This window comes from Eublepharis macularius, chromosome 1 (genome assembly GCF_028583425.1).
Source record: "Eublepharis macularius isolate TG4126 chromosome 1, MPM_Emac_v1.0, whole genome shotgun sequence".
Classification (NCBI taxonomy): Eukaryota; Metazoa; Chordata; class Lepidosauria; order Squamata; family Eublepharidae; genus Eublepharis; species Eublepharis macularius.
Genome location: NC_072790.1, coordinates 104,264,135 through 104,325,082, shown reverse-complemented (window position 1 = coordinate 104,325,082; position 60,948 = coordinate 104,264,135). Strand labels below are relative to the sequence as shown.

Here is a 60,948-nt window from a genome sequence, read left to right as displayed (position 1 = left end):
GGAATCTCCTGGCAATTCTCCACTAGCCACTTGAAACATATGATCTCTTTCCACTCCCATAAATCTAGTTGATTTATAGCAGATTAAAAGCTAATGATAAGATCCAAACTTCAGTGGCCTCAGGCAAAATGGCTACCAACTTGATAGCTTTGTAGCACCTCCTGTATTGCAGGCAGTGTGCTTGTGCTAATGAGAAAGCGCATTATATAGGGGTCATTTGCTAAAGCAGCTGCAATATTTACAACTCAATGAGAAAACATACCAAAGTATAAGCACTCCGTTGCCAGAGAAGGTGGGAATTGGGAAAAAAATCTCCTGCAGTATGCCAAGTAGAACTAGAATTTACCTCCCTGTGTAGAGAGGAGAAAGCTCCATTCTGCTCAGTTTATGAGCCACCTTCTGCTGCAATCCATAGCCTTTCCCACTCCTCCTCTTCCCCCAAAGGAAAAAAAATATTCAAGACTCCTTTATGGATTATAACCTTTAAAGCCTTTCATGGCTAGGATCTACATGACAATTTCTCCTCATTTGTCCCTGTGCACCAATTACCATCCTTTAGTTGTTACTTCTGGTTGTTCCTTTTGCTTTATTTATTTTTTGAAAATATGTATATCCAGTTTTTCTCCCAATTAATGTGCCTTAAAGTGGTTTACATGATCATTAAAATCAGCTAAAACCTAATTTTGCAAAAATACAACACAAATAACAAGAAGAGAGCAAGTTGCTTATCCCATCATAATAACTGACTACCACTCATAAGCCACCAAAAACACTCTGAAAAGATGTGATCTGCAGAGCTTCTGAAATGTGCCTCAATATTCTCAGGAAGGCTATTCCACAAAACAGGAACAGTCACCAAGAAAGCCAGAGCCAGAGCAGAAACAGTTCTCTCACTAACCAGAGGAACGCTGCAGGCCTCTACCAGAGCCTGGTTTTTTCCAGGTGTGGCTCTCACCTTGAGGAACTAACTCTCTGTGGGAGGAGGACATTCTTAGAATTTTTGAGAAGGTGCTGTAAAGCCAGGTTTGGTGTTAGGGCTTTTAATGAGATTTGAGCTTCAGGCATGTTTTAGGAAGGGGTGTAAATAGAGTTTTATTGTATTTCGTAGGGCTTGAATTTGGAATTGTAAGTAAATAATAATAATAATAATAATAATAATAATAATAATAACAACAACAACAACAATAATTTATATACCACCCTTCAGGACAACTTAACACCCACTCAGAGTGGATTACAAAATATGTTATTATTATCCCACAACAAAACACCCTGTGAGGTGGGTGGGGCTGAGAGAGCTCCTAGAAGCTGTGACTGACCCAAGGTCACCCAGCTGGCTTCAAATGGAGGAGCGGGGAATCAAACCCAGCTCTCCAGATTAGACCCCTGTGTTCTTAACAACTACACCAAACTGACTCTCCCTTGAGACACAAAGAAAAAGTGGGATATGAATCTTTAGATAAATACCAAGAAAAAAACCTCAGCTTCTTTACCTGTCCAGTAGAAGAAGACAGGACCGACAGAAGAAAGCAGGCAGCCAAGAGCAGGTAACATATTGCATGCCTACTTTCCTTTTATTATTCATAAGCCCTATACATAATATGAATGTGGTTGGAAGAACATGGACAACAGCTGAAACTTTAACAGTGTCATCCTAAGGATGATTACACTAGAGGTGGCCAACCTCCAGGTGAGGCCTGGAAACCTCCTGGAATTTCAGTTGATCCCTAGATGACAGAGATCAGTTCCTCTGGAGAAAATGGCTGCTTTGGGGAGTGGATTTATGACATTATATCCCACTGAGCACCTACCCCATGTTCCACCCCTCAAAATCTCCAGGAATTTCCCAGCCCAGAATTGGCAACCCTTGTTACGCCTTTCTAAACTCACTGATTTCAATGGACTTAGAAAAGTGTCCTCTGCTTAGGATTGTCCTCTAAGTGGTGCCTGCTGCAGTACAGTTTACAGTATACCTTTTGTGGGCTTCTGCTGGCAGGGACTTTGATCTACTTGGAACAATTCCATTGTCATTCGTTCACCAGTCTTGAGCTGTGAATAGTTTGGCCCACTCCAGCAAAATTAAGAATGTATTTAATTTTAAGCACACCTGTAACATCCATGAAGACCATTTTATCATAAGGATGTTTCTTTTCAGTCAAAAACTGTTTTCAGTTGTCATTATATTACACTGAGGTTCTCAATATGCCTAAGAAATCTAATGCCTATCTGGCTTTAGCTTCTCAGAAAAACCATACTATCAGAGGATGAAAGGAGACATCTTTAATGAAGTTTCCCTACAAATAAACACCTCTTACATACCCCTTTTAAAAAGGGTACTCTCAAGAGCCCGTCCCCTTGAGCACTGGTAGAAGAAAAGACAGCAACATACAGAAAGTGCTCAAGTTTAACACCCTTTGTCTACTCAATTATTTTCCTTCCTGTTTTCTCCAGTTGTTCCTCATGAAAGTTGCCAGGTTTTTGGAGGGGGTGGGAAGGGTCTCTTCTTCATCATAAAACATTCCTTGTATAAAAACTTTATATATATATATATTTATATACACATATATATATGTACACATATGTATGCATGTATTATCAAATACAATTCTTGTGCCAAACTCTGAGAAGTGCCACCTTGGTTGTTGAGTTTCTCGAGTTCAAATAGTTGTCTCTAGAACAGCTGCATTTGTGCAAGCCCAGAGGCAGGTGGCCCATGCTAGTCACTCACCACTTATCACTGTGGCCTGAAAAAACTATCCTTTTTTTGTTGTCGTTAAAGTCCAACATGCTTTGGAGTTTAGAATCCTTCCTCTTGTTCCTACAGTGTTAAGGACAAAAAAAATACAATTCCTAGTGTGTGCATATCTTCTCATGCTGCTTTCAAGAAGTAGGGTTTTTTTTAAAAAAAAAATGGCAAATAAAAAAGAAGAGTTCACACTATCATCACCAGCAACAAACACTTTTGTTTCCCAAAGTCAGCAATTTGATATCCATAACAGTTTCGCTCGACTCCTTAAGGTGGCTTGGCCACAATTCTGGATGTATGCTTGGCTTCTCACAGTGAAGAGAATGGAGGGTGCTGTACTCCTCATTCCCCAGTAAGGTTCTGATGTTGAAATGCCAAGATGAAGCAGCTTTTAGCCCCCATGTTCTTGTCCTTGATATGTGACATGAGATGCTGAATGATGCAGGGATGGGAAGACGGGACTTTATGGAGGAGCTTTAGGCTCAGCAGCTCAGCTCAGCTCAGGAGGGATCCACCACAGAAGGAATAACGGCGAGCTGTAAACCAAGATCAGAAGCTGTTACAAACCGACTCGATTTCAGCTCTGTCAGCAGTCTTACTTAGGCAGAGATCTGACTAGAGAGTAAGAGAAGATGGAAGGTCAGGTCTAAAACCAATAGAGATCCTTGCTTTTATCCTGAGGCTGCAAACCTGAGAATGGAGAGAAAAATGGAAATAAAACAAAACAGAAAGGGTGGGAGGGGAAAAGGGTGTAAGATAAGGACAGGAGAAGATGAGCACCACCATTTTCTTTCTAGCGCATGTAGACTTTCTAAAGTATAAAAAGTGGTTGGTTTGGGTTGAGAAGGAGGAGTAACGGGAAGAGGAAAGCCAAGTCTAAATTGATAACAATGGAGAGATTTTGGAGAATATAGGAAATACAGGTCGAAACTTCAGCTCCAATCAAAGTCTCCCTCAGATCAAGTTTAACAAACTGCGGTCAACTTTGCCCATCATGTCTAAAAAAAAAGGTGCTAGGGCTCAGACTTGCAATTAAGCCCAGCATCAGGACACGGTTGCCCTGCAAGCCCCTCACAAAAATTAAGCTCTCCTTATTTCACAAATTGATTATGAGAATACAATTTTCATTATTCAGTAGGAAGTCAGGATGGGATGGGAAATAAAAATAAATGAATAAAATAGATTCACAACACGTCCTCACTTTAAAACTAGGCCTCTGGCAGATTACTGGTTGCAGCCTCAGTCATTGTTGAATCCAAAACTCTTGCCTTGAGCAGAGGAATCTCCTAGTTGTGCTGACCTACTAATCCAGAAACCACCCATTGTACTGTTCTGATGGGGAAACAATTTAGCAGTAGTAATCGCAGAAAATGTAGAAGAGAGTTTCTTAGAAAAAGAGATTAATTGTTATTGTAAAACAAAGCCTTGTACGTGTCCCTCAAAATGTGGCCAGAAACACAGTCATGAAGCAGCAACACCTCTGTGCTTTGTCTAGTGTGTAATTCTGCCCTTTATGGCATGGGAAATAGATTCTACACATACCAAGCTTTCATTGCCTCTGGAGCACAGTAAGAGAGCCTTAACGGTGGTGCTCTCCTACTGACTTTCCTAGCTTAATAATAATTTTAAAAATGCAGGCATCTTGTTCAGACAGCAAGAGAGGGAGAGCCAGAATTAGAAAGCTCTTTCTGTCAGGCTTACCTGCATCCACATTGAGGCCTAGGTTCTGTGCCATCTCCCCTGCTGGGCTGGGGAAAGGCGCTGGTGTTGTCCATGCTGAAGTGGCAGGCTCACTCTTCCCTAGCTCGCACTGGGGGCTGACAGGTGTGGGCACAGATGCAGGCGTGAGGCGATGGGGGCGCACAGAAGCTGCAGGCACCAGCAGTGAGCCATAACGAGGGTCAAAGTGAGGACCATAGACCTCATGCACAGTGGTGGGTCGGGGATAGGAGGAGCTCTGCGTGCCGATGTAAGGGTGGTGGTGGTGGTGGTGATGGTGGTGAGCAGGGTGCCAGGGCTCTGGACCACCCTGGTGGAGATGGCTGTGCAATGAGCCTGGTGAATAAGGGTCCGCTGAGGCAAAGGGCAGTTCAGTGTGGCCAGTGGCTGCCAGTGGGCTTCCCAGGGATGCAGACACTGAGGAAGGCTGGTAGGTGCTGTTCCAGAAGGAGGGTGGGAAACTACGTTGATTCATGGGGAAAGATCCATCTGAACAAAGGAAGATGGAGAAGAAAACATCAAGACAACATCAGAAGGGTGGGTGCCCTCTTCACTCATTACCCCTCCTGCTAATTGTCCAAATTTCCCCAATGATGTGGTTTCTAGGTAGCATACTCCCTTTATCTGTCCACGAGAAGGGTGGTCTCCCAATAGAATCCAAATATATTGCCTTAGAAAGACCAAAGCCATTTTTATTTCCAGGATCACTACTGTCACAGCAGTTCTAGACCATTTTCATACACAAGGCATTTAACCGAGGAAGGCTGGTAAATGCTTTCCCCATGTCGGAAATAAACACATTAACTCTAACATTGCCTTCAAAGTACATGCATTTTAAAATGATTTCTGTCTCATATCCATGCACAATGCCACAGAGAGGCTTAAAAGTGCTTTTACTAGCACCCGTTAGAAGATTCGTTTTAAATTCTTTTTTAAAAACAATATTCACATCCAAGGACATTTCCCTCTGCCCCACAGATGACTTTTCCCCATGGAAGCTGAACTACAGAGAGAATCTTTTCCGAACTTACTCTGCAACAGAAAAGCATTTGTTTGCTTGGAGAACAATTCCACCATTCTTAAAATATGATGCTTGACTTTTACATCTGAGGAACCTAAATCAGCCCATTACACAAATCCAAAATAAAACTTTGATCCAATGTTTACATCCTGTCCCACAATGACAATATTTAAATTTACAACAAATGGCCCAAATAAATCTGACAATATCATATGTAAAAATATCTGACACCTTCTCAATTTTATCATCATTTGAAAAAAGTATTCTAACTTACAGGAATATTAATACAATTTCTGATGAATCTTGAAGCGACAACAGCACTCAAAGAACTCAAACACTCTGATTATTCCCAGAAGGGTTAGTCTATCATGGAATTACATACAAAACAGCTCAAAAGAAATTCCTAGGAAATATGCCTTCTATAGAATTGGCACAGGTAATCTAAGTTGGCAGTAGACTTTGAAGCAGATAATGGTGTCCTGTACAAAACAAACACCCAACCCCAAGACAGCATCTGGCTATAGAACCACCTAAAACCAACTCAGGGATTCACAAGATCTTTCAAGATAAAATCTAAAGAAAATCTTCCTGAATATACTTTGTTCATCGTGCTTACATCCTTTCAACATTAAGGGTAGCTGCTATAATATAGTGATTAAATGGTTAGCCTGCAGATCAGCACTCTGCTGGTTTGAATCCTACTACTGCCATGATCTCAGCAGGTGGTCTTGGCGAAACCACTCTTCTCAGCCCCAGTGCCCCAGCTGTACTGTATGGATAATAATAACACTGACTTTGTCCACTGCTCTGGAGCACTAATCTGTCTAGAAGAGTGATACATAAGTAAAATTATTATTATAAAGGGTACTATATCATATCCTCAAAAGAACCTGTCAGGTAGCTTAGTCCAAGAGACTCTCAAACTGTTTCATGGCTGAGTAGGGATCTGGTCTTCTCATGTCCAAGTCAAACACAAAATCCAAAAGTGATCTGAATACATAGCAAAGCCCTATCACACTCCTGTACAATTTTCCTAATGAATTATTAGTGCAACAGAGCAATATTTGGGTCCAGTGGCACCTTAGAGACCAACTAAAGTACTACTAGACCCAAATCTTGCTCTTCTACTACACACCAACATGGCTACCCACCTGAAACAATTAGTCCAACAGTAATTTCTCAGATTTAAGTGACTTGAAATTCAAAATAGATACATGGGCCAAAAAAAAAAAACAAAATCCATGTAATACCATGTATTAAGACCAACCAAAACTTTACGTAATTTATTTATACCTTGCCTTTCTGTTCAAAAAGAATACCCAAAGCAGCTAACAAATACAAAATACCCCAATAGACTACAACAGCGTTCCCAGCCTCCTGGTGAAGCCTGGAGATCTTCCAGAATTACAACTGATATCCGGATGACAGAGATCAGTTCCCCTGGAGAAAACTGCTACTTTGGGGGGTAGAGTCCATGGTATAATACACTGCTGAGCTCCCTCCCCAGGCTCCTCATCAAAATCACCAGGAATTTTCCACCCAGATTTCCCAACTGTAGTTGGCAAGAGTTATCAACACAGCCTCTCTCAAGGCTTCAGTGGAGGAGTGGGGGTGGGGTGGGGGGCTGAGTAACTGGGAAAGCTCCCCCTTTGCCGGAAAGTTCTTGGGTGAAAGGCAGCACAGTGTGCAAACTTTCAAATGATCCACAGAATTCTTCATCAGATGGGGGGAGGGGAGAAAAATCAAGAATAGTCCAATGGTGCCTGAACTCCAAGCTCCACCATGACAGGAACAGACCAACAGCCTCAAGATCATGGCCTGAAACAACTCCCCTCCCTTGGAACATCCAGTCTGATGGAAACTTTTGGAGATCTTGAAAGCTTACTCACTGTTTTGTCAAAAAGAGTCCAGTAGCACCTTTAAGACTAACCAATTTTATTGTAGCATAAGCTTTCGAGAATCAAGTTCTCTTCATCAGATGCATGATCTGAACTGGTCAAATACAGAAGAGGAGGGATGAGAGGGGAGAAAGAAAGGGACATATATCACAAGGAGACAGAATGCAATTAGCGTGGAGGCAGTCAAAACATTCCTTTGCTTGGAAATGTAAGCATCTCCTTTTGGTGTGCAGTCAGTTTGCCGTATTCATTTGTAGCAGTGAAAGTATCCAATTCCTATGTAGTATAAGCCTTCGATGACCACAGCTCTCCCTGCCAGCTGCATCTGACAAAGAGAACTGTGATCCCCGAAAGCCCACACCAGGCGTCACTGGGCTCCCCCAGACCACGCCTCTGTAAAGGGAATCTGTTACCTGTGATAATGTGATAACCATTCATAGTCTCTATTCAGTCCCAGCTTGACAGAGTCAAATTTGCATATGAATTCCAATTCAGCAGCCTCCCGTTGGATTTTGTTTTTGAAAGGTTTCTGTTGAACCACAGCGACCTTTAAGTCTTTGGTGGAATGTCCTGGTAGATTGAAGTGTTCTCCCACTGGTTTTTGGACGTTTCCATTTCTAATGTCAGATTTGTGTCCATTTATTCTTTTGCGTAGAGGTTGGCTGGTTTGTCCAATGTACAGAGCAGAAGGACATTGTTGGCACATGAGGGCATATATCAGATTGGAGGATAAGCAGCTGTAAGAGCCAGAGACAGTGTAGTTGATGCCATTGGGTCCTGTAATTGTATTCCCTGGGTAGATATAGGGGCAGAGCTGGCATCTGGGTCTGTTGCAGGGCCTGGTACCTGTGCTGGTGACTCTGCTGGCCAATTCATGATTGTAAGTGAGAAGTCGTTTAAGATTGGGGGGCTGTCTGTAGGCAAGGAAAGGTCTTCCACCCAGGACTTCTGAGAGAGAGGTATCATTTTCCAGGATGGGTTGTAGCTCACTGATGATACGTTGGATGGGTTTGAGCTGGGAGCTATAGGTGACAACCAGTGGTGTTCTGTTGTTAGTTCCTTTAGGTTTGTCCTGGAGCAGACTGTTTCTGGGTACTAGTCTGGCCCTGTTGATTTGTTTCTTCACTTCATTTGGTGGGTACTGTAGTCTCAAAAATGCTTGTTGTAAATCTCTTAAGTGTGAGTCTCGGTCGAGAGCATTGGAGCAGATACGGTTGTAACGTAAGGCTTGGCTGTAGACAATAGACCGAGTGGTATGTTTAGGGTGGAAGCTGGAGGCATGTAGATATGAGTATCGGTCTGTTGGTTTCCGGTATAAGGTGGTATTTATTCGTCCATTATGTAGTTGTACAGTGGTGTCCAGGAAGTGTACCTGTTGTGTAGAGTGGTCCAGGCTTAGGTTGATAGTAGGGTGAAAGTTATTGAAGTCCTGATGAAATCTCTCAAGGGCTTCCTTCCCATGGGTCCAAATGATGAAGATGTCATCCAGGAATCTTAAGTATAGTAGTGGTTCCAGTGGATGGGAGCTGAGGAAGCATTGCTCTAAGTCCGCCATGAATATGTTAGCATATTGTGTGGTGCCATACGTGTGCCCATGGCTGTGCCATTCACCTGTAGATATAAGTTGTCACCAAATTCGAAGTAATTGTGAGTGAGTACGAAGTGACAAAGTTCAGTGGCGAGGTTTGCTGTGGTTTTGTCTTGGATAATATTCCGTATGGCTTGCAGTCCATCTGCATGTGGGATATTGGTGTACAAGGCCTCCACATCCATGGTTGCTAGGATGGTGTCATCTGGTAGGTTGTCAATGGACTGTATTTTCCTGAGGAAGTCAGTGGTGTCCCGTAAGTAGCTGCGTGTTCTGGTGGCATAGGGCCTGAGGATAGAGTCCATGTATCCCGAGACTCCTACTGTGATGGTGCATTTTCCTGAAACAATTGGGCGTCCTGGGTTACCTGTTTTGTGGATTTTGGGTAGCAGGTAGAATCTTCCTGGTCGTGGTTCCTGGGGTGTGTCTGTATGGATGCATTCTTGTATGTCCATGTTTAATGATATTTTGGTTTTGTTTCATAAAGGTCAAGGATTTTGTCTGATTGTTTCAAAAGTAAACCGTCCAACATAACACACAGCTTTCCCCATTTATGACAGATATAAACATGTAGGTATGAGAAAAGCCCCCCCCCCCCATCAAAAGCAAGGCAGGGCAATGGCCTTTGCATAGGTTAGAGTTTGGTATGAAAAGAAAGACTGCCAGAACCTGAGCTATTTCCTTGTCTGCGGTTCTAATCAGGATTTCTTTAAGAAGAAAAGTTCCAGGGATCAAACTTGAAGAAAGGTACAGAAAGCAGACTTTGCACACAGATGGACCCAGGTGCTACCACTGATGTTTTCAATTGAAAAGGCTGCTCAGGTAGCAGGTGCTGAGAAGAGCATTATCCAGCAGGCAATTAGAATAAGTCATAGCTCCTGAACCCAAAGTGGAAGTGAACTCTGGCAAGGCTATCTTTCCTTCCAGGCAAAAGGAAAGCCCTGCAGAGCTTCTAGTTCCAGGACTACTGACATCTTTCCAGCAAGCTGTTTTTCAGCCAGCTCATAATGCCTAGAAAGCAAGGAGCAGGGCAGGCAGGTTGATTTCAAAGAGATGTCAAGGCTTGCTTGTAGGCCTAAGTAAATATTATGTGGCAATCAGTTAGCTCCTGCTCTCCTGGCTTTTCACAAACTATGCATGACTGAATTATTCAGGGAGTATTTCTGCTCAGATTATGGGGCTGTGTCATAAGAAATAGCTCAAAGAGATACCTTGGATAGGGACAGGGATTATATACTATGCTATTGGGTATGGTCTGCTGATGTAGACATGCTCCTACTGGGTAGTTCAAGTTGTTAAAGATGTCATGTTAATTAATTATGCTTTAATTTAGAAAGGTTTTCTCTCTGAGTTCGGCTTTATGTTAATTTTCAAATCTGCTACTACCATACTGTTTTAATTGAATGTCCCAGTTGATTATATTGTATTTTTGTTCAGTGAATGTCCTAGCTATCAATTACATCATATTTGCTTGCTGCATATAATCCACCTTGGATGTTGGTGAGAAAGGCAGACAATAAACAAACAAACCTTAGGTATAGGAGTCAGTTCCACTGTATTCCATGAAGTAAATACAGAGTTTATGCAGTTTGAGTGGGAAATAAAAGTTCCAGATCCCAAACTAACAAAAGTGATGGAAGGATGTGAGTTTGTAGTTCAAGGGAAGAGGTTGACCCAGTCCTACAACTGGCTTCTTTGGAAACCTTCTTTGGGTGCGATGGGACTGGTTTTGGAATTCCTGGGAAGTGGTTGCGGCAGACTCTGGGAGTCTTGTGGGCACTGGCTGCTGGCAGGGCCAGAGGCGATTTTGAGCATGGAAGGGTTAAGCAACCCTGTGCTGTCCCATTTTTCAGCCACCTTGGGCTGCTTTTCCATGCTGTTTTTAAAGCTATGTGGAAAATTAGAAACCATGGCCGCTTTTTGCACGGGTGATTTTTGCCACTTTGGGCCCCATACCTCTTCTGGTTTTCTTCCAAATTCTGGACGATTAACTCCCCCTTCAGATTTCAATGTGCCTGTTTCAAGGGCTCTCTTCCAAGTTTTCTGCCTGCGCTTTGTGTGTGTGTGTGTGTGTGCACGCGGGTGGGATTAATCGCTAGGAATTCGGAAGAAAACCCGAAGAGGTATGGGGCCCAAAATGACAAAAATCGCCAGTGCAAGAAAAGTTCACGTTTTCCTGCTGGCCCACTTACTTTAAAACGTGCTTGTGAGCTTTTATACTCCAGACACCGACAAGGCCGGTTTTCAGCAGGGAAAGGAACTTCCAGCTCCGTCAGCGGACCGCAGGTTTAAAGGGTTTGCTCGGTTTAGGATTTTGCCTTGAATACCCCGCCTAGGGTTTAGGCTTGGGGCCAGCCGCATCAAAATCTAGATACGTTTTCCCCTTCGTTCAGTGTCCAGCCAAGGGCATTTTTTACGCGTCACAAATCTCTCTCCAGAAATCTGGATCTTGACTTCCTGGAGTTTTTCCTACTTGAATAATTCGCCTCTCCCAAATTTTCTACAGTTTCTGGTGCTCTCCTTTCCAAATAGGAAGGGGGCGAGGGTCATCTTAGATGCATTTTTTTGTTAAGCAACTGTTTCTCAGGGGCAGCCCCAATCGCAGATCTTGCCATCCATACGAAATTTTGTTTACAGGGTACTTGAAATTTAGTCTTTTAAATTGTGCAGCCCGGCCCTACTCGGAAAGAAGTCCCGCGGTACTCTCTGGGATTTGAGCCTAGGTACGCGGGCGAAGAAATGCGACGCTAAGGATAGTGTATTTTAAACGATAGTCTATTGTAAACCACCTTGACCACTAAATATGGTAGAGAGGCGGTATACAAGGCAAACAAACAAACACAGAAACAAATGCTGAAGTCGAACGCCCGTTTGCCCACATTACTCAACCCTCCTATATCATTTCCTGTGTTGCCCGACCCTGCAAAAGAAACCTCTGTGGCTGTAATCCTGTGCACAGCATAGATCTTACTTCTGAGTAAACATGTAAACGATCTGGCTGTGCTTGTCTTCAAAATGAGTCGGCTACATACCATCACATTTAAAAGGGGAGGTAATTGGCTTTTAGTTATGTATTTATTTTCCAGTAACCGCCCAATCGTTTTAACTCTCCTAGATCTTCAGGTTCAGGGATCTTCAGGTTGCCGGTCCAACAGCCACCTTCGCGGTTCCCTCTCGGGCGGTTTGCACTGAAGTTTAAGAGGAAGTTTAAGAGGAAGGGGCGGGCTCGCTCCCCCCTCTCTCCATTTCAGAAGAACGGAGCATCTGATTGAACGGGATTTCCAAATGCCCGGGCAGACCAAGCGACCCCGGCCGGTTGGCTTTTGATAAGCTGTGAAACTTCGCACCGTGTCAAAGTAAAGGCGAGCATCTGCGAACGAGCGCAGCAGACGCTGCCGAGGCCAGCGGTGTGGGTCCACCCGGACCGCTCGCCCATTCCCGGACGGATTCTCATCCGGGAAAAAGCTCTTTCCCCCTCATCCGGGAAAAAGCTCTTTCCCCCGATGTGATCCCAAAAGGGGTCGGCGATATTTTCCTAGCACGCACCCTCCGCTCTCGCCACCTCCAACCCAGTGAGGAACGAGGGCGGGGGGGGGGCAGGGGGGCAGAGCGCCTCTCATTGCTGCCGATTGGGAAAAGAATTTTTCTGAGTTAGCGGGAAAGGCACAGCCTTCTAAAAACCCCTTTATAAAGGTTTATCGCCTTGTTCTCTCAGAAAACAAGCTGCATAAAATAGCAGATTATTTACGGAAGAAGTTGCGAAAACGAGTAAGGTGATCTTTTACTGGATCGTTTTCTGCGAGTTAAAGCCCTATAGCTTTCAAACTGACTTTTCACTAGAGTTCTACGGAACCTACGCAATCTGGCCCAATTGCTGCTTCTGGAGTTCCCAAAATGTTTCAGCCCTTTCTACATGAACCCTACAGCCGATCTCAACCCCATCGTGTGCGATCCAGCCCAAACGAAGTGCTTTTACGATGGTTGTTGTGGGTTTTCCGGGCTGTATTGCCGTGGTAATACCACGGCAATACAGCCCGGAAAACCCACAACAACCATCGTTCTCCGGCCGTGAAAGCCTTCAACAATACATCGAAGTGCTTTTACCTCTCACTGATCTCTGTGGGAGGGAGGGATTCAACTCCGTACTTAATCGTTAATTTTAAGCGTCTGCCTTTGGCGGGATCATGCCCAATATGCACATCTTTCTCACGTTAATGGGACTTCCATGTCCTGAAGGATTTCTGGGATCAGTATCTCCCTTCCCATACTTTTTGGATCAAAGGTACAAGTTCACATCTTTTATCTTATTTATTTATATTATTTAGAGCCCGCCCCTTTTCACACTCTTTCCTCTGCGTTCCCTTAGTCGTGTCATTATTACTTCAATCACAAAGGCAGACTGCGACGACCCCTCACTTCACATTGGAATAAACACTCTTGCCTTCTTCCCCCTGCCTGTAATCGCGTCTACTTGGACGCTGAGCCTCTCTGACACCGTCTCATTTGTTTTAATGGGCATCGCTTCCGTGACGGAATGTACGGGCAGCTATTTAAATTATTTGATTCCCGTCCCTTCAAAAGGATGGCCGCATTAACATTTCACATGGAGCTCTCAGTAGTGGTTCAATGGCAAGTTAGTCAGTGAGATCCAGTGCGGAGTAGTGGTTAAGAGTGTCAGACTAAGATCTGGAAGACCCAGCCAGGTTGGATTCCCTGTTCTGCAATGGAAGCACACGGCGACCTTGGGCCATTCACAACTCTCAGCCTAACCGATCGCACAGCGGACAGATCAGGATGGGTAGCCGTGTTAGTCTGTCCGTAGCAGTACCACATTTTTTTTTTAGTTTTATAGATGCTACTGGGCTCTTGCTCTTTTCTTCTGTCTCACTGGGTTGTTGTGGTGAGAAAGCCAGTTTGGCCCCCCATTGGGGAAGAGAGGTAGGGTACATAAATAAAGTCTGCCAGGCAGCCTTGAATCTCCTGCCTCCCCAACCCAAACAGGAGGCATTTTACAGTTGCGATGTGATGGATTTCATGCTCATCTTTAAGGTGCCGCAGGCGTTCTTTCTTTCATGATATTTGCCACATAGAAGAGTTTCCATAACTTTAAGGAGAACCCTCTCCTTTCAGCAGAAACCATTCTATCTGTCAGGTCCAGATGTTGACGTGTTACGACACATCTGTTCAAAAGTGACACGCAACACGAATAAATCTTGCCAAGCAAACAATTTCTTTAAAAGAAAGAACTGCACAAGACTTTTCTGTCTAGACGTTTGCTTCAAGGGAAACGTCCATGGGGTTAGAACCGATCTAACTAGAAACGTCCACTGTCGGTTAGAACGCAGGCCCGGCTGGCTCCCTCTTCCCTGGGCCACCCTGTGTCACCAACACCTGGCAGCGGCCGTGTGGCACATTCTTTTCGCATATTGCCTGCTCCCACGTGGCGGGGAGTCTCTGTTCTGCATTCATCGCGGCTGCAAATACTCATTGACAAGGACGCCTCCTGGCAGAAAAGTTATGCGTACTTTCCTCTTCCAGCGGCGATTCCCCATCACCAAGACACTGGCAGGCTTTGTGAGTTTCTAATACCTATGGGTATAGCATGATGGCACTCTGGCAGTTACAGACTTAAAAAAATTCTCTCAAAACCCCTCCCATGCGTGGCAAGGCACGTGGCGGCTGTGAAGGGCTGAGGGAAGAAAAGGGGCTCCTCTTTGAAAATGCCCCCTTCCCCTGCAGCTCACGGGATAAGGTGCTTGGACTTGTTTTTCCCCCAGAACAAGAAGCGCAGATTTCCCACAGGTTTGGGAAAGAGCATGATGAGGACTGGGTCAGGACTGGGGCAGACACCTGTGAATCTCTCCCCCACCAGTGGGGCTGTCAAAGCGGAGGAAAGCGCCCATGTGGAAGTCCCCATTGCCGGGGCGGTCCGCGGATGCCCCGCCTGCGGTTCTGCAAGATCTACGCGCCGAAGCCGGACCCGTCCGGCACACGGACCCCCCGCCCCGCCCCGGGCAGAGGGACCGGCCTATCCGCTCACCCCTCCACGAGGCGGCGCTCCGCGGGGCCTTGGCGCCGGCGCTGCTGGGCGAGAAGCTGCTGGGCTGGCTGAGGGCCCGGCTGAAGTGCTCGTCCACCACGGCGCTGATGTCCCCCTGGAAGTAGGTGAACAAGACGCAGCGGGCGCTGATGTACTCGGCCTCCGGGGGGCGCTCCTTCTCCGGGCTGCACTCCTCCTCCTTGATGCTGGCCGGCGCGGCGTGGCTGGAGAAGGGGCTGCTGGCGCTGGCACTGCTGGCGCTCTCGGCGGCTTCCTGCATTTTCGAGTAGAAAGCGAGTTTCTGCGGGGAAAGAGCAAAAACCGGTCAGCACCGAGAGCTACGCCCGCTTCTCGGCGCCGGCCCGAGCGTGTGAGGCGCCGCCTTTGAGTCAATGGCGAGCGGCGGGCAGCCGCGGAGAATCTGACCCAGAAGCGGCCCCGGAAAGCAACTCGCACCGTCTAAAGAGCTGCGGCTGCCCGGCAGCGGCCCTTTCACACGCTCGGCGCGGCAATCGGGGCGCCGAGCCACTCCTGCAGGGATGGCCGGCCACGCACAACCCCACCAGCTTCGCTTTTCGAGGCCGGCTTTGGCTGCTAAGGGCTAGCCTTCGCGCGGTCCTATGCCGGCAGCGAGTCCCACAGAACACAGATGCAGAGTCCCACAGAACACAATGAGACTTGTTTTTAAGTAGCAAGATTCAGGTCCAGCCGCACGTTGAAGACCGACTAGATTTCCAGCACATGAGCTTTCGAGAGACGAGCTCCTTTCGTCAGAGCTGTGACTCTGCGAAGCTCAGACGCTGAAAATATAGTTGGTTCTTAGGGGGCTCCTGGACCCGAGTCTTGCTCTTCTACTGCAGACCAACTCGGCTCCCCACCTGAGACTTGCTTCTGAGTAAACTTGCATAGGAACGCTCTGCACGGTCGCTTCCCCACTCCAAGTGGGCGTGGCTGGAGAGGTGCCCCCCTCGCCTCCCTGTCCTCTCCCCCTCAGATCTTCTGCCAAGGGGATCCACGCGCTCGGCCGCCCGGCAGCGCGCTTCATCCGCGGGGCAAGCCGCAGGGGCCGGCCGAAAGACGAAGCCCTTTCCCTCCCTCGCAGATGGGTATTGGGGGGGTGGGGGTGGGAAGAAAGTGGTCGAGCCAGGCAAAAGCACAGCTGGCGGGGCCTCCAGGAAGACCCTTCAGGAACCACAGCATGGGGGGGGGGCAGATGATGGGCAGAGGAACCATCCAAGGAAGAGGAAAGTGACAAAGAATGTAAAACTTTTTGCGTATTAAATCCACGCCACACACGCACATATCCGGATGGCTGTGCTTCACTTTAGAAACGGACACAGTCAGCCCAGAACTGCTCGCCTTACTGAGGCCCGAGTTTCCTGGGACCCGATCGACGAACGCGACGGGTCTCCGAGGAAGAAAATGAAAGGCAGGCGGGCACAAAAGGCACCAGGACGCTACCGTGGATATGAAGAAAGGAGGGCTGCAGTCAAAGCCAAGCCCTTTGCGCAGGCACTAGCGCCTGTTCCTCGGGGATCCTGGCTCGCCGCCGGAAGGCATTCCGAAGCAGTGGTGGCTCTTCTCTCTTCAGCGGGCTGGGCCCGATGCAGAACCCCTTTTTTAATAGAGGCGGGCAGGAAGGGGGGGGAGCGCACCCCACCTAGCCGTTGGGGGGCATGAAAGCGAAAGCGGTTCCGTGGCGAGCCGGTGGGGAGAGCTCTTTCCAGGCTGCTGTTAGTTTTACCCGATTCTCTGAGACAGTCAGAGACTCTTGGAAACCTGCGAAATGTTTGCTTTATTAGCGCCGTTTAAGCGTGGCAGCAGCTGCTGGTGCTGCTAAGAAACGAATAATTGGATTCGGATGCAGCGTGAAGATCCCGCGGCCCCGCCAGGGAACTGCGTACAGCTGGGACGAGGAATCGCCTCGCCTCCTTTCCTCCCGGCTACCATCTCAGCAAGCCTGAAGCTCTAGGCCTGGCCGATCGCCGCAGGTCCCCCCCCCCCCGGGCAACAAGTTGTTCGCCAGGACACTTTGCTCCCGGGAAATGTTCCATTTGACCCACAACCAGGATGGAACTTTAAAAACTTTAATTGGAATATTCTGACCCAGGCATCAAATTCAACAAAACGACAGCAAAGGCCGAAGAATTGGGTGCATGGTCACCCTCTGCTCCCAGAGTTCTCGATATGTATTCTCCTCCCACCCTGGGCACAATTCTGCAGGAAGCTTGTTTATTTGTTTAAGTGCCATGTTGGAAGGGCATCAGAAATGTGGCACAGCCCGTTTGGATGCCAGCCGTGGGGAGGGAAGGGTGCGCCAATTATTTCAAACATATAGGAAACAACATAACATTCTTTAAAAGCCTGAACAAGCGCCACAAGCCCTTTGTATGGCTGGGCCCCCATCTATAGTCTGAGCAGGACAGGTGCGTCTCACAAGCCGAATCACAACGATGAATGAGACCGATGGCTGGGGGGCGGGGGGGGGGCGGGAGGCAGCAGGGGGAAGGAAAATCACTCCTGCTAAATTTTGGGGAGTACTGAGAAAAAGCAGACAAGTTTTTTTTAAAAGCTACTTACATTTCTTCGTTTTATTCAGATTCTGCTACTGGGTTTCTCTGAAAGGCATTTTCTACGCCTTAGCTTAACTTGGCGGTTGTACCTGGGTATCCTCAACATATTTCTATAGAAGCACCCTAGAGTGTCATTTAGTGACTGTCACGAAGAATAATGTTCTGAATATTCTTTTGTATTCTTTGCCGAAAGGGAACGGGAAAAAAAACCCGCGGCAAACTTTCGAACAGGTGCCGCGTCCTTGTAAAGCGAATTCCCATTCCGCCTGACACAATGAAACGGTTGATAACTAGGGTTTAAAAAGATAACTAGGGACGCGGCGGCCTTTATATGCAACCAAACCTTTCCGCGTTTGGCAGCAACATTTTAAAAGAGGAAAATGCGGATAGTTTTGAAACATGGGTCATATTCGACCTATTCCGACAGCAAGGGTTTGTTTCCAGCAATAATCCAACACTTGCATTAGCTGAAAAAAGCAACACTTTTCCTAAAAAGGTTTGTTTAATGCTGTCTAAGCACGAACCCGAGATGGCTAAAACTAGATAGTTTAGAGGAAAGAAACCATCACAAGAAGGATTAGGCGGTTAGCCGTGTTTGTCTGTAGCAGCAGAACAAAACTCGAGCCCAGTCTCACTAAAGGCCGACAAAATGGTCCCAGGGAATAAACTTTTGTGACTCAACGCCCACTTCGTCAGATACAAAAGCTTTTGTATCCGACAGGAGCTCAGAATCAGGAAAGTTTATACCCTGGAAACATTTTGTTGGTCTTTGTGCTACTGGACTCAAATTTTGAGCCATCACAAGAAAAAGGAGCAAAACTAGAAAAAGAAACCCAGATCCCAAACCAAGACAGCAGACCCCGTAGGACTGACTACAGAGTGCAATGAAAACGGAAAGCGTTTCCTTCTGCTTATTACAAAGGATGGTCCTTAACTGTTACCATACCCTTTCGTATCTCTTGCACTGTTTTTCATTATTGTACTTTGCTCAGTGAATGTCTCGGCTGTTCATTAGATTGTATTTTCACTTGCACTGTGTAATCCGCCTTGGATCTTAGTAAGAAAGGCGGACTAACAATAACAACAATAACGGTACAGAACCCATCAGCACCCGCTGCTTAGAGATTTCTTTCGCAGTTTGCATATCTCCCGTTAATATTCTCGAACTTTGCTACTGCAAACGGCGCAGACTGGTCAACTTTGTGCAATCTCTAGGAAATTAACAAAGAAAACAGCCCCGCGAGAGGTCCAGCGGCTTGCAGAGCCAACATGGAGCTTGATAAATAATGCAGCAGTTAAAAGATTGTTATCAGGGTTTCAGAGATGCTGTTCCATCTGTGCTGATGGAAAGGTGAGGATGAAATGCGCGCAAGAAATGCAGGTCATCGCAGGTGGGCGTGAGAGGCGAGCAGCCCGCGGAAGCCTTGCAGGAATCATCGCGACGGCGGCACTTCGACTAGCGCCGCTACCGCGCAAAGCACGTTCGGGCTACACTGAAGGCTGCTTCAAGCCCGCCGATTCCCACGAGATTTTCATCGACCCGACTCTAGAAAAGGACCGCGGCTTAGTCCGCGGCAGGCGAGCGCTCCCGGCGCCGTTTCCTCCACGCGGCGAAAAGAGGCCGCAAAGCCCCCTGCCGCGGGGGTGCCGCCCGCCGCCCCAAGCCCTCCGGCGATGCCTTGCCCTGCAGCTGGACGGAGCGGCGGAGCACCGAGAGGCGCGTGGGAAGCAGGCCCGGCGCAGGAGCGGCCCAGGAGGGCACCCGCCCTGCCCACCTACCTACCTGATGGTACGGGCTGTAGGCTGCTGCGAAGTACGGCTGCGGAGGACCATAGACTTGGTACATAACATCCAGACAGCTCATGGCGAAGGGCGGCCGGGGCGCGGGCGGCGGAGCATCAACTCTTCGGCCGGGCCGAGGGCGGCTTCATGAGGCTGCCGCGGCGGGAGTGGGAGCCCCCGGAGCGCCTGGCAGCGACGCGACCTCGCCTCCGCCTCTGCCTCCGCCTCCGCTGCCAGGCGCGGCGCGTTGTCCCTGCCCGCAACCCAATCCCAGCAAGAGGGGCTGGGGGGCGCCGGCCGGGAGGCATTTAAGCCGCATGCCCGGCGTCAGGGGAGGCGGGGAAGGAGCCGCCCAATGGGGGTTCTTCGGAGCAGCCCCGAGGGCAGCGGCGGAACTGGGACGGGCCCGAGGGCTGCTGTGCCTGGTTGTGTTCGAGATCGCCCGCAGGGGAAGCAGACCGGGGAGCTCTGGCCAAAATGACCAGGATCCCGATTTCAAGCACCAAAAGAGTGTTTAAAACACACACGCTTCAAAGATGACTGGAGTGGACAGGTAGGTTCATATGGAAGGAGGCATTCCTCAAGATGGGCGGGCCCCAAGCCTTCAGGGTCGAGATCAGCATCCTGAATGGAGCTCATAGGCAATCTGGGAGTCATTGTAGATGGAACAAGACTCGACCCACTCTGGCCACAGAACTCTGTACCAAGTGGAGCTTCCAGACAGTTTTCAAGAGCAGCCCATGCAGACCACTGCAGTAATCGAATGTAGATGTTACCAGGGCAGTCACCACCATGGCAAATTGCTTTGGGTCCCAAATCAGGTATATACATAAATTTTAAAAATCAAATAAGTATAACATCCCCTGATCTCCTCCTGCTTTCTTCAAAAGATGTATTTTACCTATTGTTTGATGGTTACTACTGAGGTTTCCCAAGGTAGAAACACTGATTTCCCCAGAATTGGAAATTGTAGGAATTGTTGATAATCAGCCTGTCAATAAAATAACACATTGGCTTGGCTTTCTTTCATTCTGCTTTGTTGTATGGCTCCCTTTCTACCTGTAATTGGGTAACACCCATATTTTCTCTTCATACTTCAAAATATATTTGCACCAAAGTCAATTAGAACTCAGCATGTGCAAGATCTGCTTTTTGATATTTTCAGTTGAAGCAGTTTCACAGCAGTTGCTAGTTCTGCCTCTCAACAAGACCAAAAATATTAACAAAAAGCCACATAAAAACTATACACTTTATCAACACAGATTAGCCACTATGTTTGCTTCCCCATGGGGGTCCCCATCTTGGCCATTGGAAATGTAAAATGTGCAAGAAGAAAGAATGGGGAATTGCCCAGTGTTGAGCTGCAACTGTCTTCATTCATTCATTCATTCATTCATTCATTCATTCATTCATTCATTCATTCATTCATTCATTCATTCATTCATCACCTTTCTCCCCAACAGGATCCAAAAACAGCTTGCATCATTCTTTCTCCTCTCTTTTATCTTCACAGCACTCCTGTGAGGTAGGTTAGGCTGATGGTGAGTGTCTGGTCCAAGCAACCTTCCATGGCAGACGGGATTTGAACCTGAGTCTTCCAGATCCTAGTCCAACACTCTTAACTACTGCATGACTCTGGCGCTCATGGGGCTGGGAAGAGGTTGGATTTGTGCATTCGACAAGATGACATCTAATTTGGCATTTAGAGCTGGTAAACTGACCAGACATACAAGTGTTTCTGAGGAATGAATAGGTGCACAAGGCTTGATGTTCCCCCACATTAAACAGCACCCCTGAATAGGGGAGTGTAACATGTTTCAGTCAATAATGCAGGCTCAAGCCGTAGGTGCTGCTAGCAACCTTCGTTGGATTCCCTAGTCATGTAATCCCCATAGGGGTGTGTCTATACACTGGGACTGTGGTGCTGGGAAGAGGGGATATAATTCTTCCCCATTTTCTCAGTGAGATATGTTCTCTGTGTCTGCTTTAGGCTCTGGGCAATAATAATATGGGTATTGGATGTGGCCCCAGAGAATGAAGCAACTCTTGCATATGGAGCCAATGCTTGTACAAGAATCAGAACCCCGCCCCCACCCCTGATCCTAAGAATGAATACTATGACTGACTCTCTACTCTTGTTGGGTGATTGTTGGCCAGTCATACACTTTAAACCTAACTTACCTCACAGGGTTGTTGTGAGGATACAATGGAGAAGGGGAGAATGCTGTAATTCACTTCGGGAAAATGTTGCAATTTGCTTTGATGAAAATAGAAATGCAGTTTTAAATATAGTTCTGCTTATATCTCTCTATGTTGTTTTTATAAAATGATGCCATATTTACAAAAGTGCATGTGGGATCTGCCCAAGGAAATCTATCCCCCACCTACAGAGAGAACACTGTGAGAAGGCGGTGACTCTTAAACTTGCTCTCTAAACATGATCTAGTGTCTGCCATTCATGCTTTTGGAACCTCAAAGCTAGAGTACTGAAATACAGGAACATGCCTTTGATGACTGTCTGGACATTTCAGTTAATATAAAATATGGTGATCTTGAAAGGGGTGGGTTTATTCCAAGAGCACATTACACCAGAATCTGCATTTCTTTCTTGACACAATTCAACGTCTTTTTGAAGTAGAGAAAAAAATCCTGTTGATAGAAGCCTTTGGAACTTTGCACAAAACGGAGAAGACTTACTGGATGACACAGAGATTGCATTTCCCACAGACACACTTTGCCAGAAAGCAATAGTACCCCAACCATGTTCCCCTCTCCTACAGCCACATCAGCTATGTTGACGGAATGCAATGTAAACCGAGTATGCCATTTCTAAACCACCCAGGATTTCCTCCATACTAGGGGAAACCTCAGATAGCTGCTGGTGACATCAACACAAAGCAGCCACAGGGGGGTCAGAGATTTCATTCCCATTTGTGACCATCTGGGAATAAGACAGTATGCAGGCAGGCATGAAAATATTCAGTCTCACACATCATCTATAATAGAAATTTGCCCTCTGAAATGCTGGGTAATTGAAACTGAATTGCAAGAAGCTTGGGTCAAGAGAAAACACATTCACAGCCCAGGCCAGTGTATCTCTTGTGTTAGAGAGTAGCATATCCCTTCAGTGGAGCTTACATCAGACTGCTGACTTACAATGATTTAAATCATGAATGTTATCTGCTTCTCTTCAAATGCTTCTGACATTGAAGAAAGCCATACTTAAGGTGAAGTTGCAAAGCATATTTTTTCAGAACAGTTAATTTATGTAAGCTTTTTAATAATTTTCAATATTTTTGATATCCACAAAACTTAGTTCTGATATCAATATATGTAAAATACTACCCTCTAAAACATTAGTTGTGATTTGTCATTTTTCTCAGATGAGGAATTTATTTTTATCTTTATATAATATTTTATAAGCCATAATCATATTTAGTGTTTACGGCTTGCTTCTTATACTTTTCTTCCACTCACACAGCATGCTCCTCTGTTGTGGAGGTTCTCAAGTTCTTGGTGTTCGTGCTCACAGAAAATGCTGTACATATTCAAATAACTAGAAATGACAGGAGTTAGCTATTCTGAAACTGGGAAAAAAGGGAGCCAAAAGTATAAAAAATAATGTTGAGCTCTCTAGCATGAGAAAAGGGAAGAATAGATAAAGAAAGAGAGGGAATAGAAGGTGGAGGAGAATCCAAAGGAAAGATGAGAAATTATGTCTTTGAATGATATGGCTAATGGAAGTAGATAGGCATGAGTGAACTCCAAAAGGCAAGATGAGAGAATACCAAGAGAAGAAAAAAGGTAGAGAAGAGCTGAATATCATCAGCACCCTAAAAGGATGAGTGAGAGAACCTGTGTGAGAAAGTCTGAGAAACAATAGGCGTCTAATAATAGTGATAATTTTCACTGATGATAATCAGTGATCATCAAAGATGTCTCACCTGAGCAAGACTAAGCAGAATTATGACCCCCTTCTTATGAAACATTAGAGAGGATCCCCAGACCATACGGAGAAGTCCATGACGTTTCTCTCCATGGCAGCATGGCCCCACTTTTGTACAGTGGTGATGCTGGGGTGGGGAGAGAGCCACCATTTAGTGTGACCAGTAGAATCTGGTAGTAAAACTTTACTCCTTCATATTGTACATGGGAGGGTTTATGTTTTGAATTATTCCAGACAAAAACAAAATAAACCTCTGCCTTCATACAGAAGGTAGAAGGACGAACAAAGGCTAAATTACACTCTATACTGAAGATCTTTACCAAATCTTCCATTGTGGGTTTTTTTGTCCTTAAAAGGCAGTTGTGAAGACCCTTGATTCAGACTGGGGCCATCATAGTCTTGGGTCATCTTGAAGGTGATCAAAATGAACAAGCCCAGCACTGGACCACCAAAGTGATTCATGGTGATGCACAAAGTTCATTGTTAGCTGGGAATCCCCATCCTGGGAGAAGGAGAGTATGTTGAGTTTCTATAATGTTGGAAGAATGGCAAGCAATGAAGAAGAGATAGTGGCTGGCAGTGGCGGCACATAGAATGCCAAGGGGAAATGAAGAAGGGCGTGCTGTTGCTGGAGGTGCTGGAAATACAGGTGTCAGATTTGTTCAGCCATGATGCACTGTGAGTTTCCTGAAGCTGCAAGGATCCCATCATTTTCACTGACTTCAAACAAATGATTGCCAGAGGCCTGAGCCAAAGGGCAGGAACTTTTGAACTGTTGCTCTTAATCTGTGGACCATTGCATGTGGCCCTGTTTGAGCTGCATTAGCAGGAATGGCAGCATCTTCTGTAACAGGTCATTGCCTCCCAGGACCCATGGCCATCAGACCATCTAAGAGGTCGGACAAAGAAGTACAGCTCTGGGCAGCTGGATCAAACCATCACCAGGTACTACCATGTAGTTTTATTTTGTTAGTTTTCATATAGTTTTATTTCTGTATAGTTATCCATCTTTAGATTGGGAGAAAGGCAGGGTATATTTTTAACCACCTCAATAGTTCTTTTTTGAACTTGTCCCCCTTCCCTGCTTCCATTAGCCCCAGAAAGGGAAAAAAGACAAGCAAAGATGGGGTGCTTGTCTACTTCCCCTAGTGGGTTAATTGCAGCCCATGCCACCCAGTTTTGATCAGGAAAATCAAGTGTGTGTTTAGAGGAGAGGGAAGGGTTAATTCTCCCTGCATGCCCAATACAAATCAAGGCCCTTCCAGTTGTTTTTTTGGTAGTAAAAAATACATTGGGTAATCTGATCCAATTGCATTGCTCCAACATAACAGTGAGTGTGAACGGTACTCCCGCAGACATACCAGCTTCCTATGTGTTTCTGTTGTCCCACCTTTCTTCCTTTGGTCACTTTTTACACTCTGTTTCAGTTTCTGCTTTTTGACATCCTCCCTTCTACGAAGAACTAAAAACAGCACATAAGGCATTAACTCTCCCAGCAGTTTACAAGAATGAAGACAGACAGGCGGTCTGGTACGTTGGGATAAGCATGGTAGAAAAGAACACACACAGCGACTGAGTGTTCAGGCTCTGACTATCACGATAAGCAGGGCTGGCCCAAGGATTTTTGGTGCCCCTCCCGGCAAATGCCTTTGACACCACCCAGCAATGCAGGGAAGCCACTTTCCTCACACTCTCCTGCTCCAGAGGAATCTGCTGTGCTACCCTCCTTTTCTTCCCTGCTCTGCAGGAAAGCTGCCCCAACTCATGCTGCCCGCACTGGGCCAGGGCTGTAGCTTGCTGCAGTGCTACGCCTCCCAACAGAGATGGATAGGAGGACAAAACAGCACTGGAAAATGGTCCCACCTCCAGTCGGCTCATGGTCCCGCCACCCGACAAAGATGGAAGAGGGAGGGAGGGCAGGATCACCATGGGGCAGGCTTCCCAGGGTTGCCCCTTGCTACTGCAGACCCCAATGGTGCAGGCAGGTTGGGTAACAAGAGGGCTGGCTTTGGTAATCACCTAGATGTGTCTAATGGACAGGCTGGCTCTGACACTAACGCCTGGTTTGCAGCTACCATTTGAAGTGCTTTTCTCCTGCTTGGTCTCCATGCACCCCCCTCCCCCAGGAAGGCGCGTTTAAACTGATAACTGGGTGGCTGTATGAATCAGGCTTATGAGTACTCACTATCATTAACTTTGCACTGCCAGGGAAGAGATTGTTGAGGGCTTTATTGGTTCTTGGGCAGTTCTAGGTAACTAGTTTTTGCAATTTTGTTCTTCTTAGAAAACAATGCAGAATCACATCTGATCTTTGCACTAAACGTTACTGCTTTTTTGCTAGGAACAATGCATTGAATAGTTAACTGATTTCTCCTAATCTCACACAGAAAATATTTATTGCATGCACATGTGTGTGACAATACATCTGTTCAGTGCTTCAATATCAAACTGTCTGGAAGTATGTTAGGATTCTTATTTAAGGGTGTGTTTAGACTGAGAGAGAGAAATATGGCATCTGCTTCTTGTCAATCACTTTCCCCATCTAGTCTCACAGAAGGTCTGTTTACATGACATGGAAGGATCACCTGTCCCTTCTCTGCAGATTGTGGCAGATTATATATGGTTTGGAAGGAAAAGCAAGGAGTGTGAATATATTAAGTGTGATACATATAGAACATCCAGTTTGTGCATAGGAAATTTGTTGCGTCTTCTTCAGCCCCTGGAAGGTTTTGGGCTCACTCTACAGGTTCCTAAATAAGAAAAGGATTCCTGTAATCTGTGGGGTGCTATCACTAGCAACCAGAGGGAGGAATCTCAGTCTTCAGCATGTCATAATTGTGACAAGTATACAATTGTCTATATTTGAAAAAAACCCAAATCCATTTTCTTTTGGAGTTTCATATCAGTATTGTAAATTCAACACTTAAAGCAAGATACAATAATTTATAAGAAAAATGGGAAAGATATAATGCTAGTCGTTATGAAACCAGGATCCCCCCCCCCTATATGGGCAGCTCAAAATCAAATATGTGCATGCTTTGTGACTTTCCTCCCTTCTGCCTATCCAGTTCATGAGAGCAAAATGATAAAGAATGTTCAAACCATAATTATAGTTATACTAGTAGAGAATAATCTTTGGATCTGAACTGAATTGTCCTGAACTGGAAAGTAAATTGCAATTAGAATTATATGTGACTGTCCCGTATATGATAGTGAAGAAATCATCCTAGTTGATGAAATGAAAGAGAAAGTGTTGGGGAGGAGGATTAGAATTTGTAGACATGAAGATATCACAAATATATATATACATGCTATCTGCTGTACTAACATCGTTAACAAAAATGATGACAAATGAGGGGACACATTGCTTATTATAACACTAAACTAAAAAGATCAGTTGTATAATCAACGAAGGAATCACAGATGTACAACACAATACAATCTGCCTCAGCTTTGCTGTATTTACTAGTTTATCATCTGCTATTGTTTGATTTTATTCTAATTAATAAAAAAGAGTTATACTTGGGCTATGTTAAGATTAATTACTACTAATTAAGATAATAATTTGCTAGAATTATAACTGGACTCCTCTATATTTTTACTATTTTTTACTGGTGATAACATCCTCATCATTAATAAGAGCTAATTTTGTGAGGTCTGTTTGTAAAAAAACAAACAAAAAGAATCTCAAATCAGTTTAACCACAAAGATGTTTCCATGCGCCTTCATGCTTTTATGTTGGATTAGCTTCCCTATAAAACTGGATGACAGAATCTGCCAAATTTCTAGATAAATCAAAATGATATTTCTGTCTAGCATCTGAAACTTAGAACTAAAACTGACATTTTAGTTTATGCGTAATGAACTTGCATGTGTATACTCACCTTGAATTTTCTCTTAGTGGTTTTTTTTTTTGCTGGTGAGAGTGTATAAAGTACCAAAATAACACAATGCCATAGTGAAGCACAATCAAGCAGATGAGCCCGTGGCACTTACTAACTTTGAAGCAGGCTAGCATGACTTGTGACCCAGTATGCCAAATGCAGTTCATCAGTCATTAATTGCCATCCATTAGGGATGCAATAAGATTTCTGGTTTTGCTACTTCATGAAAAGAAGTGGCAGTCAGTGTCTGGCAGGCAACATATCATTAGCTATTGAGCTGCCTTCAGCTCAGTGGATCCCAAAATGTACAAACTTGTTTTAGCAAGAGAAAGAAACTATCACAGGAGCCTCATAATTTTTTTCTGTTCCAACACACTTCTTGTTAAGGTCTGCCTCCTGCATGCATATAGACACATACATGTCTTTCAGTATTTCCATAGCCTTTCCAGGATGCTCTTGCCAAGCCGTATTTCAGCCTCTCGCCTTCCAGCTCCATGCAAGCACCACACAGTCCACACATTCCTGCCATGCAGTAGCCAGCTTTCAGATTTCTTTCAACAAGAAGCACAGATTACTGTCACAGGAAATAAGTCTGAAGTAATGGCTGAAATGCCGATCCCTCTATGTCCTGTAAGCAGATCCAAAGGTGTTCTGATACTGCGCAATAGGTTGTAGTCAATTTGGTATGAAAAGGATTGTCTTTCTCTTACTAAAATTCCTGGTGTTGCTTTTGCAATCTACAATCTACAACATGTTTTTGCAATCCAATATTCATAGGAATAAGCAAGTGCATATCTTCTTGTTTATACCTCACATTCTTGGGGTGTGTTGCTTTCTTCTCCTGTACTCCAGGCTGCTACATCCTGTTCCTTGGTCCTTAACATAGGCTGAAGTCCTAAGGGTACTTTCTGAGGAGTAAGCCCTGAGGAATAACAAGGGATTTACTTCTGTTTAGACCTATTTTGATTGTTCCCACAATAAATGCAGTTCGATCAAAGCTGAGCACTTTCAAAGTCCCATTCACTTCAACAGTAGAGACTTAAGAATGTGCATAACTTTGGCTGGATCATGCTCAGTAACAGTGATGGAGTTAACTTCTATGTAACGTAGTTAGTTATGGCAGGTTTGCACACTGCACAGAGTGGGGAAATAAAGAAGAAGTGGGAACCAATGTTTCCATGGGGGCATCTACAGTTACCCTCAGTAACATGTAGACTAGGGATGTGCACTCCCCCCCTAAAAATCTGAGAAATCTAGACCCAGGTTTCAGGGATCCTCAAAAGATCTGGGATTCATGAAATTTGGGAGAAGCCCAAGAAGGAGCCATCCAGAGGCTGAAACCACATTTCCTGGATTTATCCAGATTTACCTGGATTTTTCAAGGCGTCTGCATCAGGATTCCTGGATCAGATCTGGGATTCTCTGATTTGATTTGAGAAAGCTGGATTTAACTGGATCAGCAAAAATCTGGCTTTCTTCCCAAATCTGGATTGCACACTCCTAATGTAGACTGAGAGACAGTATCATCTCAGTAATGTTTATGTGTACTTTACTGAAGAAGCCATGAAGCCACCAAATCTTACAAAATTTGATGTTTAAGACGAAAGCAGGTCTTGCTTCACATATTGAAGAATAGTCAGTATCCTGATCCATGCCTGGATAGGATTCCAATGGGCACAATGCATATTTACTTAGAAAGATTTTCTCAGTGACTTCAATGGACTGGTAGTTCGTGCATGTGTGCCTGGGCTTGATCATTCAATTTAAGTGAATGGAGAAAGGTTCCATGTGTGCATCAGGGCTCTGGAGCAGGTACAGGTTTAAAGGACAACATTGCAAATAAAATATAAACAGGTAAGATAAACAGAGAAGCAACAATGGGAAAACTATATCTGGTTTAGATCTTAAACTCCATCAGAAAATCCTCTTAAGAAAGTGTGAGACTTACATAGCATATGTAAAACAATGTAGAATGAGAGAGACATAAAAGATTTTGTGAAACTTCAGGCCACGAGACAGTTCAGACTGTGAAAAAAATATCCTCCTCATGCTCTTGGGGATGTCAAGGAATGTTAAGGCCACGCTCCTTGCATTTTTAGAGGTTATCAGTGAAATAGCATAACAAGGTGAATGACATTCAAATGTTTTTCTAACCATTCCAGAAATCTTGGTCCAACTTGCCATAGGGCTGGGTGAGTCATGAACTTTCGACCATAGCTCAGATTGCTGGGAGACACATCCTCCTTGTTAGTTTCGGATGACAGTTCAGTACACTAGAGAGATCCACTTGTGTATAAAGAGGAGGAGAGACGAAGGAAGATTTAGCGCTGCATTTTCACAGGGGCAAGAAATTCCATCCATCTCAAATGTGTTTTGGCACGCAGCCCAGATCCTTGTCAAGCACATGACCATCACTTTGCCTCCTATTTCTGGCCCAGATCTAGATCTTGGTGGTTTAGCAAATCATGTTAGAAGTTAAAATTAGGCAACCCAAACTGCAACAACACATACTTACCTCCAGCAAAGGGAAGGCCAATTAGGAAAATGAAAAAGGCGTAAGAGATACTAAGACTCAACGTGGAGCCCCTTGTGCAATTTTCTTATTAACTCCTTTGATTCAGTGGCTCTTTTTTATTATGGTATTTAGTCTTACTATGGTGATTTACTGAAGTTCAAGGATATTGATGGTGAGGAAATAATTTTCCGACTGAAGTCCCCTGATTTGTTTCTATATTGTACTATTTCTGTTTCACAGCACTGTGACCAACTACTTTGACTTGGGTTTCTGAGAAATTCTCTTGAGAGTTGGCAATACAGGTAGGTGGGCAAGGAAGGAGCCACCAATGCCATTTCTGTCCCCCCCCCATGGGAGCCAGTGAGTGGGTGGGAAAGATGGATGAGTGGAACAGTGGTGTTGCCAGAGAGTGGGCTGCCCAGTGAGCAAATGGAGGAAGGAAGATGGGCTTCCCCCTGTGAGTCCTTACTGGTCAATATATTTAATTCTCAATGTGGCCACATCTAAGATTGGGGCCATGGACAGACAAGACCATGACAGAATTGACATAAAAATGTCAGGAATCAGGACTGCCAAATGCTACATCCAGCAAGAGGCAGGTAAAGACTTGAAACAGCAGTAGGAAGGGAGGATGCTTGACAGATCCCTTCCTCCTTCTGTGGGTAGCCGGAGAGAGAGAATAGCAGTTTGGGTTAGAAATTATGAGCTGATGGCTGGTGCTAACAAAACAAGGGGTTGATAGCTGGAGTTAACTTAAGAGTTAAAGGAGTTGGAGCCTGGCATCTGAACAGAGAGGGTCAGCCAGAGAGTCCTCTGTGTGAGTAAGAAAGGGAAAAGTGTACCCTTACAGTAAAAACATCAAGATTATGAAGCATTTTTAGTCCTTGTACTAGCATGGGACAGGCAGCACTAAATTTTACTGAGACATAAGAGATCTGACAACTTGTCGTGGGCCAAAAGAAAAGGGTTATAGCTTTGGTATAACTATAACTCCTGCCCAGTATCTGAAGAGGGTTTTAACTCAGTGGAGTACCCTGAGGTTGACAGTAAAAGAGCAGACGTGCTGTGTGTGTGGATAAATTAGAGCACCTAACCTGTGAAGGGGGTGTCAAAAAAAGAAAGAACTTTACTTTAAAGAGGTCAGATTTGATAAAAACCAACCTCTCTGATCTAAGTTAGCTACCTAAGAAACTTAACCATACCAAATGTTTTGTGCCTCACGCCAGTGAAGTAATCTGTGCAAAAACTTCCTACTTACTTAAGCTTTTAAGTACCTGCCCGCATTCCTACCTATCCAACTTACCTGTAAATAAATCTTCTGTTTTCTTTTAAAACTCCACAAGCCTCCTGTGCCAGTTTCATTTCTAACACGTAGAGATCTTCCCTCTACATAAACTTGGCTGGATAACATCACAACGTAAACTTTCCTTAAGGGTGAGACAAGAAAGAAAGTTCAAGCCCTACCAACAAAACCACACTACTAAAGACTTCCCAGCCCAGTAAACAGCTTCATATGCTTTGGGAGGAAAATTTTATCTCAGAGTAGGGGAAGGTCAGCTCAAGCTTGAATGAGCCAACAGTTTGCGACAAAGACACACATTCACCAAACCGGAGAAAAGTCTCAGGTTTGCAGAAAAATCTGAAATTTAAAACAATAACCATGGTGTGTGTGTTTAAAAAATCAAAATGATGAAAGAAGCACCTGTAACTTTAAGAAACCAATTCCCTCAATGGCCGTTGCTAGGCAACCACAACACTGCCTTTCTGCCTCTCTATCAATAAAAGGCAGAGCCCTTTGTAGGGCTGTTTTGGCCTTTGAGGGAGGACTTTTTAATTATTTTTTTCTTTTTCTAAATATATTTATTTATATTCCATACTTAGTAAAAAAAAATCAAAGGTGGTTTCCAGAAAACTGATATATGATAAAACCAATTAAAAGTAATAAGTACAGAACTGTAAAAGCAGAATAGGCAGCATGCAAAACTGAATAGTAACAGAGGTGTAGCACCAAAAGACAGAGATCTCTCAGTGTCACAGTGTGGAAAAGATGTTGGCAGGTCATTTATATCTACTCAGGAGGGGTGGGGTTGAGCTGAGTCATCCTGTAAGAGTTTCCCAGGGTGTGGAATGCTAATGGCGGGAGGCTTCACTGTATCCTGAGGAGGTTCTTTTGCATATGGATTGGTGCTTGAAGTGCTAATCTTCTCTGCAGGGCTATTGTCGGGTATAGAGTGTTTTGTTAGCCTGGTGTTTTTCAGAACTGGAAACCATGCTCTGTTCATTCTTCAGGTTTCTTCTTTCCTGTTGAAGTTTTGCTTATGCTTATGACTTTCAATGGCTTCCCTGTGCAGTCTGACAAAGTAGTTGGAAGTATTTTCCAGTATTTTGGTGTCCTGGAATAAGATACTGTGCCCTGTTTGAGTTAGGCTATGTTCAGCCACTGCTGATTTTTCAGGTTGTCCAAGTCTGCAGTGTCTTTCATGTTCTTTTATTCTTGTCTGGATGCTACGCTTTGTGGTCCCGATGTAAACTTGTCCACAGCTGCAGGGTATACGGTATACTCCTGCAGAGGTGAGGGGGTCTCTACTGTCTTTTGCTGATCGTAGCATCTGTTGTATTTTTCGGGTGGGTCTGAATACTGCTTGAAGGTTATGCTTTTTCATAAGCTTTCCCATCTGATCAGTAATTCCTTTGATATATGGCAAAAACACTTTTCCTGTAGGAGACTGTTTTTCCTTGGTTGTTTGATTCATCCTGGGTTTGATTGCTCTTTGGATTTCATTTCTGGAGTAGCCATTTGCCTGAAGTGCGTGGTTTAGATTATTAATTTCCTCATTGAGAAAGTGCGGCTCATGTATCCGCCTTGCACGATCCACTAATGTTTTCATTATGCCTCTTTTCTGTCGGGGGTGGTGATTGGAGTTTTTGTGTAAGTACCGATCAGTGTGAGTTGGTTTCCTGTAGACCTTGTGACCTAACTGAAAGTTTGCTTTGCGGATGACCAAGGTATCCAGAAATGGGAGTTTTCCCTCGATTTCTTTCTCCATTGTGAATTGTATGTTCAGGTGGATGTTGTTGAGATGATTCAAAAACCCCATCAATTCTTCCTCCCCATGGCTCCAAATGATAAATGTATCATCCACAAACCGGAACCATACACTAGGTTTGTGGGGTGCTGATTCTAGAGCTGTTTTTTCAAAATGTTCCATGTAGAAGTTTGCTATAACTGGGCTGAGAGGGCTCCCCATGGCCACCCCATCCATCTGTTCATAGAATTCGTTATCCCATTGGAAGTAACTGGTTGTCAGACAATGATGGAATAAGGTTGTTACATCCTCTGGGAAAATCTGATTAATAAGTGCAATAGTGTCTTTTACTGGAACCTTGGTAAACAGGGATACAACATCAAAACTGACAAGTATGTCTTGTGGATTGAGTTTCAGAGAACTGATTTTGTTGATGAAATCTGCTGAATCTTTGATGTAAGATGAGGTTTTCCCGATGTGGTCCTGCAGGAGATCGGCCAGATGTCTAGCTAGTTCATATGTCAGTGAACCAATGGCACTCACAATGGGTCGGAGTGGGACTGAATCCTTATGTATTTTAGGGAGTCCATATAGTCTAGGTGGCTGTGCTTCTGTCTTGCATAGTTTTCTGTGCATGTCGGGATGTAGTGAGGAATTCTTGATCAGCGGATTTGTTAGCCTGGTGATTTTGCAGGTGGGATCTCGTTTTAGTTTTTTTGTAGGTGGAGGGGTCCAGGAGTTCCTTAATCTTCTTTTTGTATTCCTCTGTTTTCATGATCACTGTAGCATTGCCTTTATCAGCTGGTAGAATGATGATGTCTGGATCTGCATTGAGGGTCTTGATGGCATTTCTCTCCTTGCGTGTTATATTGCTGGTGGGAAGCTTTGCCTTTCGTAGAACCCTGGCTGTCTCTCCTCTTATTTCCTCAGCTTCCTCTTCAGGTAGATGACGAATGGCAGCTTCTACATTTGCAATGATGTCTTCCACAGGAATTCTGGTGGGGGTGACTGCAAAGTTTCCTCCTTTTGCCAAGATGGAGGTTTCTTCTGGTGAGAGTTGACGGTCTGTCAGATTGATGACAATGCGTGCATTGTCGAGCATTGGGCTTGTCTGTCTTTTTTCCTGTAGTTTGTTAAACTTCTGCTTCTGTCTGGATGTGTGGTTGGTAAAAACTTGTTCCATCTTCCTGTAGGTGAGGTTATCGACCTTGTCCCAATCCTGACTTCTCATTTTATGGCTGGTGTTGATATGCAAGCAAAATAGCTCCTTGTCTGTGGCAGCAAGTTCTCTGCGGGTAGTGTGGATTCTCTCACGTAAGAGGGCCTGTTCTAGACGGTCATAAATCTGGTTCGCCTGTGTGGTTTTGAAGATTCTTCTTGTTGTGAGAAAAGATGGAATGGTTCTTGTGTCCCTGCAGTGTAGGAGAAAGGTTAACTATATATCCTTAGGGAAGAGGGTGATGTGTTTAGCATGAATATCACAGAGGTACTCATCCTCCATCAGGTGTACAAGAAACACTTCGGCAACCTCCTATGGGACAAGCAAAGCCATTGCCTACTACCTCATGTCAACCCCCTGAGTGTATATCAGACAGATCTCACACACCACATGGGCAAAGGGCAGCTTCTAAATGATCAGGTTAGTGCTCTTCTGGTACTTCTGGATCTCCAGCATGGCTCGCTGCCAGGCTGGTATCTTTGTCACTGACCTGGCCATTCCTGGATGGGCTGTTTTCAGTGGGGATGATGTGGAGATGCCCAGCTCGGCTGCCCACAACTTGGAGACATTGGTCCACAGCATCAAGGTGAGATGGGGGATCTCTCCTAGAGCTTGGGCCTGCCGGTAAGTGATGCTGCATGGTGCCTGGCTGAGAGATCACATTTCCAGTGCTAAACGGCCATAGAGCATGGTCTGTTGCTGAGTGCTAATATTCAAACATTCAAGCCCTTCCTGTGATTCAGCAACTGATGCTGGGAGATTTGTAATATCAGCATTGAGTAGGCAAGTCAGTTCAGTATCACAGTTTAGAAGCTTGTCATATAACTTAGGTTCACAATCTTTGGTGGGAAAAGCTGGAGGCTCAATTGATCCATAAATCAGTGGCCTTTCTTCCTCACTTCCCTTCTGAGGATTATTTGTTACTAATAAAGTGTGGAATATAATTAATTGATTTAGCTGATGTAGTTAGGCAGGTTAACATATTCTCAAATTCATCCAATTTACAAATAATTTCATCTGAATCATTGCTAGTCAAAGTCCCAAGAGGAGAAGAAAAATAAATACATTTGACATCAATTAAAGAGTTTTGATAGCTATGGGAACAAGTTGGCTTCTTTATAGGATTAGGAGTTGGCTTCCTTGCAGGTTATTCACTTCTATCACGTGTTTCAGAAGGCTGACTAACACTACTTTTGGCAACAACAGTCATATCATGAGACACCTGAACAGGAGTAATTTGGTAGGACAATAGAAGGTTTTCATTTTTAGCAATGTTAAGGGGAAAGTAGATTGTTTAAAAATCAAAGTACCCTCTTAACTGCTGATATAATTGGCAGTCAATTAATGACATATCTACTAATTGATCCAGAGGAGTTAGCCGTGTTAGTCTGTAGTAGCAAAATCAAAAAGAGTCCAGTAGCACCTTTAAGACTAACCAATTTTATTGTAGCATAAGCTTTCGAGAACCACGTTCTCTTCGTCAGATGCATGGAGGGCAGAAGGAAACTGGCCAAATATAGAGGAGGAGAGGGAGGGAAGGGGGGGAGGAGGAGAGGGGGGATGTAAACAACTCCTTTGATATGGAGATGCAGACAGCTCCTTTTGTTGTGGGGATCAGTTTGCTTGTGTAAAGTTTCAAAGGAGTTTGCCGTGTTAGTCTGTAGTACTGAATACAAAAATCCGGGAATCCACCAGTTAACCAAATCTTACTATTAAATATAAGTGCAAAGTGCAGGTGCAAACAGTGTAAACAGTGTACAATAGCAATAAATGAATATAAATATGAATGCAATTTCAGTTCATCAAAGTCCGTATACACAATCCATAAATAATCCACAATGGGAGATCCGGAGGTAGGAGGAAGCTGTGCCAGGGTACCAGGTAAGTACTAGGTAAGTAGACCACAGTCCATGCAGGGGTAGAAGATGAGTGTGCCGACGGGCAGATGCGTGCATCAAAAAGAGTTCAGCAGCACTGCAGCACAAGCCCTCGATAACCACAGTCCTCCCCGCCAGATGCATCTGACAAAGAGAACCGTGGTCCTCGAAAGCCCATGCCAGGTGCCACTGGACTCCCCCTGACCCCGCCTCTGTAAAGGAAATCAGTTACCTGTAATAATGAGATAACCATTCATAGTCCCTATTCAGTCCCAGCTTGACAGAGTCAAATTCGCATATGAATTCCAATTCAGCAGCTTCCCGTTGGATTTTGTTTTTGAAAGGTTTCTGTTGAACTACAGCGACCTTTAAGTCTTTGATGGAATGTCCTGGTAGATTGAAGTATTCTCCCACTGGTTTCTGGACGTTGCCATTTCTAATGTCAGATTTGTGTCCATTTATTCTTTTGCGTAGAGGTTGGCTGGTGGTGGTGTCCAGGAAGTGTACCTGTTGTGTAGAGTGGATCCATTTGAAGGAGTTTACTGAAGGAATTGATGACATTTCTACATGAGTTCCAGTGCTCCATCCAATGCAAAGTATAACCTGGTTTAGCTGCAATATCCAATTGCAACCCTGAAAAACACAATCATCAGCCTGAGCAGCACTTTGACAATGCTTTAAGGGCGCACTTGGATACATTTGCAAGTTAGGTAATCTGGTATCTTCTTCAAGATATGGCATCTTGGCATTCAAGGCCAAGCAATTTGTTGTAATTTCCAAATATTTTTCTATGACAGCTTCAAATTAGGTCCACAGACATTCAGCTTTGCTGGACACAAAAGCAAGTTGTTCATAAATGCCAATTACTGTTTTGGCTGTCAGTAAACATTGCTTAGCCATCAATTCCATGACATCAGGAGACTGTGTTTTATTGCTAATACACTTTAGCATTTTTTACAAAGTGTCCTGAATAGACTCCTGATCAAACAGGGAAGTTTCACCCAGTGATACAGGGCTATATGAAAACTGGAGAGATTCTTCTGTTTCAAGTACAGCATATCTATTTCTTAAAGTGACCTCAAGAAGGTTTCTCACATCCTCCCTCAGAGAGTAGAATTCATCAGACTTTAGTTGTTTAACTGCATTTGTCGGAAGAGGAGACCCAGAGCTTGTGCGGCTCTACTTTTTGTGTACCATAATGAGGAATGAAGATAAAAGAAGAAACTCTCACCATCCAACAGCCAACTCCTCATACCTGGCCTGAATACAGCAAAATGTTGAAATGCAAAGGTTGTCCCAGCCTGGCAAGTCATGTCTATATTTTCAAAATAGTACTTTATTTCAAGGCTGAATAAACATCCTACAGTTAACTGGATGCTGCAGGCAGCAGTCCGTGGAGGCCTGGCAAATTTTGGGTGTTCTAAGTATTCAGACAAAAAGAAAATCAAAATTTGTAGGAGAAGCTCAGACCAGTACTGTTACTCCATCGCTATCTTTATTTCCAGGATGGAGTTTCTGAGGGCCAGTTTCTTCCAGGGAAAAGACTTATTGAGGCCAGGCCTAGTAACAGTCATGTGACTTGCATGACTTACTTTGGAATGGCTGCTTCAACAGCACTCACCTCACAAAAGCCAGTGGGGTGTAGTGTTCGGAGTTTTAGATGAGGATCTGGGAGACCCAGGTTTGAACGCCGCTCTGCTGTGAAACCTTGGTGGGTAACTTTTGGCCAGTCACTCTCTTTCAGCCTAATCTATCTCACAGGGTTTATTGTGAGGATAAACTGGAGGAGAAGAGAATTGTGTGAGCCATTTTTGGTCCCTATCATGGACAAAAGCAGGATATAAATGAAGTAAATAAAAATAAAGAAGACTAGAGGGTGGGATGGAGAAAAGAAAGTTTGGTTGGTGAGTGGGAAGGAGAGAAGGAAGCAGGGAAAAGGGACAGGATATGGATGCCAGGAGGAGAGAAAGAGGAACTAGATAATGAAGGGGACACAGGGGGAAATGAAATGATCTTCACAAGTCCTTATGCGTTCCACACTTTTAAACTTTTCTGGTTACAGAAAAGTCAACTGATTAACCTAGACACTGACTAGGTTAATATCTAATCTGGAGAATATCTGTGAAGGCAGCTACATTTCAGGTATTCTTCTTATATACCAAATGTGTGTCATGTTTTTACCACACAAATACACACTGATGTGCAATCAACCCAAGCAACTAGCATGATAGGTGTGACTGCAGTTAACCATGAAGTTATTTTCTTCTCCTCAACACAGAGGGAAATAATCTCACAACTCTGCTGATGCAGCCTTTCCCACAGAATTGGTGTTTACAAATGCATAGATATTTCTCTAGTTTTGGCTTATTTTTCAGCACCTCAGTTTCTGGCTATGAAATGTTTGCGAAGATTGCATGCCAATTAATTAAAATAAAGATTAAAAAATCAGATGTTCCCATTGTCACAATATTTTTCCATGCGTGGTCTCCCTGTCACAGCCAAATTACCTCATCAGGTCTGACACAGTGGTACATCTTTGACTGAGTGTATATTAGATGCAAATGTCATCTATATACAGCAGCTACTCACATATCTCTTTTGGCTGACATTCTTGATGTTTCTTATTACTGGTTCTGGGATTGGCTTATAGCTACTGCCACAGTGTTGAGAGCAATAACAAATATTATTTGTATATTGATTTTAGTTTTTGTTTTTATCAATTTTAACTGTTCACCGCCCAGAGCCCCTGGGATGGGCGGTATATAAATTGAATAAATAAATAAATAAATAAAATCATAGAAGGTCCCAGCTGGGGTGGCCTTACTACTAGGCAGCTCCAGGCTTTGCTGGGGTTACAGAGCCTTTACTGCAGCAGCACATCTTTTCCCAAAGCAATAGCAAGAGTTGGGAGGAACAGCAGGTGAAAAAGTGTAAAGGATCTAATGTTGCTGGGAGGCAAGATAGGGCAAAGGGCCCCTTCACATTCTGACTTTATTGCAATGGTTGTCTGTTGCTACCTCAATTAGTCTGATGCAAGGTGGGAATGGTGATTTCAGACAGCATTTAAATCTATTAATTCACCCAGAGGACAGCTATCACCATTTCCTTTTCAGACTGGGTCACATTTTTGTGCAGCAGCAAGAGGAGAAAGCATTGCCAAGACTAGTGGTCTTGATCATAGCAATGGGGTTGAAATGTTGGTGTGGTAAAGATAATTCTATCAGGATGATCTCAACTACTGTAGTAATGACACAACATCACAAGGACTGTCTGAGGAATGCTCACCCAACCAAGAAGATACAGCTGCATAGATAGTGGGAAGTACAGAAGGGGAAATGGTACGGAATGCTCTGGAATGACATTCTTGAATGATGTCTGCATGGACCAATTTTCTAGTGAGTTATGATAACTCTATAGCCATCTATCATATACCTTAAAAAGAGGGTCACTCTGTCCTTGCATTACTTAATGGTGGCAAATGCAAATGACAATAACAAAACGAAAGAAAAAGAAAGAAAAAATGAAGTCTTTACCTAATGCAAACTTGGTATTTGCTAGCTTATTCTGGCATTAAATCATTGTCATTATTGTTGTTGCTTTTATTATTATTTAGTAGTTGCTGCTTTATGGTCTCTCCTTTTGCTACACTCTGGCATTGTTTTGGTGGGAAATTTTAGCACATTTTGTTTTTCATAAACTGCTGTTTTATGCTGGGTTTTAATGAGTTGGGGGGTTGCTTCAATTTTTTTTGTTATAAAAATGGCTTTGGGTGATTTTTTAAAAATCGGAGATATGCAGTATATAAATATTTACATAAACAATTGGCTATTTAAAAGCAAGCAAACAAATGATGCTTCTTGTCTCAGAGACTGGCTTCTTGATGATCAAACATCTTCCAGTTCACTTCCATGTATCGTGCTTGGGGGTGTTAAATGACTGAGGATTGTCCAAATTTGAATAATATACATAACTTTTTAGAGGCTGTAAAAGAGTTTCTTATGAACAGGAAGTCACAAATGTTTTCTTGATGAAGAATAGCTTAGTGCAGGAAATATTCCTGGTAACACAGAAAGACTGGCCACCATATTTGATTCATAGGGCAGTAATTCTAACACACCTATATAAGACCTAGAATGTGACTCCTTGGCATTTCCTTTGTTCTTCTGTCTTCCATGTCTCTTGTGGCTGTCTAGTGTTTACAATGTGCTTGCTGCATCACTTTTTCGTGACCTGGGCTGAATCCACACTTACCGGCATAGTGCTAAACAGTCGGAATGATAGTGTCTTCCTGGTGCGTTTTATGATGTCATCACACTATGAGAGCAGCATCGTGGTGCGATGACATCATAAAACACGCCAGGAAGATGCTATCATTCCGACTGTTTAGCACTATGCCGGTAAGTGTGGATTCAGCCCTGGTGTAATGGAAATATCAGTGGCGGAAAGATCAGGGCAGATTTTCCATGAAGCAAGAGGAAACAGTAGGTTCAAGTAGCTGATTACTATCTCCCTTGTCACGTATCATTTTATAAAAAAGCTCTTGTTCACAGCTGGGTTGGAAAATTCCAGGAGCTTTGAGGGTCGAGCTTGGGGAGGGTAGAAATGGGTGGGGAGAGGGAACTCAGCAGGAATAGAATGCCATAGAACCCACCCTCTGAAGATGCCTTTTCTCCAGGGGGACTGCTCTCTGTAAGTCTTGAGATGAATTGTAATGCTTAGACAACGGCAAGCCTCACCTGGATGTTAGCAACTCTATCTTGAATTCCTGGATGGAAGCAATAGTCAGTCAGGCAGGCAGCAGGTGGGCTGATGGCTGGCTGGTGGCATGCAGGATGGGAGGTCGTTACCTCATGGAAGTTGTTGTCTGAGAAAACTGATGCAGCTATACCTTGTTTTCATGTAGGGCCAGGACTGTGACTAATATGTTAACCCTCCTGAAAGAGTTGCCATATTCCTTCTTTCAGCAACTGTATAATGAGACCTGAAGACGCTAATGAGAGAGAATGGCATTTTAAATGACTTTGGATCCTGTCCACAGTCTTTGCCCTCTGTCAGCTAAATAAGTCTCACTTTTACCAGGCTTTTAAATGATTTCTGGGAAAGTATACTTCAAAATTTCCCATTGTTGCTGTGGAGAAGTATGCCTGGTTCTTTCTGGCTGACTCAAATACACATTACAGTATGAAAAAGGTGCTGACTTTGTTAGACCACAAATGGCTTTCCTTTCTCTGAAATGTTGTTGAACTCAACTGTGGCATGCAGTGTGGTCATTAATAGATGTAGATATAAATACTCATAACAGAGCAGAATGCTTATTCAAAGATGGAAATGTCACTGATGATGCAGAGTTGCAAATTTCCTTCTTCTGCACCAAGAACATATGTGCATGTGTGAAAGCGTGCCTGCAGGAGAATAGTGTGTGCAAGTGTTTGCATGTGTGTGTAGCTTCATAATTTCCAGGCATAAACATGACAAGCAAAACTTGGTTGGAAAATTGACTACGACATCAAAAGAAAAGTATAGCACTTCCCTGGCTGTTTTTAGATACTATGCACGTCATGAAATTGGTCCTTGGGGTGGTTCCATATTGGAAGTCTAGGAGTTCATTTTGCTGTATGTAAAATCCACAATTATATAGATCAAGATGTCAGCTTGCTCGTAGACAGAAGAATAAACTTCAAGTTTGAAATTAGGTACTCACAACTCACCTTACTGACTTTACACATAGTGAAACTGATTTTAGAAACATCTGCATATAGTTTTTGTTTTATGGGATTTATAAGTGGTGGAACTGCAAGGGCTTTTGTGGGAGCATCTCATTTTCTCCTATATTCCTCCACTATTTCCTCTTTTCCTTCCCCTCCCTTTTTCTTGCTTCTTTCTCTCCCTTCCTCCCTCCCGCCCACCTACTTTAATCTGCTCCCCTGTCTTCAGCTTCCCCTTCTCCCCCCACCCCCGTCAGCCTTTCCCCAGCAAAAGTCTGACCCAGCTGAATGGTGGCTAGGATTGCCAGGTCCCCTTTCCCTCTGGGCAGGAAGTGGGAGACCTGGCACTTACCTTAAGTGCTGCCCTTGCATGTGCATGCGTGCTCCTGGCCTGCTCAATGATGTCACTTCCAGGAAGTGACATCATTGCACTGTCCATGTGCTGCCCCTCCCAAATTGGGTTGCTGTGGACCATGGGAGCACTGCTGGGGCAGCACGAGGGGCCTTGGAGTGCTCCTGCGCTCCGCAGTGGCCTGATTCAGCCCAAATCTGGCTAGAATCAGGCCAACTCGGGCCTCTGCGGAGCATGGGAGAGCTGCCAGGATGGGGCAATGGGCCCTGGAGTGCTCCTGCACTCCACAGCAGGCTGAAACAGGCCCATTTAGGGATGAATTGGGCCTGTTTGGGGCTGAAATCGGCTTACTGTGGCATGCAGGAGTGCACCGTGCTGCCCGGGAGTGCACCCTGGGAGGCGCGTTCCCCTGCCTTCCCCCCTACTGTGGTTCAGCAGCTGGTGCCCATTGGTGAGGTGGCTGCCATCACTGGACCTGCTTCCTCTCTCCTTCCTACCTACCAGACACCTACCTTTATCTGGTCCTTTATCTGTCTTCAGCTTTCCTTTCTTCCCTACCCCTGGCAACTCCTATCTCCTCAGGAAAAGTCTGGCCAGGCTGCCTGGTGGCTGGTGCTGGGCCAAGCTATATGGGCAGTGAGCTGCACAGGAGCCTCCACTGGGCCTGTTCCATCTGGAGACATAAAGGGGAAGGATATTTTTTTCTGGGGCTGTTTTGGCCTTCCAGTCTATTCCTGATCCCCCCCCCCCCGCCACAAATTTCCTTGACAGAAATCAAGGCTTGGCAGTATTGATGTGATTGTCTAGCAACTCCCACAACCACTAAGAGTTCAGTCTAGGGTTGTCAACCTCCAGGTGGTGGCTGGAGATCTTCCAGAATTAAAATTGATTGCCAGGACACATAAAGTACATGCCAGGACACGTAAAGTAGCCTTGGAGAAAATGGCTACTTTGAAGAGTGGACTTTGTGGCATTATACCCTACTGAAATCCCTCCATTCCCCAAATCCTACCCTCTTCAAACTCCACCCCTCAAATCTCCAGAATTTTCCCAACCTTGAGCTGGCAACCCTAATTCTGGGGGTATTAATTTCTTAGAACTACAAGAGTTTCTATTATTTTGGGGAGTTTTATTCCCTCAATGCATTTTTTTTAAGATTTCAAATTTTTGTCAGGTTTGCAGAGAAATCCCCTGATCTATCATTAGCTCCATTTTGAAGCTCTATCAATCATATCCTCTTTGGCATGGTTTGGAAATAGATACATCAATTTCAAATAATTATAAGCCCTTATTTGTCACACACACTGAAGCTCAAAGGGGGAAACAATAAAAATGGTGCCAACAATAAAACTAAAAACCGACCAAACAGAAAATCTCAAGCCAACACAAGCTCACACAATCCTATAACATACTTACACAAGTGTCTGTTTTGTCCACATTGATGTTTAGTGGATTTTCATTTCAAGTTAATCTCAGATATGGATCATGCTCCTACTGAAGGGCAAGGAAACCAGACATATTTATGAATTTCCCCTTATTATGATGGTGGATGCAGGCCTCCAGAAAAATTTTCAATATAATTAATTCATGTTTACACCCCCTCCCCACCCAAAAAACCCTCTGTATTTTTAGGGTTCTGTAATTTGTATCTTATGCTAGGTCAGCAAATATATTTTTTACAAATTTGTTTATCTCATATCATGTATAAGGCAGTGCCATTCCAATGAGCATCAGTTTGCCATGGAAAAGCCTTGTACATAATATTCTATTAAGGCAGCATCAACAGCATGTTTTACAATCAAACTCCATAATATAAAATGTTATGTTTGCACAATATTATACCCTAGGGAAAGGAACTCAGGAGATGGGATACTGGAGAGGCTGAGGCGGTTACACTATCTGTTGACTATGTAGGCTGAATGTATAGGATGCTGAAGAAAGATGCATGATTATCTCCTAGGATTTGGGGACACTTGTGGGGTTCTATATTAGAATATGTGCCACTGCATTAGATCAAAGAATTGCCTACAGTGTCACATTATTTAAGGAAACAGAGTTTAATTGTGATGTTTAAAGGTATCCATGATATTTCTATTTGTACTTCTTTCAGATCCACCTTTTAAACCTTTTAGGATTGTCTTCTACAGAAGACAAAAGACACTATTAGGACTCACAACACACTTGCTGCAGTCAGAAATTTGGGGTTATTTGTATGCCCATTTTATATGTTTTATTAATAAGAAAACTGGTTTCGTATGTTCTCATTAAAATACATCCATGTAGATAGCTTGAAAGGCACTCAGTTACTTCCCTGCATGTTAAGATCATGGGAGATGGACATTTGATGGATTGTTTGTCTGCTTCTGAACAGTTTGGACAAATGTAATTGTGGGGAAAGACAACCGAGAGCCAGAATTGTCAGGAGGTTGGCATCTACCTTCCTCCCCCCCTCCCTCCAGGGGGATGAGACAGCTGCTGTTTCTTTTCCCTTTCGGAGGATGTTTAGCCGGGAGAGCTGGGAGCACTGACAAGTCGACTGCCTAGGTTCTCACAGGCCGAATGTCCCACCCCCAGAAAGGGGAGGCAGTACTTTGAACTACATGTACTACTGTTTCTTGATAATGTGTCATTCCTAACAAAGTCTTCGTTATACCTTGAACTGGATTTTGTAATAAATCTTCATTAAACCAACCAGTGGAGTTTTTTTGGTAAAATATCTTGGCAGGGTCCTTACAAGAATGGTGTAGAAGTTAGAGTATAGGACTAGGATCTGGAAGGCCCAGGTTCAAATCCCCACTTTGCCATGGAAGTATGCTGGGTGACCTTGGGCCAATCACACCCACTCAGCTTAACTTACCTCACAGGGTTGTTGTGAGGATAAAATGGAGGAGAGGAGAATGATATGAGCTGCTTTGGGTCCTCACTGGGCAGAAAGATGGGATACAAATACAGTAAATAAATAATTAATAAATAAAACTGTGCATGCATGACCACATGCTGCTTTTCCAGACCCACAGCTGCTGATCCCCATGCCACCACATCTGACACTATCACTTTCTCTTCCAACTAACAAGCACTTTGTTAAAAGGAAAAAAAATGGTTTGACATTTTGTGTTGAGACTTGTTCTTTGGTGTTTCTGTGCACCAGTTGAATTTTTTGGTTAGTTGCTAAGATAACTTCTTTACAAAGAGATACATGGCTTACACATGAAAGTATCTTTTGATTGGTTTTTGTAATTTATCATAATTGATTGTGCAAGAACACAAAGCAAGCAATTTTTCCACTGAAGGTCATTTAAACAATGGATACTACTGTATAGGTGCAAAGAGGAAGCAAACTGTAAGTGATACATACTTGAAATGTATGTCACTTCAATGACGGAACCATGACCATGGAGTATATGTACCTTCTCCAAGCATTGAGAAGACTGAGTTCACTGGCTCTAGCAGTAATATAAGTCACAACTGAGAAGAAAATGAAATATAGATAACAAGGTGCGGCCACACTATGGCTCTATAGAGGAGCAAAGCTGCTTGGTGTGGCATTCAAGGTACATATTAAGGCTGTCTGGGGAGTGGGCTCAAGGTTAAGTTTGGCTACTGATAATGTTTTGAGTCAAAGTTCTCAGCAACCCTGAATTGCTTGGTTTCACAATGCATTTGAAGTGGGGAATTGCTCGATTTCACCCTGAACCCTGAATTGCTTGGTTTCACAATGCATTTGAAGTGGGGAAAATTCTATCTGTAGCGTTTCATATCTAATGGCTGATTCACACATGAAAGCACTGCCTAGAGTAATGGTCATCCAGCAAACATGTATGTGTGAATCAGCCCTAATTTCCTGCACACAAAGAAGCAATGCTAGAATACCTTCTAGCACTGGGAGTTGCACTGGGGGGATTAAAATGGCAGAGGAGCAAGCCAGGCTGAGTGGTCCCCGTGGTGCTATAAGCCAGTGCTGCAGGGCAATTCCCCCCCCCCCCCAGGAACTTTCCCTGTAGTTATATGGACAACTATCCTGATGGTAAACATTGCTAACACATTGAAAGCTTCTTGAAATGGGCACGCTTGGTAGATAAACATCAATTTACCCAGGGGTGACTTCTTATATAGTAACTTGGTAAGCCAAGCTGGACTGCATCATCCAAATACGTGAATGGTAAGAATATCTCCACTATGTGTCAGAGGCCGAGCCCTGACCTAACTGGGCCAGGCTCAGCCAGTCTTGTCAGCTCTTGAAAGCTAAGCTGGGTCAGCCCTGGCTAGTATTTGAATGACTCAGCAATATTTAGGGTTGCAATCCCTCCGCTGTGGGCAGGGGATACTCTTCCCCAGTCTCTACTCCCCCCTCCCTGCTGATCCTGGGGGAGGCACATGTACAAAGCATGTATGTGCTTGCAGGTTGCCCCAGAAACTGATGCCATTTTCTGGTACAACATGGAAACTACGGATCACGCCAGGGGGCAATTTGCTAAAAATCCCTCCCCCCAGCATGACCTGTAGTTTCCACAATGTACTAGAAAAATGACAACATTTTCTGGTGCAATGGGTGGGCATGGGAGCATGTGCCTCACCCCCCTCAGTTTTGCCCCTGGGGGACCTGGCACCTCCAAACTAGCAACTGAGAGATCAATGGGCATTCTTGAAGCTGCAGGTGCTATTGACTGACTGACTGACTGACTGATTGTATTTCAGGTTTTTCTGAAAGCCTGGGACTTCCAGGAAGTTAGTAGACCCCCCATCTGTCCCTAGCTCCATTTTGCAGATGTGTTAATCTACATTCTATGGCCATGTTGGAATTAGATGTGATTATACATATGCATTCCACCTTTCTTCTATCACATCACTCAAGATGGCATACATGGGATCCCCAGGACATCTCCCACCTGGTCACAGACCGCAACTCGCCCACTTCAGTAAAGTTGCTGCGATTGTATTCTAGAATAATCGAACATGCCACAACTCAAATGATTTTAGAAAGGCTTGCTGTAGAGTTCTGGATTGTTATATGTGTTTATGATGATTTTTGGGTGGACACCCATATAGTGCTATCCAAGGCTCATAAACAAACTGACAAATAGACAAAGCAGAGGCTGGCTGTGTGCACAGTGGCTCTATTGGCTTTTAACCAGTTCTTAACAATCTCATGCCTCCACATGCCTTGCTGTTGTAAAGACAAAGAGTAGCCTTTTAACTACATTGACCCACCTGCTTTTTGAACATAAATGGAACATGTGTAATTTCACACAGCTTAATTCAAGTGATAAGCTAAACTGCCTCTGCTTTACAACCGGTACTTAACACTCAGCTTTTCGCTATGAAAGTGAAAGCAGATGTAACATTACCAAAGAATAAAGTGAGATGCTGTCACTCTGTGCCATTTGTCTTGCTGAAGTGCTGCACGTGGCTTCTTTTTAGACATCAGCTGTTTTGATCTGGATAATGACGAGTAAATAATCCAGGAACAGAGCATCTTAATTCAGCACAGCACTTTCTAGTAGAATTAGTATGCCACTGATAATTAAAGCCCACAGGAAATGTCATTTTGTTTTCAATGGCTCTGGTTATATCTACATCAGACCACATGAGGGTGTATTACTAAGAAACAAAATCATGAGTTAGTGACATTCCATTTTGTGTGGCATTTCCTTGTAACTTCTTAAAAAACAGAATGCTTATGCTTTTATGCACAATTTTATTCTTCTGTATGATTTTACCAACATGATTCATATTTAGCCCTGTTCTTTCTCAGTGAAGATGTTTATGAAGTGGAGATTACTGTTAAAACTCAAACAGATAAGAAGTTCCACATGCAAAACCCCCATTGTTTGTTTTCTTCTAAAAATCAGGGTAATGGGCTTAATCTGGATCAGATCCAGGGGAGAAGAATTTAGGCTTAGGGCTACCAACCTCCTGGTGGGGCCTGGAGATCTCCTGGAATTACAACTGATCTTCAGACAACAGATATTCGTTCCTCTGGAGAAAATGGCTGCTTTGGAGGGTGGGCTCCATGGCATTATACCCTGCTAAGGTCCCTTCCCCAGTTCCACCCCCAAATCTCCAAGTATTTCCCAACCTGGAGTTGACAGCCCTATTTAGTGCTCCCCACTGAGCCATTTTCTAGAGCTGAAACAGCACCAGGAAGCTGTTATTTGCCCCAGTGGCAAAACATGAAGTACTGTGGGTCTGTTTCAGATTGGAAAAAAAGCCCTGGGAATAATTTCATCTCTCCATTTAAGCTGTTATCCCAAATCAGGCTCACTGTGCTGCTGAATTTTAGAGAGGGAAAATGCTGGAATCACCATTCATGGAACTTGTATCATCATATCTATTTGAGGATTCAGACTCCATGCATCTGAAGAAAGTGCATGCTACAATAGATCTGTAAGTCCTTAGGGTGCCGCAAGGTTCTTTTGTTTCTGCTGAAAGAGACAAACACAAGTGTTCCTCTGGAGACTGTGTGTGGATAAGCAGTACTCTCTGAGAAGACAACACATCCCATTCCATACTCCCAGTATATCTGTCTATCACATTTTTATCCTGCCCTTGCCCAGTGGAGCTCAGGACAGATTTTGGACCTGCAGAGAACTATTTTCAAGTCACTTCCAGGCACCTTTGAATTTTTAAAAAACTGGATGTTGACCAAGCCTGGAGAGAAGGAATATTAGAACAGGCTTCAATGAAGAGATTTTTTTTTACAACAAGGATTTGAGACAGGAGCCTGGAGATGTCTGGGACATAGCACTGGTGTGCAGAAATTGTACTCTTTCACTTTTGGGTCTATTACAGCTCTACTCATACAAACAAAGTCTGGGGAAGCACTTAATTGCTAGCTTAAAAACTGATCTCTTAACTTCACTATTTAAAAAGAACAAAATAAATCTTTTTAAAAAGTAGACAGCTGTTGGTGAGGCAATTGGGCTAAGGAGAGAGTGAGTATATGGAACAGAGTGGCATTTGCAAAGACACAGAACTTCTTTCATAGCATCAAGCCAGTGGTGGTGACAGAGCCATCTGTCCTGTATTTTTGCCCTTCCCTGTCTGCCATCAATTTCCCACAAAGTCTCCAAGCGACAGCTCCCTCATAGTGACCATACTTGGAAACAAGGTGTATGACAGCCAGGGAGGCAAACAAGATTAATCTGTAGGGCTTGAAGGCTTTTCAAGATGGAGGAAGAAACAGAGTATGCTAGCACCAAAGGAATGCAAATGGAAAATACTAGCTGAATGTAGGGCCTTAGTCACTGATTCCATCATTGGGGTTCATTTGTGTTCTGGGGCTCACTTTGAGGAATTCTTCTGCATGTACTCTGTGGGCATGAGGCAACCAAGTTGTCCTGGAGCAGCTGCCTTTGTAAAAGGAGAGGTGGGCAGCTGTTGCTAAGGAAGGACAACTTTATCCAAGTGAATTTACAACATTTACTATACTTGAAAATAAAGTTCCTCATTCCACACTGAACACCACATGCTTAGGTACATATTAAACACTACATACAGATAAAGTGCTACATACATTCTGCCCTCTATTACAATTGACAGTGATGCGTCCTGGCCTGGGTTCTTCAGGAACACATTGTGCCCCAAAGAGGAAAAGGAAAGCCAGGACTGGTCTTTGCTTTGGGGAAGACACAAATCAGGGACAAATCAAACTGCAATGCATTTATGTTCCATCACAATCTCCTATGATCAGCTAAAACTCTCCCTTGACTATATACCATCCAGGTGAAAAAGCAGATGAAGGGGGACTTTACTATTTATTTATTGTATTTATAGCCTGTTTTTCTGACAATTGTATCCCAAAGCAGCTTAGATCATTTTAAATTTTTTAAAATTAAAATACTTATTAATGAGAGACAGGCCATGCCCACAGACTTACAAACGAAAAAGATAAGACAGTAATGGAAATGAAAGTGGAGGGAAAAGGTAGGGGAAGGAGATCAAATTGACAGTTTGGTATTTATACTCCAGCTGGGCCAGGCTGGTCTTCCCTCTCTGGTGTCCTTTTTTGGAGGTGCATGTATATCACAGCCTTTATTCCTCTTGTGGTGACAGACCAGAGTATCCTTCCCCACACATCTGCAGCCTCACAGCCACAGGAAACTGGAGATCTTCTGATGAGGGGGAGGAGGTGGACTTTGCCCCCTGCACCTGCTCCTTCTTGGCTGATGGTTGGGTCTGGGCTGGTCATTCCCTTACCATGGTGACCTTCCTGAGAAAGAAGGAAGTGCAGCCTTCAGTGGCCTGTCTTCTGCTGCCCACAGTGACAGAGACCACAGAGTCCTTCCCTTCATAGCTGCAGTCTCATTCAGTGCTTCAGTTCAGAAATTTGTTTTCCCTAAAGGTTCAGTAAAGTCCAAGCCTGAGTGCTTTCTGGGAATGTTGTAAGGCTTGCATGTTTCATTTGGTTTTTAGTGGTGAACAGTGAAAAACGGTAAGAATGACTTTTCTTGGCAAAATAATATTTATTGTAGAGTTGCCACAAATTTGGTGGTAAACACTTCAATAGTCAAACACACCTCATTTGACAGTGGCAATTACCTGTGAGCCAAATGTCCAGTCTTTTCACGCATCCATCAACCACCTTGATTTGCACTTGCACAGGGAGGTGGACTTACAGAGATGGTGTTGCATTTCTTTGGCTTGTGTAGGTTTTTGCACCTGAGCAGTAAGTGAGATTGAGTCTATCCAGGATCATGTATGGTTGGATCTGGTCATTAAATGATGTGAGGGGAAAACTGTACCTCTCATAAGCCTGTGTGAAAATATATACGCACAAAATAACGTTGATAACATGGACTTATGCAAATACAAAAGAGTCAGACTTTTAAAAAATATTTACAATAGCTGGCTGAGTGGAATGCAGAAACAACAGGTTGATGGGATAGTTTCAGGTGAATAGCCATGTTGGTCTGCAATTGAACAGCAGCATTTGAGTCCCATGGCACCTTAGAGACCAAAAAGATTTTCAGGGTATAAGCTTTCAAGAGTCAAAGTTCCCTCACTGTAGTTGAATCTTGTATCTGAAAATCTTTTTGGTTTCTACGGTGCCACTGGATTCAAATTTGCTGGGATGGAGGAAGGAGGACTGCCATCAGGATTTGTGAGAATGTGCATGTGGGGAACATGGCTGATTGATCTGCACTGCCTCCTACTGTTTTAACAATTGAAAAGTAATCCAATGAACAAGGTTGAGCTGCTTGCAAACAGCAAAGTGATCAATGGACAATTGGCTCCCTGTCTGCAAATGGCAAACAAATGGTGAGCCAAAGTGGCAAGTGTTTAAACACCCCTAGGTGATTTGCATATAGGTAAACATTGTTTTTTTATTTAGAGATATTGTTATCTGTTGTCACATTTTAGAGGTAGAATTTTAAAATTACTAGCATACTGTAGAAAATAAAAAATAGATGTTTTCAAGAAGTTGTGGACATTCTCATGGTAAAAAAATGTGCTGCTTAAGAGGATAGTGACACCATTTGAATTGAATGGGCAAGAAAATGGCAAGAGGGTATGTTACAGTAAAGTGATGTGTGTACGTATGTGCCATCAAGTTGCAAGCAACTTATCATGACCTCAGCAATGAGCTTTCGAGGCCAGTGAGAAGCAGAAGTGGTTTGGCATGGCCTTCCTCTGCAGAGTCTTCCTTGGTGATCCCCCATCCAAGTACTGACCCTGCTGAGCTTCCAAGATCTGATGAGATCAAGCTGGGAATGGTACTGGTTCCACACAGCCAGATCATGTGAACATTGATGGATTTCCAAAATCAAAGTGGAAACTGAGGAACATTTATTATTCTAATATGCTCGTTTCCATACTTTATAGCAAAGCCCTGTTGTGGGACCCTGAGGGCACCAGGCTCTCACCCCTGGTCATTCCCACCTCCACGGTCCAACTGGTTGAGGCCTGCAAGGCCTCAGAAGAGACAGGGGATGTGGATTCAGCCCCCCGATTCCTTCTCTCCTCAGTCCTTATTCCCACTCACCACAGAGAAGAACTGGCTGCTTCCTCTCTGTCCTGCCTTCTCTTTTAAAGATCACACAGGACACTATTCCTGGCTGAGGAACTGTGGCCTGATGAACATTGGGATGGCTTTGGCTCTGGCTGGCATTGGGCCTTGCTCCCACCTTCCCACTACTGAATCCACAGCCCCAGTTAAGCCCACCCCAGACTACCTGCAAACTGGTGGACAGTGGCCCTGCCTGCTCCTCGCCGGCCTCTATGGTCCTGCTGCTGGATCTGGCCCTGCAGAGCTGCCCTTGGGTGCTCAGGCTGCGTCTTGGCTGTCCATGGGAGAGGAAGTAGTTCTGCAATGCCTGGCAGGCTGGATCCTTCTTCCAAACCTGTCTCAAACCTCAAAGCCATTTTTCATCTGTGATTACCTGTCAGTAGACATGGATATTGACACCTCCTCCTAAGGATCTGCAGGTTCCATTATCATGGTTGAGCATAAAGTGTTCTGGTTGAGAGGTACTGCCAGAATACACAATACTGAATTGTATGGGCCTGACTTGGTGTAAGGCAGCTTCATGTATGTTTCATGGAAAGGAGATGAGAAACAAGAAAACAGACTTTCACAGTGATTAGTTGCAATTGCAATTTTGTCTGAACAGCAGCCAACAGGAGAATTGTTTGTTATAGATCCACTGAAATGAACGGGAATGGTGTATGAATAGTAATGTCCCTTTGGAGTTCATATTAATTTCACTGGAAGAACTTCCTGGTGGGTTGCATCCTTTGTCGACAAGCACTGGATCAAGGCAAAAAGTTGGACATCAGAGTCTTAAAAAGGAATTACCCGTTACGATCTCATGGACTGCAGTCTATTTTTATTTGAAAGAAACCCCCAAGTGCAAGTGTACGATTCCGGTCATAAGATTTAAGTTGTGGGGTTGGCTTAGCTCATAGGATTATTTTCTTTTTAAGTAGATGACTTCACTGAAAATAATAACATAGATGGACCTCATTACAGTTATTTTCATTTTAACTCAGAGGAGGTGATTGTACGTCCTATAAGATTATCGAGACCCAGTATGTCTCTAGCACACCTATGGATTTGTGTACTGAATTGAAAATCAGGCGAATGCTGGCTGAAGGTATAGTTTCTGTTCTGATACTTCGAGGCCACTTATGTATTACAGAAGAATTAGAGGCATTTCTGCCGCTCAGGTGACACAGTGACCCCATACTGAAGTAGTACAGGTTACAACACATTCCCAATACGTAGGTAGGCAGTGACACACAAACAGAATATTCTTCATTCTTGCTGGCAAAGAATCTAGCAAAGCTACTACAATTTGGACGCATGCTTCTGTTTAGAAACAGCAGGGTGACTGGCAGCAATACCGAGGCCTTCCATAGTAGCCTTACATGCTTATGACATCCTAGATCAGGCTTCTAGAGAATCAGGTTCACAGTTCAATACATAAGTATTACCTTAGTGCATTAAAGCACATCTGCTATAAATAAATAATTTTCTCATCAGCTGTCATGCCATGTTGTGTTAGGTTATAATAACAAATGTCACGTTGAATATCAAACAACTGAAGGACACTTCTTAACGTATCGCTTTTCACTGTGTCCAGCTATCTTGGTTCAATCCAGTTTTACTAATTTGCTTGTTCTGTACCTATATCTTCATCAGTCTGTGCTGGACACTGTTCTGTGTAGATGCAGCATATCACTCTATCAACTGCCACTTAGGGCTGGAATCTATAATAAAGCATCTGTGTGGAAGCTCTTGAATACAGGGCAGCCAACAAGAGAGTCCCTGTTTGCTATGTTCCAAACTGGTCCTCTTTAGGAAAGTGTAGATCTTCAGGAGTACTCAGCTCATTATTTTCTCTTGCTGCATTTTTTGTAGGACTGCTGATATATTTTGTTCCATTCTTATCCCCCCCGTGACCAATTCTTCATACCAAAATGATTACTCACTTTCCATAAATTTGATCCTGCCTATTTTTTAAAAAAACTTAAATACTGTAAATGAAAACAGGAGCAGGGGGAAGAGGAGGAGAAATCTTACAAGTTGCTAAGGAACTTATTGGGGGGGGGATGAAGAACCCAGGAGTGCCATAAAATGTGTCATTTAAAATTAAATAGTGATCACAGCAGGGTGAGCTTTGCATTTGCATGAGAACCTGAATGTCTGACACATTTTTCCTTCTCACCTAATTGTTTCAGAATCATATTTTAACCCAACAAGAGAACCCCCAGCATGCATAATTGCCACCGGATTAGATGTATGAATCATGTACACAGGAATGTGAGGAGGCCGGCAAAGAGAGCTGCTGTAAACTTCTGTTCACTGCCTAGTTCAGGTTGCTGAAAGCAGTTTTCAGCTATGGTCCGAAAATAACAGTATTATGTTTGTTGTTGCTGTTATTATTATTTCCTCAATGTATTTTAAGGATGCATTTTAAGAAGAAAAATTAACCGATGGCTAGCTATGTGGAAAGAGACCGTATCCTGTCTATGAGTGTGTGTTTGTGTGTATGTGTTGGGTATTAATATGCAGAACAGCAGTTAGGATCATAAGCCTTGTTTCCATTTGTACAACACACTTTTCTGTTGCAGCGACAATCCTGTATTGAACACATAAATATCCAAAGCTGCCTTACACTGAAACAGATCATTGGTCCATCAGGATCAGTATGGTCCACTTGGAACGGCAGTGGCTCTCCAGGGTCTTGGGCAGAAGCCTGCCTCGTTTCCCACTGCCGGATCTTTTCAAGTGGAGGTGCACAGGAATTAAAGCTGGGACCCTCTGCATGCCAAGCAGATGCTCTACTCGAGCCAGAGTTCCTCTTCCACTGCGGAATGCATTTCTTCAGTATAAGCTGCTTCTGCTCATGCAAGCCCAATGTCTTTCAAGGAGACCAAAAAGTGGAGTGGTCCAAAGTGCAGGACCACGTCTATAACAAACCAAGGAGGGTTTGGGCAGAAAGGAACTATAAGGATCCAAGCTTACATTCTTCCTCTTCAATTATGGTGTGTGTGTGCTTGTATTAAGAATGGAGTGGGGGGTAAGAAATTTGATGGGGGCAAATCAGTGGGAAGAAGGTGGCTCCATGGCAGTGGATGAAAACAGACATACATTTTCAAGAACGGTAGAAACACACACATTACAAGGGATTTATTTTCAGGACAGAGAATGTGTGTCCAAGCCAAGACTTCCACAACACTTGGTAAGTCTGTCTGTCTTCACCCTAAGACTCAAGCAGCCAGAAAGCTTCCTTTTAAGTACGATTACCTTTAAGTCAAGGCAGTTGGAAGTTTCTCAGACCCACTTTAAGATGATGACTGAAGCACTCTCAGACTGTTTAACGGAAGGTTCCCTGTGCCAAGGAGCTTGAAATTTCAACATCGTTGATAGTGGGAGGAGATAGCAGGAAAGGAAGAAGGTTGCCAGATGATTTCAACCAAAATACTAGACACACCTGATAAAAAATTGTTGTCCCTTACAGGAGGCAGAGAAAGAGGCAGGCCATGGTGTGCCGCTGTCGCCGTGTGTGCTTCATGACACTCCAGTGCTAGCAGGCAGATCCCCCACTAAAACAGGGGCAGTTTAATGATTCAGGGACCCTGGGCAAAAGTCAGGGATGGCTGCCCACAGCTCTTTCATCCTCGCCCAGCTCACTGATTTTAGCCATACATATATGGTTATTGTTAGGATAAAATAGATTAGGGTAGAATATTGTAAGCCACATTTGATCCCCATTAGGGAGAAAACTGGGATATAAATGAAGTAAAAAAAATATCTATGCCATTAAGATTCATTAGCCAAAGTGGCCCCTGCCTCCCACGCACCCTTGTTGCCTCTGGCATCAGAGCAGCAGGGGCTTCAGGGGAAAAGCTACTGCGGCTGATTGCCCAGGGAGGGAGGAAGGCAACAGGAGAAATGGGAAAAACAAGACTAGTTCTGTGGGGCAAAAGTGCCCTCTGAAGTGATTTTGGGAAGTTCAGCATCGATTCTGGAGGAGTGAAATCACCACCACCCCACCCTCTAGTCAGGCAGGAATGTCGTCATGGTTGACCATCTATGTTATGTACCTCTCAGAGTTAGCTTTCCCCAACCAACATAAAACACCTCATCGGTCATTGATGCCTGAACAAATGACCATGACACAATAACAGAAAAATGCCAACAGGATGAACAACAGCAAAGAAGGTAACATTTAGAGACAGTAGAAGGGATAGCAGCTGAAAGAACTCTCTAGATTAAAGAATCATTGAACGATGTCAGATGACCCCCTGGGTCCAGAACGTCCTCCTCTTCCTCAAGCAAAATGGACCTTCATAGTAAGTCCAAAATTTCATTTTCACTTGAGGACAGGAAGACATTGTGGGTCATATGGGATGTTACTAAGCAGTATATTGAAATAGTGCGGGAATCTGACCACCATAGTGAGCATAGAAGAATTAGACCACTCGCTGCAGAACCCTTCGCCCAGAGGCTGTGTTTGCTGAGGTTATGGAGTCCAACTTGTAATGTCTAATGAATGTGGACACTGATGCCCACATTGCAGCTCTGCAAATATCAGCAACTGAAGCGTTAGTCTCAAAGGCTGTGGATGTTGCCACACTACGGATTGAGTGAGTGGTAATGCCCTCTGGGATTGCTAGCCCTTGGAAAGAGAAAGCTAATAAGATACATTCTCTGATCCATTTGCTCAATATTGCTTTAACTTTCTTCCCTTTGGTGACTGGATGGTAAACCACAAAGGTCTAGTTCACCTAATGTAAATATGCTGAGCACAGCTCAGGTCTAGTGAATGCCACTTGGGTGTGACAGGTTCAGACAGAAAGATGGAAGATTGATTTCTTATGCCCAATGAAAGGCTGAATCAATCTTTGGCTTAAAGGTTGGATGATGTTGGAAACCATTCTGGCTGACCATCCAGTCATCAAAGGGAAGAAAGTTAAAGCAACATTGAGCATATGGATCAGAGAATGTATCATGTTAGCCTACTTTCCCCAAGGTATTTGGGAAATACCTTTCCCCTTGATAGTCCCCTCCAAATACTGGACTTGCTGGGTGAAAATGGGACACCTGACAACCACAACTATGTATGGGGAAATAGGCAGCAGCAGTAAAGTTTTCAGGCTGTAGAGCAGGGGTGTGGTGAGGCAGCTCCAAGTTGGGAAATTCCTGGATAGTTGATGGGGGGGCGGCGGGAGCCTGGAGAGGGTGGGGTTTGGTGAGGGGATGGACCTCAGTGGGGTATAATGCCATAGAGTCCACCTTCCAAAGTGGTCATTTTTCTCCAAGGAATAGATCTCTGTAGCCCAGAGATCAGTTGTAATTCCTGGAGATCTCCAGCTACCACTTGGAGGCTGGCAATCCTAGCCTAGTCCCACCCAGAGCTGCTACTTGTCCCAACATATAGCTTCTGTGAAGGAAGCACTTCACCTCATCTGCAGGGAATTCCAGGAATAAATAGGTTGCTGTATTCAAAGCTTGGACACTGCAGGGGATGTTAAAGCCTTTTCCTCCTTCAACAGAGCTAATTAAGGCTTCTCATTTGACTCTCTGTAAACCCATACTTCCCGTAAAGGAACAGGACATATGAACCTTGCAAGTACCTGACAATTAACAAAAATCAAAAAGTAAACTGTTTGGTAAAATTAAATTTATTTTATCTTTATTATTTTTAATTTTCTTGTGAGGTGGGGGGCAAAGCTATCCCCAAAGGAGGGTATAGAGTGGGATTGGGAGGCATGCTCCTCTGTTTACTGTGTTTGAGATGCAGCTATTTGTTGTACAAGTCGGCCCTGTCACATCCCTTTAGTGGGGAAGGGCTTCTTCGCATGCTTCATTCAGAAGGTATACATTCTGTGATAATAAACAAGTTTTTATGTCCTTTCTTAAGAATTATCTTGTTGTTTCAGGCAACATCCACCCATTCCACCAATCTGTTTTGGACAGCAGACAGCCAAGTATCTTTGGAAATAAGCGATATTCGGGAGTATATTGCCTCTGAACATGTTGGTTCTCAGCTAATTAGCGCTTGAGGAAACTGAGGGCCAAGCTACACATGACGAATGACACTTGAACGGCAAGTGGATTGAGTGGAGGGCAAGTGAACAGGGAGAAATACACTTGCTGTTCAAGTGTCATTCGTCATGTGTAGCTTGGCCCTCAGTTTCCTACATGCAAGACTATAGACTAGGTGGGTGGCAACCCAGGAGAGGGCCTTCTCAGGAGTGGCTCAAAACTCTGGAACTGTCTCCCCTGTGAGATTTGCCTGCCCCTCTCTGTTGCCGTCTCCCGCCAGTGGGTGGAGACTTTTTTTCGTTTCACTTGGCATTCCTTCAATGATCATGCCTCCCTTCCCATTGTTTCAAATGTTCTTTTTATTTTTTGTATTCTTTTTAAGCTCTTGTTTTAAATTGTTTTAATGATGTATTTGTGTGCTGGTATATTTTAATTTGTTAGCTGCCTTGGTGGCCTTATGAGGGTAGAAAGGCAGGTAAAAATCTTGTAAATGAATACATAGATAAAGCTGGCACCTGTGGGAATCACAGGAGGGGGGATTCCATCCTCCCCCCCAACCCAGCAGCCCCAGCATTGCAGATAACAGTGACAGCAGCAGCCACCCCCCCAGCTTCACTGCAGTAGCAGCTTCCCATTCTGCCTGCCTACCTCCTCTCATTATAGCCACTTTCTTGCCCACCTGCGACCATCATCAGTACTCATCTACTGCCTTCTTCCTACTGCATCATTGCCAGCTCTCCTGGCCACAGCAGGGTCATTGGCTGTCTGTAGGTGGCTGAGGTGTCTGCACTTGAGCCAACAATGCTCTTGTTTGGGGTGGAATGTAACCCCCAATGTATCTTTTAATGTTTTCAGATTTTTCTGCAAGCCTAGAGGGGTCTCCCATGTTTGCAGGAAAATCTGTTTTCTTTGTCTGTGGCCCCAATAAAGATTAAAGACCAATAACAAAACAATCAACAATAGCATTAAAATACATTAAAACAGTTGCAGTAGAATGATCTTTAAACTGGCCATTCTTTTGTGTTTTTCTATATATTGATGTGTTAAAATAAATAGATATTGTTGATACAGAAAAAGAATTATCCAAACTCTTATGACTGGTGCATACATAGAACATATATGTTAGTCATACAGTGTTCGATTTTGTGAGGACTTTGCGTGTACCATGCAAGGATTGCTGATCTTCTCGATTTTCTGCTCTCCTTGGCATGCATTTCCAACTCTGGAAAGCTTATTCCCGAGGTCAGAAGACCTGCATGGAGGAATGGCTACATTGACTGAGAGGCTGCAGTGTGAATGTGGAGGATGTGCGTGAAATAGATTTCTTCTTTTTCTTCCAGTGGAGCTCTGTTCATGGAAAAGGCATGGGATGGGGATTTCACCCTCTTTCCCCTTCCCATTGAAGCCTCTTGTGTAGCCAATACCCAACACTGTTCCCACAACCCCAGGAACAGGATTTCCCAGGGTCAGAAATGGCTGCTTTCAGGAAGAATAATCTGGGAAAACGTGATCATTAATGATCATTCACTAATAGACTGAAGGATCCAACCCACAGAATTCCCTTTTCTGGTATTCATTTTATCTTGTCAAAATTTTTCACCTTATCAAAATGATTGAGTGAACTAACAGTGAAAATCAAGCGCTTTGGGGCTCCAAAGTTTGTTTGTCATTGGCATCAGCATAGTAAGATCTAGCCCTAACACTGGAATATGAACATGCACAATTCTTGTCTGTGTACACTAATGTGAGAAGACCTAAAAATCTGGATGTAGTTTTCAGCAGTAAATGTTTTTCTCTCCCCTCCCATCCTATTGTTCATAGGTTCTCACACTTTCAGCTATTTGGAACTGAATAACTGAAACTAAGAGTGCTGAACAGATCCAAGTCCACACTCTTTTTCAGTATTTGCCAATCTCATTTGTACCCTGATAGGTCCTGGTCACATGTTCTCTAAACTAGTGTGTGATTGGGGAAACCTCAACTCTACCTGAGTTTAATGTGCAACCCTACTCACCTCTTCAAAATGTGTTGGGTGAAGGAAAAAGCACTTCTGTGTGTGCACACAAAGGCAGGAATGGCTTTGCCTGTCCCTGCTTTCCATCCAGCAAGCTTGTGCAGGTAGAAAAGAGCTATGAGGAGTGTCCTATTCTCTTTCTTTCTTTCTTTCTTTCTTTCTTTCTTTCTTTCTTTCTTTCTTTCTTTCTTTCTTTCTTTCTTTCTTTCTTTCTTTCTTTCTTTCTTTCTTTCTTTCCCTTGTGTTTGTCCAGGAGACATGGGGAACAGGAGAAAGAGAAAAAGACCACCCTTTTCCATCTGCAAAAATAAGCTTTGGGTCAGTGGTTAGTCTTGTGTTTTTGTCTAAGGCTTTCTTTTTTTTGAGAAAGCATGAGATTCCCTTTGCACAGAGGATACAATGAAGCATAGCTGGGGGGGGGGGGGCATGTTTAGGTATCTGTCAAATTGAACCCCTTGACCTAATCTTGAAAAATGGGGGGTCTTCAGAGGACAGGCAGTCCTCATTCTGTACAGATAGCTGTGAAAATGCCAGCAGCATCTAGTATTATAGACAGTGGCAATATTCAGTCATACGCATCAATGAGAAGAGCCCTTTTGCAATGGGATTTGGATTCATGAGCACATGTCTTCCTTGATAGGTATCGAAGTTCAGTATATGGGTTTTGGATCTAGACTCAACTGGCAATTCCCATTGATCCCTCCTTCCTGCTGCAGACCTCTCTCATGTTGGTCCTCAGGGCCCCCTTCCCCCCAGGAACAGCATTTCCTGGAGATCAGTTGACTGCAATGGAAGGGGGAGAAGTGGAAGAGTTACATTCTGCTGATGGGAAGTTTAGTGTAAATCTGTCCCACAGAGATGTACATGTGGGTCCTCTTGTTGGACTGGGACCTTGCTTGCAGCACCAAATAGATGGTCTGTGCTCTCAGTTTTGATCGCTCCAGTCACCTGGTTGGGGATTTATCCACATGGATCAAAATGCAGATCTAAGCCACTACAGAAAAAAAGTGAAAATTATATTAACAAGACAGGGCTAAGCAAATTGCTTG

At 44.0% G+C, this 60,948-nt stretch overlaps 1 protein-coding gene and 1 long non-coding RNA gene across 3 annotated transcripts; one reads left to right on the top strand and one right to left on the bottom strand.

The window, feature by feature from the left end:
• Positions 1–1,263: 1,263 nt before the first annotated feature.
• On the bottom strand, positions 1,264–19,625 carry VGLL2 (vestigial like family member 2). Of its 2 annotated transcripts, none has more exons than XM_054984680.1 (4): positions 19,369–19,625; positions 15,013–15,313; positions 4,448–4,954; positions 1,264–3,436 (listed from the first exon to the last, which is right to left on the bottom strand). In XM_054984680.1, the coding sequence occupies exons 1-4, from the start codon at positions 19,447–19,449 to the stop codon at positions 3,393–3,395; spliced, it is 933 nt and encodes a 310-aa protein (XP_054840655.1). In that variant the 5' UTR covers positions 19,450–19,625; the 3' UTR covers positions 1,264–3,392. The 2 variants fall into 2 exon arrangements, with proteins under 2 accessions (XP_054840655.1, XP_054840663.1); XM_054984688.1 differs by having other exon boundaries at positions 1,264–3,282.
• Positions 19,626–19,779: 154 nt separating this feature from the next.
• On the top strand, positions 19,780–21,670 carry LOC129343996 (uncharacterized). Its single transcript, XR_008598357.1, has 2 exons — positions 19,780–19,920; positions 20,881–21,670. It is a non-coding gene; the product is annotated as an uncharacterized LOC129343996 (long non-coding RNA).
• Positions 21,671–60,948: the final 39,278 nt, after the last annotated feature.

Bases quoted from the DNA above. Each gene is read 5' to 3' on its own strand.
- VGLL2 (XM_054984680.1), bottom strand. From the start codon at position 19,449: ATGAGCTGTCTGGATGTTATGTACCAAGTCTATGGTCCTCCGCAGCCG. The intron at 4,955-15,012 runs GTGAGCGGATAG...TCCTTTGTTCAG, and splicing joins GAGCGCCGCCTCGTGGAGGG to ATGGATCTTTCCCCATGAAT. The intron at 3,437-4,447 runs GTAAGCCTGACA...CTCCATTCTCAG, and splicing joins AGGCCTCAATGTGGATGCAG to GTTTGCAGCCTCAGGATAAA.